The 72,089-nt window shown below is 41.8% G+C and overlaps 3 protein-coding genes across 10 annotated transcripts in view; 1 reads left to right on the top strand and 2 right to left on the bottom strand.

Moving 5' to 3' along the window:
* Positions 1-25,973: 25,973 nt before the first annotated feature.
* znf362a (zinc finger protein 362a) lies at positions 25,974-51,134 on the bottom strand. Of its 6 annotated transcripts, none has more exons than XM_076269064.1 (10): positions 50,573-51,134; positions 41,399-41,463; positions 39,023-39,269; positions 36,790-36,912; positions 32,769-33,096; positions 32,011-32,235; positions 29,457-29,535; positions 28,887-29,045; positions 27,631-27,704; positions 25,974-27,508 (listed from the first exon to the last, which is right to left on the bottom strand). In XM_076269064.1, exons 2-10 carry the CDS (start codon positions 41,459-41,461, stop codon positions 27,451-27,453), a joined length of 1,356 nt encoding a protein of 451 aa, XP_076125179.1. In that variant the 5' UTR covers positions 41,462-41,463; positions 50,573-51,134; the 3' UTR covers positions 25,974-27,450. The 6 variants fall into 6 exon arrangements, with proteins under 6 accessions (XP_076125179.1, XP_076125176.1, XP_076125178.1 ...); XM_076269061.1 differs by having other exon boundaries at positions 27,654-27,704; XM_076269063.1 differs by lacking the exon at positions 50,573-51,134 and adding an exon at positions 49,868-50,520 and having other exon boundaries at positions 27,654-27,704.
* A 979-nt stretch (positions 51,135-52,113) lies between these two features.
* Positions 52,114-56,067, top strand: LOC143104331 (uncharacterized). 2 transcript variants are annotated; one of them, XM_076268345.1, is made up of 3 exons: positions 52,114-52,148; positions 53,353-53,511; positions 54,197-56,067. In XM_076268345.1, the coding sequence occupies exons 2-3, from the start codon at positions 53,361-53,363 to the stop codon at positions 55,603-55,605; spliced, it is 1,560 nt and encodes a 519-aa protein (XP_076124460.1). In that variant the 5' UTR covers positions 52,114-52,148; positions 53,353-53,360; the 3' UTR covers positions 55,606-56,067. The 2 variants fall into 2 exon arrangements, with proteins under 2 accessions (XP_076124460.1, XP_076124459.1); XM_076268344.1 differs by lacking the exon at positions 52,114-52,148 and adding an exon at positions 52,161-52,283.
* Positions 56,068-59,670: 3,603 nt separating this feature from the next.
* trim62.1 (tripartite motif containing 62, tandem duplicate 1) overlaps positions 59,671-72,089 on the bottom strand; it is a 57,486-nt gene continuing 45,067 nt past the window's right edge. For both annotated transcript variants that reach the window (XM_076267632.1, XM_076267633.1), the window contains 2 exons: positions 71,326-71,441; positions 59,671-63,140 (listed from right to left, as the gene is read on the bottom strand). In XM_076267632.1, the coding sequence (XP_076123747.1) occupies positions 62,590-63,140; positions 71,326-71,441 (667 nt within the window). In that variant the 3' untranslated portion in view covers positions 59,671-62,589. The remainder of the gene's footprint in view (positions 63,141-71,325; positions 71,442-72,089) is intronic.

Here is a 72,089-nt window from a genome sequence, read left to right as displayed (position 1 = left end):
CTGCCTTTGACACGGTTAATCACTGCATCCTTCTCTCTATACTCGCTAACATGGGAATCTCCGGTTCTGCTCTCTCCTGGTTTGAATCCTACCTCACAGGACGCTCGTTTAACGTATCATGGCTTGGTCAACTATCTGCATCTCACCATCTTACCACAGGGATCCCCCAGGGCTCAGTGCTGGGCCCCCTTCTCTTTGCTATCTACACTACCTCCTTGGGACAGATTATCCGTTCACATGGCTTCTCATACCACTGCTATGCAGACGACACACAGCTCTATCTGTCCTTTCCACCTGATGACCCCTTGGTTTCAGAACGGATCTCGGACTGCCTCTCAGACATAGCTACATGGATGAAGGCACACCACCTCCAGCTGAACCTCTCAAAGACTGAACTGCTGGTCCTCCCAGCTAAACCTACCATACACCACGACATCAACATCAAATTTGACTCCCTGTCTGTTTCACCTACCAGGACTGCAAGAAATCTAGGAGTTGTTCTCGACAACCAACTGAACTTCTCAGATCATGTTGCCTCAGTCGCCCGGTCATGCCGTTTTGCACTCTACAACATACGGAAAATCAGGACTTACTTGACTCAAGATGCTACCCAACTCCTGGTTCAAGCGATAGTCATCTCACGACTCGACTACTGCAACGCCCTCCTGACAGGTCTCCCAACCTGCGCAGTGAAACCCCTTCAGATGATCCAGAACGCGGCGGCGCGCCTGGTCTACAACCAACCCAAAAGGGCACATGTTACCCCGCTGCTCATCCAGCTACACTGGCTACCTATGGCGGCCCGCATCAAATTCAAGGCTCTAACCCTTGCCTACAAAGTAGTCTCCGGTTCTGCTCCCACCTACTTGAATGCCCTCATACAGACATACACTACCACCAGACAGCTGCGCTCCTCAGACGAACGACGTCTAGCTCTACCACCGGTACGCTCAGGCCAAACCTTTATCATCTGTTGTTCCTCGCTGGTGGAACACACTGCCAGTTCCTACAAGGGCAGGGACATCCTTCTCCATTTTCAAAAAACTCCTGAAGACCCAGCTCTTTAGAGAACATCTCCTCTCATAGCACCACTCACAACAAGTCTTGCTGATCCTAGCACTCACCAGCCGTCTTGAACTGAGACGTAACAGCACTCACCGATGCACTTATTCTTACTGTACTCTACTGTTTTTAAACTGTTTTTTAAATTGTCCTAAAATTGTTGAGAATCGCTTAAAACTTAAAATTGTTACCATGTTGTAAGTCGCTTTGGCTAAAAATGCGTCAGCCAAATGTAATGTAATGTAATGTAGTGCAGTGCCCGTTCAAACATGCTATTCCTGTATCCCAATTACATGCCTGCAGGTAGGCCTGCTTTAAAAATAGGATGATAGGGAAAAACATAATTCCAGGTAAGCATTCAATAATGAATACAGATAATATAATAATATAATACATGTGAAGTGAGCAGAGTTTAAGCATGGCTGCATGTGAAATTTTTTACAAATCAAAATTGCATAATCCTAACAGCTGTTTTGAGTCAAGGCTATATGCTTAGCCCATTGAATAACTTGATGATAGAGAAAACAAACCATTTTTTGTAATGATGCATCATCATATGAAATTTGCAACGGTGTGACTCAAAAACAGTCTCTGGTGGCCTATAAGTGACATCACACTGTCTGCCAATCGTTGGTTGTCGCTGGTAATGCTTTGCATGTGTGGCATTCTTAGACGTTCTTCAATTCGGGACCATTATCGCTCGTTTCAATTTAGGACCTTGCAGTTGGAATTGTCGTTTGCTTATTCGAAGTCTAAAGACAGTCCAAAGTAGCAGCTGGGCTATTGGAAGTGTCTGTTTATTGCACATAATTTTTTACATAATTTTGAAGAGCCACTGCATACCTGTGTGTGTTGGCGTGTTGTTGCAAAATCCGCAGTCATTTTATGCAAGCAAACCGCATACATGGGGTCTTTATTGTTGTCAGACATGTTAACACATCTTGCTACACTGATCCAGTTCTGCCAAAAGCCCTGCTTTTATCCTCACTGGTAGCCAGGGAAGGAATTTTACGGCCACAAAGGCCATGGCCGTCGTTGCCCCTTGCGTTGGCCGTGAAGCCCCTTTAAAAATCGGAGGTTCAAAAGCCACAATGGCCGCGCTGCCCCCCGCCCCATTCCCTGCTTAGTATCCGACATTTTTCTCCTGTCAAAACGAAGTTCTAAAACGGATAGTTCCGGTCCTTAATTAGCCTATGGTTGAATTGCGTTCGATGCCATTATTGACCGCATTTCGTTCCATATTACTGCGCCACAACAACAGTTACAAAGTTGCTGTGTATCGACGTTGCTTGACAATCATTCTAATAGGGGAATATATTTTTTGGCGGAAGAATGATCAAATCTCCACTCCGCTCTCGCCCTGCACCTCAACTCAGCTGTGATTTTTATGCGGTGGAAAAGGTGACGTGCGGCAGGTCCAACTTTCAGCAAAAAGAAACAAGGTAAGACATTTAACGTTAGATCATATTAAACAGCTTTGTAAAGCAATAGTTTTTGTCGGCGGTAGTGAACTAATGCTATATTTTCGGTGACTTGATAACGTGTGTTGACTGAAGTTAACATTAATTCTCTCATGTTAACCTGAGGAGGGATTCATTGATCACCAATACCATGGCCTGACGTAGCCTAAATATTATATCTAGGCCTGCTTACCACTGAAACGGTAGTCAGAATGGCAATCTCCATAGACTGCTGTGTTAAAATGATAATGTTAGACCTTTTCTTGAAAGCATGTAGCCTAAGTAACATAGCAATATGTTTTATTAACATGTTCCTCAGCATATAGTTTATGATGGTTTTAAACAAATACAGGTAGATTTAGTGGTTTATTCTCTTTTTTAAAGAGAACATGCCACGGAAGGACAGGAGGGAAAAGGACTTGAAACGGGTGCTTCAAGATGTTGCAAAAAGCTGCACAACACTGGACATCTTCTTTAAAAGGTTTGTGCTGTCAGAACAGAAAATGAGTCTAATGATTAGATAATTTGAAGTTCATGTTAATATATTTTTTGTATCACAATACTGTCTTGAATTAATTATTAAGCTATTTATGTGTTATACTCTTTAGTCACGAGGTATAGAAAATGCTGGAAAGCCCCAAACAAAACAACAGAGATTACAGGGAGAGACAGAAGGAGAGCATCAAGGAACAAATAGAGGACATATACATGATGATGAGGGAGCTCAGGAAGGAGGAGAAAATGGTCAAGGAGATGAGAGGTTGAGAAATCAGAGAGTTAACAATGAAGGAAGTGAAGAAGAAGGAAAGAAGGATTCATCAGGACAAGACAGGGGGAAAACAAATTGATAAAAGGAGGAGAACCACAACCACAACACTTGAGTCTTGGGGGTACAACTGGCTTGGGTTTGAAGAAGATGAAGGCTATGTTGCAAAAGTTTGGTGCTCTGTCTGCAGAGACCTCTACAAAAGTGATCGTCCAAAACATATCATATGCACTGACACTTACATTACAGGCACCACAAATGTAAAGAAAGACAGCCAAAACACATAGTCTTTCAAAAAACCACATTACAGCATGTCACAAAAAAGAAACACTTAATTCAAACACAAACATTACACTCACACAACTACAGAAAATAAATGAAAGCACAGAGACAAAAATGGTCAAACTATTTGACATTGCATACACCATAGCTTATTCAAAACAGCCCTTTAGCATGTACAAAACACTGGTCTCCCTGGAACTTGGAGTGACATACCATAACAGAAAGTCATGTCGCACCTTTATTGGACACATAGCCGGAAACATACGTGACAACCTGAAATCTATAGTTTCAAGTCAGCCTTTCTACTGCTCCCTCCTCTTTGATGGCAGTACTGATAAGAGCACCTCAGAGAATGAGGTTATAAGCATGAAGTTTATTGAATCTGGCTACCCCAGGATCTAGTGCTGAGCGGTATACCGGTTCACACCGTAAATACCGGTGTATTTGATTACACAATGTTTGGAACGCTGCGCTGCGACAGTGTTTCAGACAGGACTTTTTTCCACACGCACGCATAGTGAGGGTAAACACAAAACACCTTAAGTTTTTCCTCTGAAGTATGACCCAGTATGACCCTGAAGTATGACCCTAAAGGCTTAATTTCTCCTTAGGTAAGGGGTTTATTTAAGGGTGTTGCACAGAATACCTTAAATTGTTTCTTTAGTTAAGGAAAAACGTTAAGGGATACTGCATTGAAAGAGATTTACTGTCAAAAATTATATTGAGATTGTTCAACAGCTGTAACTAGCTAGTAGGTGATGTCGTTAGTTAGCAACCGAACACAGTGTGGTTTAATGATCTTAATCTTATCATTCATCTCACCTTAAGAATATTAGCTGAAATTATCCAGGTAGCAAGTAAAGCATGTTATAGACATGAACTGAGCAATTCTAGCTGGCTAGTTAGAAATGATCCTGACTGTCATCAGTGCACCAAAACGAACTTTTTTGTTAATGTTTTGCCTAGCGAACCGAACCGAAGCTCATGGCAGGCTAACAAGACAGCCACATCCACATGAAGTTAACGTTAGCCTACCACTAACGTCATGCAAACCACACAATAACAATAAGGCATGTTTCTGATAGGCCTATTTGACAGAGTAAGCATATTAGCAGAGAGGTTTTATTTTAAATTGTATAATTTTCAAAAAAGTATAATTATTGCAAGTTGCACTACTTTTTGTATTGGTTTTATACAAGATGTTTGTGAAATTTGCACAGTAAAAGTTCTGTATTTTGACTGCAATTGTCTTTGCATTCTGATTAGATTCTTCATTAGAAGAATGGCTCTTTGTAAACAGCATCATTTTCTGGGGCCATGCAAAACTCCATTACCACTAGTGTGGAGTTATTCTACATCATGACAGTAAAATAGACCATCCTTAGTCAATGTACTGCAGCAATTCCTCTCTCAACCTGTAGAAAATGCTGTGAACATCTGATTATGCATGAAAAAAAAAAAAATACTGTCATATACCGTGAAACCGTAAGAATTTTGAAAAATACTGTGATATACATTTTTGGTCATACCGCCCAGCACTACCAGGATCCAATTTCTTGGGTAAAAGTATGGAATATTTGCATATCTGTATGTATGCCCATATGATGCCATGCCACTGGGGAACATGTAACTGAACTTTAAGCTTGGATAGAAAATGTATTTGTACTTTTCTTTACTCAGTATTACAGAGCCAAATGCAACGAATGCAGATGGCATATACCAGGCCATCATGGACAAATGCAGTGACATGAACCTTGACCTGACCGGCTGTTTAACTGCAACAGTGGCAGATGGGGCAGCTGTAAACTTTGGGAAAACCAACAGTGTCCTTGTCCTTGTCCTTGGTGTTACTGTTTTTGAGTTAAATAACAAGAAAATATGTAATTCATATATCAATTAAAATAATAAAATGTGTAATTAATATATTTTTTTTGTTAATCTTTCCACCAGATCGATGACCTCCTCATGCGGATGTACTCCCTCTACCACCAGTCCCCTAAAAGGTGGAGGGAGCTAAAAGCCATCAGTGAGACCCTGGATGAAACCATCATCAAACCAGCCCGTGCCAGTGGAACTCGCTGGATTGAGCATAGGAGGAGAGCCGTGGCTTGTCTGGCCAACACGAATTACCGTAAGTATCGTAAATCATCTCCAGAAAGGGCAAGAGGAGACTGGCCCAGAGAGGGACAAAATGAAAGCAATGATCAAGCAGCTGACCTCCTTTAAGTTCATCTTACATCTGGGTCTATATCAAGACTTGCTTGTCAACTTGTCTGCCCTGTCTCTGGACTGCCAAAGTGACCACATGCCACTCTCCTCTGTAAGGACAAGGGTCATGGCAGCCCAGGCTGCACTGGAAAAACTAAAAAAAAAAAAACAGGACCCTATCTCCGCCCTCTCTTGGCAGCTTTTACCACCTCAGCTTTTCAATACAAGGGAGTGGAGATAAGAAATGGCAAGCTGGTATGTCCGCTGAGACCTTTGAGAAGCAGAGGAGCAGGATTGTTGATAGCATAATTGCATGCATTGGCCAGAGGTTCACCAGCTTTTCCATTGACCCAATCCTTCTTGCTTCTGAAGTTTTTAACCCAGACAATTTCCCCAGCGACCTCCAGGAGTTTGGGGATGCTGAGCTGTCTGTTCTCTCTGAGCATTTTAGGCCACTCCTTCTGCATAATGGCTGCATTACAGAAGAGATTGAGAGGGAGTGGCTTATGGCAAAGATGGAGATCCAGAGGCACCACAAAGACAAAAGTTTCCTTGCCCTGTGGACTTTTTTTCTCAAGGAGAAGCATGCCACCTACCCCAACCTGCTGCATCTCGTGCAAATTATTTTGGTCTTTCCAATTTCCACCTCACAAGTAGAGCGCCAGTTTCCCACTTTGAAGCGGATGCAGGGGGACTGGCGTTTATGCCTTAAAACAGAGACTCTTGAGGACCTCCTCTTGATCAGTGCGAAGTTGTCGCAACTCTCGAGGGCATCACGCAATTAAAGCAGGAGCAAGAGGCTTGTTTTGTCAATTTTATAAATGGCAAGGACGTTGTAGCTCTCCTTCCAACTGGCTTTGGGAAAAGTTTGATTTATCAGATGGTGATAACTAAACCTAAACGCACAAGTGTACTACATGCATCACTACTTTTCATGTTTTCAAATAAACGTTTGCTGCTCGTTATTCTCCCCCCTACTCTCAAATTACCTTTACAAAATCAATGTGGCATAGGCCTACTTAAGGAATGAAATGTTAGCTACAGTACTAGCTAGCCTACCGAGCGGGGCTCAAGGCGAGGCAGTGTGTCTTGATGTGAGCTAGCCGGTTACCGAGCGGGGCTCAAGGCAAGGCTGCTGTGATTATGCTTGACTGGGACTGTGGCTGAGCTGGGCTCCAGGCGAGGCTTGTGGACAGTAACGTTAGCCAGTCACCGGGCATGGCTCAAGGTGAGGCTGCGTTGTTTTATACCGAACAACAGTTAGTTTAACTGAGCAAGCTCCAGGTTAAATAACACGTAGGTCGTCAGTACAATCCAACTTATCCGAGAGTGAAGTCTGAACAGTCCGTGTAGGACGAAGTAAGCTCTGTAGCTCCGACGAAGTCACCGGGCTGCGTAGAACAACAATCGTCTGATAAGCGGCGAGAAGAGATAAGAGGAAAACTGGCGTGTGGCAAGAGCTGATATAATCTCGGTGACGTGACGCTTTTGGTATACAACTCTCGGTCTGTGGCTGGCGCAAGTTAGGGATATATCCACTACAAAGAGACTGCCCTGGCGGTCAGGTAGCCTACACTGAGAGCAGAAGTGGGAAGCAGAGCCTGAAGCGGAAGTGGTAAGCGTAAGAGCCTGAACTCCGGCGCACAGCATACGTCATTACCAAACAGTGCTGATTGGTTAAGGGAACTCCAATGATTTTAAACCTCGAAATAAGCATCCGCCCATTATGGAGACAGATTATTATTACTTTGTTCCAGACTGTATGACGAAGAGAAACATAGTCACAGGCGGTAAGGACCAGGCTAAGCATTAACCTGTTATGCCACAAAAGAAGTAGCCTACCAGCTAGTGTCATTAGAAATAAACTAGCCTATATATAAAAAAAAGAAACATCAAACCCATTTTAACACGTCAGCAACACGAACATTAATAGCCTAGTCTAGTGTATCTATTGAGTTTTGACTCTATGTATGCAAAGTTTGTGTATAATATGGACATGTTATAGACTTCTACCCGTTGCAGTGTGCGTTTCAATGCCTGTGTTTGATGAATGAATACTAAAAAGGATAGGTTGGACTAGAGGATACAAAATTAGGCAACCCTGAAATTCAACCAATGTAGTGGTCAGTTGTGATCTGCTACAGACACTTCAGTTATGAGCGGCCAGATCCTAACCCCAGCAGTCAGTGAAACATTTGTAAAACGTAACCATGATACCTTGAAGGCCTACTAAATGGCTTGGGCGACTATAGCAAGATAACCAGGTAGCCAGATACCATGACCAGCCGTGTTAACTTGCTACAATCATAATAACTACAATAATCCATGCATTTCCTTCCATGTTTTAAGCGAAAATATATCGAAAGGAGTTAAAATAAGGGCTTGACTCATGTAGACCAAGAAAACACACCCAACACTTCAACACAAATTAGGCTGGAGTGTTATTGTTTTATTAGTAGACCGGGGTTGGTTGTCACACTCATCAGATTTTACTAACTAAAGGGTGCTTTTAGAAACCATTGATGCAGAAATGTACAGAATTGGGGTAAGAGTTCACCTACAAGGATATTCAGGAGTAGGAGGCATAACATTGATATGAGAGGACTGAACTGTTTTTTTCATGTGAAAATGTAAATATCAAGCATTCTGGTAATTGTCTTCTAGTTTTTTACACAGTGGGTTTAGGCCTAACAAAACAATGCTTACCAAGTATGAAGGGAGAGCTATGATTCAGATACATATTTTCTTAGCTACAGTACAACATGTGGTTGTTATTCTTAACTTTAACAAAAAAAAAATCTCATTTGAGGTTGCTTGTCACACTGTCTTTGGGGTTGGTTGTCACAGGTAATATTATTACAACATAGATTAAATAGAGTATCATTTAGGAAAAGCTTTTATGCAAAGCAATACGGTTTCAAACCCAGGCCCAGTATTTCTCAGGCATCAGTGGCACTGATGCTCCACCACACAATCAGATTGATTTTTTAAGAATATATGCATAGATTTACTATGGGATTATATATTATTATATCAATATTAGGGCTATATTACACAAGGATGAACTGCACTTGATTTTGCCTGTGAATGTTGTCTCAGGTCATGCGATGCTAGGTTGCTGCATTCAATTAAATTTTTACATTAAATCCTTTTACATTTATTTTTAAGAATGCCTAATTTTTTTCCCCTTATTAAAATAATATACTGACAACCAACAACTTGTGACAACCAACATGATGGGGTTGGTTGTCACAAGTGCACAAGATGTATTTGATGGTCTATATCTTTTGAACAGAATAATCTTGAGCTGAGTAGGGTGACTCCATTCCTTTCCATTGCACAATGAAAGGGAATCTATTTAAGGATACCGTCTTTTAAGGATTCAAATGAAAGTAAAAAATGAGTCAACCCTAATTGGAAACTATTTATCTTGTTGGTATTATTGGTAGCCTAAGACCTAACTTCACATAGTAAGATAGGTTACTTTTATAAAAAACACTGTATTGCTGTATAAACTGAAATAGTGCAGAGTAACATCTTAATACGACTAGATTGTGCTTATTACCAGTCTTTGTCAAATTGTCTTGTTCAATTAATAGCCTACTCTTGGGAAATTAAGTCCTATAACATGCTAATGAGGAAGCTGTTAATTAGTCATTATGTGTGCAGAATGTGTTTTTCATTTCCTTATCAATCTTAAAAAGTTATTGCGCATTAAGTTTATAACGTCACCATAACTTAACAGTAATAATTCTGTTTACAAAAGGGTTATATTAACATTATTTCCTTGCTGCTTGCACACATCCTTTCATGCCTTTTGCTTTTAGAGACCACTGACTAGAAATAAACTAGTCCATGGGCCAGACCAGATGTCGGTACCACTTAAGCAGGGGCGGAGCCAAAGGGATGGCTTCTGGTGGCACAGGCCACCCTTGAGATTCGATTGGCCACCCCAGGTGCTCAAGCTCACTCACTATAAACACTCATCGAATAGGCTACTACAGGGGGGGCGCTAGTGTGCAGTAATGGAGTAGGTCACGCTTTTGTGGAGCTCCGTGCAATTTCCTCTTATTTTATTGAAAATATACTGCATCCATAGTTTTTATTTCATAATTTGTCATTTAAGTTGTACTTTAATCTAGTGGGCTCAGTTTAGCGTCAAAAATGCAAAGGAACAAAGCTCAAAACCAGAAAAACGCACTCTCCGCTGAGGCTAGCAACGAAGCAATACTAGCTGCTATCACTAAGCAAGGAGAAGAGCAACTAGCTAAGGTCTCAAAGCTAGTCGATGATCTGAAAAAGTCAATGGAGGGACGTCTTGATTCAATCGATGCTAACTTGGCCACACTTCAGCACAAACATCACGAAGTAGAACGTCGCATAGATAGCATGGACGTGGCTCTTACAGTTGCCGAGGTTGTTGTGGGGTTTGTTTATGTGTTGTTTGTTAAACTGCCAGATTATTATTTTTCATGTGTCAGTCCAAATTCTCTGTCATACTTTTATTTTAATGCAGGATAATTACTCAAGTAGGTTGGGAGAGAGTCCTATTACTTTTACCTCCTGGAACTGTAGAGGTCTTGGCAAAGCCCTTAAGCGGGGAAAAGTTTTTTCACATTTAAAGACCCTGTCATCTGATATTATTTTTTTTACAAGAGACCCACATTCGCCCAACTGAACAGAGGAGACTGAGAGCTGTATGGCTGTCTCAAGTTTACCAATCCACCTTCTCTTCTAAAGCTAGGGGGGTCGCCATCCTTATTCGTAAAACAATTCCATTTATATTCAAATCCATGACTACCGACCCAGGTGGGAGATATCTTCTTGTCACAGGTACAGTTAACTCTGTTCCATTAGTCCTTTTGAATATTTATGCCCCCTACTTCGACTGCCCTGACTTTTTTTGCAAAGTTTTCAATCTTGCTGTGGAACATAATACTCACGATATAATTATTGGAGGAGATTTTAACTGCTTTTTAGATCCTCAGGCAGACCGCTCTTCTTCTAAAGCAGCCCCACAATTGAAGTCTGTATCTGTACTCAACAACCGGATCTTACGAACCGATTAAGTCAATATATCAGTGCCCTAATCCACCCGGACCAAACAGGTTTCATTCCAGATAGATTCTCCTTCTCTTCCCGGATTAAATCACTTGACACAGTTGACATATGGAGACATTAGCACCCTTTAAGGCGAGAATACTCTTTTTTTTCTTCTGTACATGGTAGCTTTTCCAGAATCGATTATTTTTTAGTAGATGCTAGACTAATATATAAAGTCATCATAATATCTTAGTTTCAGACCATGCTCCTCTGTCCATGAAGAGTAATTTTAATCTCCATGCACGTCAGTACAACTGGAAGTTTAACTCAACACTGAACTCAGATAATAGTTTTCAAGAATACATTTCTAATAGAATGTCAGACTTTATACTTATTAATGACAATGGTGCTGTCTCTGATTCAACCCTCTGGGAGTCCGTTAAAGTTGTTATGAGAGGCCACATCATCTCCTATCAGTCAGCTAGTAAAAAAGCTAGACAGAAACGTCGCTCTGAAATTGAAACGGAATTGACTGCGCTGGAGGATTCCTACCGAGAGTCAAAATCTGACGATATTCTTAATAACATCTTGAAGATAAAATATGAGTACAACCATATTCTTGGTGAGCAGGTCAGTCATTATATTTGAAACAAAAGCACTTTGAGCTGGGTGAGAAAGCAGACAAGCTGCTACCTAGGCAGTTAAAAGGGGTGTAGGCAGTTAGGGCGATCCAAGGTCTCATCTTCTACTGGACAGTTACTAACTGATCCTAAACAAATTAATGATAGGTTTTTTGACTTTTACTGTCAACTTTATGCATCAAAGTCAAGGGCCACTGATGTTGAGATCTCAGACTTTCTCAACACATTGGACATTCCAGTTCTAGATGATGTAATAAGACAGGAGCTGGATTCTGATATCACACTGGATGAAATCAAAACAGCTATTCGCTCCTTTCCTAGCGGTAAGGCTTGTGGTCCTGATGGATTTGGCATAGAATTCTATAAGGCACATATAGAAACCATTGCTCCACTCCTTCTGCGTATGATAAACTGCTCTATGAAGGTGGGGATTTTTCCCAGCACTCTTTATGAAGCTCATGTGTGTCTTCTCGTGAAAAAAGACAGAGATGACACTGATGTCACATCATACCGTCCCCTATGTTTGCTAAATAGCGACCAAAAAATTATTGCAAAAGTTCTTACGAACCGATTAAGTCAATATATCAGTGCCCTAATCCACCCGGACCAAACAGGTTTCATTCCAGATAGATTCTCCTTCTCTAACACTCGCCACCTGTTAAATACAATGTACTCTAATAAGTTACCCCATACTGCTGTTATATCGTTAGATGCCCAGCAGGCCTTTGACCAAGTTGAATGGAGATACATGTTTGCCGCTCTTGAAAAATTTGGCTTTGGTGGTAGATTTATGAAAATGTTAAGAATGCTATATGTATATCCAAAATCCTCCATATTGACTAATTATGACCGGTCCGCCCCATTCCTGCTGGGCCGTGGCATTCCTGCTGCCTTTCCCCTATGCTTTTTGGCTTAGCTCTTGAGCCCCTGGCAATAGCTATTAGAGCCAGCCCCCAAATCCGTGGGATAATTTGTGGCACATCTTGAGTGTACTATAGGCTTATATGCAGATGATGTGATCTTGACCCTGTCAGATGTTAGGACATCCCTGCCCCCCTTGCTTGACTTGATAAGAACATTTGGTCAATTTTCTGGATTTACTATTAACTGGAACAAAAGTCTATTCATGCCCCTATCTGATGGCCTAGACCAGGGGTGGGCAACTAATTTCCCCAAGGGGCCACATGACAAACTGGGACTGTTGAGGAGGGCCGGACCTTAAAATACCGAACTCAAGTCTGAACTCAGTTCTGTTCAATTCTATTCTGTTCTTGTATAACATTAAGTAAATCATATGATTTTGTTTAGTCGTAAGAACAGATGAAAATGTGAGGGAGACAATGGAAAAACAGCAATATTTAATCTATGTCCAGTATTTAATCCTCATTCTCGAAAATTATTTTTTGACATTGACATTTTTTTCAGTTTTCAAAGACTGATATAAAAAAGTACTACAATATCTATATAATTAGGCTAGGTCATGAAAATGTGAAAATGTGAAGGAGTCAGTACAACCTAGGCCTGTGCCACCATTTTATCAACACTCAGCAATATTTCATCATTAAATCATTAAATTAACTCTATGCAGAATTAGACTACGAAAATGTGGAGCAGACAATAGTAGGCTGTCATTAGTTAATCAACATGCACAAAGCCTACATTTTTAAAATAGTTTTCTATGTTTTTGCTTTAACTTTATGCACATAACTGTGATTGGTCAACTCGCTCTGTGTGTTGAGCCGGCTGCTTCAAGCAACCTGTGGGTAGTAGCATCATAGGCTACTAGTTCGCTAACATAAGCTTTGCAAATAAACTCAGACATATTTTGGTTACAATTACGGGGTTATCCGATTGTAAACTGTCTATCTGCCAGTAACGTTTTGAAATTAACACTTCGTATCGCCAACGAGCAGCAGTAGGAGTTCGTTCTAACAACCTTTGCGGTGGTGAGCGACGCAGACATAAGAGACACAAAACTTTAAAAGGGTTACGCCGACGTAAAGGCAACTGCATTGTGTCGACGCAGAAGCATAAATTCTATTCACCAGCACATCAGTGAGGGTGTTTACGTCGTATGCATCCACGCACAAATGTATGGGCGTACAAATAGCAGTCGCTTTCAAAAATAAAAACAACGATATTGATTTGCATGCATTATCTCTATGCTAGGCTCTTGACTATTGTTCTTTCACGGACCTTACGCCGGGGAAAGCCCACGGGCCGGATGTGGCCCGCGGGCCGTATGTTGCCCATGTATGCTTTAGGTGATATGGGACAACTTTTTTGAGCCCTGCAATATTGCTCAAAAAGTTGCCCCATATACCACCTAAAGCAACATGAAAAATTCCATCAGCCATATATATAGAGAGAGTTTGGCCAACTAGGGAATCGAATGGGCGCCATATTGAGAAATGTTGATGATAACATTTATATGCCTGTTATAAAGGTGAAAATAAGCAATTTATTTCAATATAGTATATGCGCGCCATATGAATACGCTGTAGACTGATGCGCGCCATATGAATACGCTGTAGACTGATCTGATGTTGGGCGGAGTTGGCCAAACTCTCTCTTTATATACGGCTCTGACGCTGCTATGTGGCATATAGGCAGAGGAGAGGAGAGGAAATGGCACAAATCCAAACTAACTGATGACCTCAAAAACTACCAGACACTCCTGGCCTCCTTCTCAGCCAGCATCACTGCTGCTAAGACGGCTTTCTACAATGACAAAATCAACAGTGCTACAGACACTCGAAAACTTTTTTCAACCTTCAAATCGCTACTCAACCCTCAGATGCCTTCTCCTCCATCCAGCCTTACTGCAGACACCCTCGCCTCATTTTTTACAAACAAAGTGGCGGCAATCAGCAGTCAATTCTCTACATGCCCACTCAACGCATCGGACTCAGATACCGCACTCCTACAACCTCTAGGGACTGCTAGATCATCTTTCTCAGCATTCACGCCTCTCTCTGAGAATGAAGTATCTAGACTCCTGACATGCAGCCGTCCTACCACATGCTCGCTGGACCCTATACCTACGAGCCTACTTCAGTCCATCAGCCCGACCATCGCACCAGCTATCACACACGTGATCAATGCCTCGCTAACCTCCGGCACATTTCCAACAGCGTTCAAAACGGCCCGGGTAACACCGTTACTTAAGAAAGCTTCTCTCAACCCTGCTCAAGTCGAGAACTACCGCCCTGTCTCACTCCTGCCTTTCTTATCCAAAGGCATTGAACGAGCAGTCTCCAAACAGGTCTCTGACTTCCTTTCACAGAACAACCTTCTGGATCCAAATCAGTCTGGGTTCAAAAGCGGCCACTCTACCGAAACGGCTCTGCTGTCTGTAACAGAAGCCTTAAAAGAAGCCAGGGCGACCGCTCGGTCATCAGTACTCATTCTGCTTGACTTATCGGCTGCCTTTGACACGGTTAATCACCGTATCCTTCTCTCTATACTCGCTAACATGGGAATCTCCGGTTCTGCTCTCTCCTGGTTTGAATCCTACCTCACAGGACGCTCGTTTAACGTATCATGGCTTGGTCAGCTATCTGCACCTCATCATCTCACCACAGGGGTCCCCCAGGGCTCAGTACTGGGCCCCCTTCTCTTTGCTATCTACACCACCTCCTTAGGGCAGATTATCCGTTCGCATGGCTTCTCATACCACTGCTATGCAGACGACACACAGCTCTATCTGTCCTTTCCACCTGATGACCCCTTGGTTTCAGCACGGATCTCGGATTGCCTCTCAGACATAGCTACATGGATGAAGGCACACCACCTCCAGCTGAACCTCTCAAAGACTGAACTGCTGGTCCTCCCAGCTAAACCTACCATACACCACGACATCAACATCAAATTTGACTCTCTGTCTGTTTCACCTACCAGGACTGCAAGAAATCTAGGAGTTGTTCTCGACAACCAACTAAACTTCTCAGATCATGTTGCCTCAGTCGCCCGGTCATGCCGTTTCGCACTCTACAATATACGGAAAATCAGGACTTACTTAAATCAAGATGCCACCCAACTTCTGGTTCAGGCAATAGTCATCTCACGACTCGACTACTGCAACGCCCTCCTGACAGGTCTCCCAGCCTGCGCAGTGAAACCACTTCAGATGATCCAGAACGCGGCGGCGCGCCTGGTCTACAACCAACCCAAGAGGGCACATGTTACCCCGCTACTCATCCAGCTACATTGGCTACCTATGGCGGCCCGCATCAAATTCAAGGCTCTAACGCTTGCCTACAAAGTAGTCTCCGGTTCTGCTCCCACCTACTTGAATGCCTTCATACAGACATACGCTACCTCCAGACCGCTGCGCTCCTCAGACGAACGACGTCTAGCTCTACCTCCGGTACGCTCAGGCCAATCCAAACTTTTCTCATCTGTTGTTCCTCGCTGGTGGAACACACTGCCAGCTCCTACTAGGGCAGGGACATCCCTCTCCATTTTCAAAAAACTCCTGAAGACCCAGCTCTTTAGAGAACATCTCCTCTCATAGCAACACTTACAACAAGTCTTGCTGATCCTAGCACTCACCAGCCGTCTTAAACTGACACGTAACTGTTAAAAACAGCACTCACTGATGCACTTATTCTTACTGTACTCTAATGTTTTTTAAATTGTCCTAATATTGTTGAGAATTGCTCTAAACTTAAACTGTTTACCATGTTGTTAGTCGCTTTGGCTAAAAATGCGTCAGCCAAATGTAATGTAATGTAATGTAATGTAATGTAATATAGGCTATTAGTCCATGGGCCAGACCAGATGTTGGTACCACTAAAGATGGCAACTGGCAAAGGTTACTTATCATTTTTGAAAAGATCCATGTCTGTAGATAACATTTTGGTATGATAACCCCTCCTGAGTACCAGCTAAATTAGTGTTATCAGCTGTTAAAGTTACCCTCCCCCTTTGAAGAATTGCATTTTAGATACTGGTGCATATCTTGGTATTGGCTCATTTTCAGGACATATTTCATTGTTTATATTATTGTGTTTGGTATCATTTTTAAGGGGACATTGTCTAATGGCTTGCTGGTTAAGCCAGCTATCTACCAACGAGATAGTGTCTATGGAAGCATAACGTAACATTCATAATGCTACAGACCCTAGGGCTAAATCCCATTTCTCATTCTTCCCCTTCCCTTGTCCCTCGAAATAGAGTGAGGTGAGAATATTCCCCTTGGATATGGGACACCTCTAGCCTATAAGGGACAGCTGGGACGATTAAAACACTTTTTAATTAAACGTAATTTACAAATATATCGTACCACACTGAAAGTTAATTATTTTGTCACTAGCAATAACCTACTACACCTGTCTTTTGTCAAATATAGTTCCATTTTCAGCTCTGAACAAAACTATTTTATTTAAGCAGTCCAACAAAAACAAATCCTTGACTGGTTGAACGGTCATATATGTCATCAGAATTCATATATGACCAGGCTACCTGTAGTAGCCTATTCTTTTTTTTACATTTTTTTTTAAAGAATTTTATTTTAAGGATTTTCTGTATTACATTCATGAACAGACACCAAACAAGACAAAACAAAACAAACTGCCAGTTCATATAAAGTATACCACTATGTATCTATGCAATCCAGTCCAAAAACTGAAAAGAATGTCCACAGGTTTTGAAGATACAGAGTTCCAAGTGAGGTCAAAAGAGGCCCAAATCAAGGGCAAGGTCCCAGCAAGCAATTTACATGAAAACAATTCACATCATAAGCATAGGAAAATAAATCACATTATACAGTACAACAAAATCGTATGTCATTAAACCTCGTCCTGAGACTGTTCTCTCTTAATATGGTCTGTGAAAGGCCCCCAGATTTTACGAAATTTGCGGTGGGTGTCTGACAAAGTGTAGCGCAGCTCTTCCAGGTACAAACAGGATACCATATCATTCAACCTTATCTTAAAACAAGGTGGGGACGCTGATTTCCATTCTCTTAAAATAACCCTTTTGGCTATGACCATACCAAACATAAGGGCCTGCTGTAGGTCAATGGGGAGAGTCACTGAATGAAGGGAGCAACCCAGTATTGCAAAGAGGCCGTCAGGTCTTAATGGGGTTTTATATATGACACTGTACAGTTGAAAAATATCATTCCAAAAACCTATGAGCTTGGGGCATGCCCAAAAAAGATGACTCAGAGTCCCATCACTGGACTTGCATTTATCACAGGTGGCAGAGACAGAGGAGAAAATCCTATTCAGTTTAGTTTTTGAGACGTGCAGTCGGTGAATGACTTTAAACTGAATAAGCTGAAGTCTGGCATTGATAGAACATGCTTTGATTCTCTCTAATGCCATTAACCATAGCGCATCTGAAATCTCCTCTCCGGTCTCTTTAACCCAAGCTTCTTTAATGTGAAGAGAAGAGGTAACTGATGGAAAGAGGGCTACAAACTGTGAAATCAAACCTTTAGACGTGGGGTTACACGTGTCAGAAGTTGGTAAAATTTGTGTTGTGTGGGCACTGACTCCCTTACAAAGTTTCTAATTTGAAAATAACGAAAAAAAATGGGTAGATGGTAGCACGTATTTCTCCTTAAGTTGAGCGAAAGATGCAAAACAGTTATTAATATAAAGATCGCTAATAGTAGCAAGCCCCTTCTCAGACCAGTGCGTAAACACTGAATCCATTAGACCTGGCTTGAAAGAAGGGTTATGACATATGGGAGCATAAAAGGAAAGCTCAGGGAGATTCAGCACACCCTTAATTTGCCTAAGAATCTTCAAGGAGTTTGACAAAATAAAGTCACCTTTTAGTTGTTTAATGGATAAATTTGGATTTGAAAATAAAACAGCACTGAGGGAAGCTCCAACAGTCTTTGACCTGTGGGACTCGATCACAGGCCAATTCGGGCAGAGGTTACCCTTATCATCAGTGACTGAGGCATGATTCCAGAATACCCATGCTCTGGCATTACAGGCTCAGTAATAATGACGCAAAATAGGCAGGCCCAAACCACCTTCATTTGTAGGCTTCTGCAGGTGTACTTTAGAGATGCGTGGAGGCTTATTGGCCCATACAAAGGGCAAAATGATAGAGTCTAAAGACTTAAAGAAGGCAGCTGTAAGAAAAATAGGTACATTTTGAAAAAGATAAATACATTTTGGAAGTACAATCATCTTGATAATATTCACACGCCCTATTAAGGAAAGAGGGAGAAGTTTCCATTTGTCTATCATAGTTTTAAGTTTGTCTGTCAAATCATTATAGTTACGTACATTTAAAGAGAAGTTTGGGGTTTTTGGTGATATTGATTCCCAAATATCTGAACTGATCAGTGGAAATTTTAAATGGTAGATCCTCAAGATATTTAGAGTCTAGGCCAGTGTTTCCCAAAGTCTGGGTCGCGACCCACGGGTGGGTCGCAGGATAATTTATTTGGGTCGCCAGCCCAGCACAATTTATGTTGTGTTATAGGTCTAACTGATACCATTTGTCATTTGATACCAGGAAAGTTAACAGTTTTCTATTAGGATGTAGTTTGTTAACTACCACAGTTACGGTTTTGTCATAAAAGCTCATGAAACTGGCGCATGAAACTGGGGGACGAACGCATCGCAGAGGGGAAGCCAGAGCATGGATATACCTCTCAAAATGAAACCGTTCTGTGGGGCGCCTGTCATGACCTGTACCTCGCAGTTGCAAACTGCAAGGGACATGAATCCGCCTATTTGCACGAACATTAACAGATACAGTTCCTCAACTTTACCGATTAAAATCTAGTGACCGTGCTGTCAACTAAAGCAGACATCCATAGACCGGATAAGGATATTCAATTGCATGCAGATAGTTTCGATTGTAGATGCAATCTTTAAAGTTTATTCATGGGTTTCATCAGGTCCCTTTCCACAGGTGTGTAAAATCAGGCACCTTGATTATCAATGCAGACTGAATGGTGCTTGATTAATACACCTGTGGAAAGGGACCTGATGAAACCCATGAATAGCAACCTCCTCACATTCTTATTTCTGATTTAAAATGCACAACAGTGCATTATATTAGGCTACAATTTAAATAGTCATTTTAAACACTATTCCTCTCGTTTTCTACCTCGCGAACTCCAAAGTAAAGGCGCATTCTTCCGGCTATTGCCCAAAAGCCTCTTGTTCTGATATAACGACTATATAATATAATACAACAATACAATATAACGACTTGAGTTATTTGCTGTTTACATCGGAATTGACGTCCACAGTGTTATGGACCCATTTGTCTGCAACGCAACGTAGCCTACAACATGTTCTTTTTAGAAATACAGAAACAGCTATGCTGACGAATGCGCAACATGCGAGAATTTCCCCAAACTCTCGGTTGCGTATTAAAACGTATCTTTTCAGTAGTCATTTCCAACTTTTCACGCTGATGGTGCTCAAAATGCAACACTACCGTGTTCAAAGCAGGATCGATCTATCTCATACATGGGCAACATACGGCCCGCGGGCCACATCCGGCCCGTGGGCTTTCCCCGGCGTAAGGTCCGTGAAAGAACAATAGTCAAGAGCCTAGCATAGAGATAATGCATGCAAATCAATATCGTTGTTTTTATTTTTGAAAGCGACTGCTATTTGTACGCCCATACATTTGTGCGTGGATGCATACGACGTAAACACCCTCACTGATGTGCTGGTGAATAGAATTTATGCTTCTGCGTCGACACAATACAGTTGCCTTTACGTCGGCGTAACCCTTTTAAAGTTTTGTGTCTCTTATGTCTGCGTCGCTCACCACCGCAAAGGTTGTTAGAACGAACTCCTACTGCTGCTCGTTGGCGATACGAAGTGTTAATTTCAAAACGTTACTGGCAGATAGACAGTTTACAATCGGATAACCCCGTAATTGTAACCAAAATATGTCTGAGTTTATTTGCAAAGCTTATGTTAGCGAACTAGTAGCCTATGATGCTACTACCCACAGGTTGCTTGAAGCAGCCGGCTCAACACACAGAGCGAGTTGACCAATCACAGTTATGTGCATAAAGTTAAAGCAAAAACATAGAAAAATATAGCTGCAAGCAGCAATGTGGGGGCCAAGCAGGCAGTTCAGCAGGCCAGATTTGCCATGCAACTCAATGCCGTGGCATCAGGCATATAGCATTAAGCAGTCACAGCAAGTTCCATGTCAAACAACCCAAGATTGGCTGAGTTACAAGGTCAAGTTTCACATCAAAACATAACTGATTTTGTGTGGCTGAACCAGGGCTGAGTGTCGCCGCCCCCTCACCCAGCCAACCCACCGCCGCAATCGCCCCTGCCCGTCCCACCCTTACACGCACGCATTAGAATTAACTGGATGGAACTCGCTGTCATCAGTTTCACATCAAAAATAAAAGATCGATTGAGATATGATCATGCTTGCTGTGATTTCAATGCCCCCATAGAGGTCAAAGGTCACCAAATTATTTGTGCATCATCAGGATGAACCAGACGGTTCTATGGGCTGCCATTGACCTCCATTGCAGAATAATGCAGCAACTACAGGCCAAAATACATTTTTGCCAATTACAGAGCCCCCTAGAGGTCAAAGGTCACCAAATTTCTTGAGCGTCCTCCTGGTGGGTCCTGAGGACCATGTACTAAGTTTGGTTTTGATACATGAAAGCGTTGCTGAGATATGAGCTCACTTCCTGTTTGGCGGCTTCGCCGCAAATTTCGATTGGCTGTTACAGGCGAACGCTTCAGTCAATTGTTCCAGAAAAAAATACACTGATAAGGCATGGTCTGAAGATGGTCTCTGCCAATTTTGGCGAGGATCAGCTGAAATTTGTGACTTGCGAATACTTATTCATGTTTTTGATTAAATCCAATATGGCGGCCAAATCAATTATGTTGATGTCACAAGTTGTCCTCTGTTGACCTAAGGACCTTCCACAGTATTGTCAGACACCACTAGTGCATGTTAATTCTAAGCACAACAGCAGCTAAAGGCCAAAAGGCATGTGTCTTAATTGCAGCGCCCCCTAGAGGTCAAAGGTTACCAAAATTTTTGAGCGTCCTCTTGATGGGGTCAGTAGTCTATATACTACGTTTGGTTATGATACATGAAAGGGTTGCTGAGATATGAGTTCACTTCCTGTTTGGCGGCTTCGCCGCAAAATTTGATTGGCTGTTATGGGCGAACGGTTTTATTTCCGAAGACAAAAAGTAATTCGCTAAAGTATCGTGTTCTGTAGATGATGTGTGTGAAGTTTGGTGTCGATTGGACAAAATTTGTGACCAGAGAAGCCGTTTTAGTGTTTTTGATAAAATCCAAAATGGCGGAAAATCCATCATGGCGGAAAATGACGTCATAAGGTGCGTTGAACTCGTCTTGGCCCAAGGAATCCAACGATACCTAATTTTTGACAATCGGTCATACGGGTCCGAAGTTACGTGCGTGAACGCACGTCCAACTTTGGCCTGTTGGTGGCGCTAGAGCGGTCAAGGTGCCAACATGAAACTTGGTGAAATTGACCATGAGACTGTCCTCAATCAGTGTGCCAAATTTCACAACTTTTCACCAGACGGTTCTATGGGCTGCCATAGACTCCAATGGCGGAAGAAAGATGTTAAATAATAACTAGAAAAGCATTTCCTGAAGGAAATACAGTGCATGAAAATGCAAAAAATATGATGTAAAATATCATACAGAGTAAAAACAAACTATATTGGTTGCTAAGTAGATGAGGTTTAATATAGTTGGAATGACTGAACAGTTCAATAGGTGGATAGTTTAAATGGTTAAATTATTTAGGTAGATAGTTGACGATAACTGACAGTTGGAATGGCTCTAATGTTTGCTAGTAGTTATGCTAACTATGTTAACAAAGATAATAATGTTAACCAAGTTACTATGCTAACTAGCATGCTAATATGCTAGCATGCTAACTATGTTAATCATGTTACTTAGCTAACTTAGCTAATCATTTTTAACAGTTTTGCTAAAAATGCTAACTAGCATGCTAACATGCTAGTATGCTAACTATGCTAACCATGTGACTTAGCTAACTTAGCTAATCATTTTTAGCAGTTTTGCAAAAAATGCTAACTAGCATGCTAGCATGCTAACTATGCTAACCATGTGACTTAGCTAACTTAGCTAATCATTTTTAGCAGTTTTGCAAAAAATGCTAACTAGCATGTTAGCATGCTAGCATGCTAACTATGCTAACCATGTGACTTAGCTAACTTAGCTAATCATTTTTAGCAGTTTTGCAAAAAATGCTAACTAGCATGCTAGCATGCTAACATGCTAACTATGCTAACCATGTGACTTAGCTAACTTAGCTAACTTAGCTAATCATTTTTAGCAGTTTTGCAAAAAATGCTAACTAGCATGTTAACATGCTAGCATGCTAACATGCTAACTATGTTAACCATGCTAACTAGCTACAGTGGGTAGGAGTCATAGTTGATGACAAGTAACAGTTACAATGGCTGAACAGTTAAAAAGTTCAGTAGTTTAAAGGGTTAAATTGTTTAACAGTGAAATATTGTAGTGAGGACTTTTATTTTGAAACAGTTTTTGGCAGAGGAAGCAGTTGAACAGGATGTGTAGTCTTAATAGGGCCAGTTTGTATGCTTAAAGCCTGAAAGTGGCAGTTGATCCAGGTGGCCCGAACACCTGCCACAGGATTCTAATTGCTGTGATGTCATAAAGGGCAATGTTAAGTCAATGGGGAAATTTTGATAGTTTTTAATTAATAGTTTAAAAAGTATAAAAGTTACAAAGATGAAAAATACATAGCACTCTTATCCCAAGTAAGACCTACGTAACAAAGTTTGAATGAAGTTTCTACGTTAAACGGTTGAAGCTGCATTAAATGCGTTAGAAGAAGAAGAAGAACTAGAAAAGCATTTCCTGAAGGAAATACAGTGCATGAAAATGCAAAAATATGATGAGTTCATATGGTTAAATGATTTGCTTGGTAGATAAGGTTTAATATAGTTGGAATGACTGAACAGTTAAATAGGTTAATAATTGAAATGGTTAAATTATTTAGGCAGATAGTTGACGATAACTAACAGTTGGAATGGCTCCAATGTTTGCTAGTAGTTATGCTAACTATGTTAATAAAGATAATAATGCTAACCAAGTTACTATGCTAACTAGCATGCTAACAATGTTAAAATGTTAACTATGCTAACCATATGACTTAGCTAACCTAGCTAATCATTTTTATTAGTTATGATAACTATGCTAATTAACATGCTAACATGTTAACTATGCTAACCATGTGACTTAGCTAACTTAGCTAATCATTTTTAGCAGTTTTGCAAAAAATGCTAACTAGCATGCTAACATGTTAGCATGCTAACTATGCTAACCATGAGACTTAGCTAACTTAGCTAATCATTTTTAGCAGTTTTGTAAAAAATGCTAACTAGCATGCTAACATGTTAGCATGCTAACTATGCTAACCATGTGACTTAGCTAACTTAGTTAATCATTTTTAGCAGTTTTGTAAAAAATGCTAACTAGCATGCTAACATGTTAGCATGCTAACTATGCTAACCATGAGACTTAGCTAACTTAGCTAATCATTTTTAGCAGTTTTGTAAAAAATGCTAACTAGCATGCTAACATGTTAGCATGCTAACTATGCTAACCAAGTTACTTAGCTAACTTAGCTAACTAGCTACAGTGGGTAGGAGTCATAGTTGATGACAAGTAACAGTTACAATGGCTGAACAGTTAAAAAGTTCAGTAGTTTAAAGGGTTAAATTGTTTAACAGTGAAATATTGTAGTGAGGACTTTTATTTTGAAACAGTTTTTGGCAGAGGAAGCAGTTGAACAGGATGTGTAGTCTTAATAGGGCCAGTTTGTATGCTTAAAGCCTGAAAGTGGCAGTTGATCCAGGTGGCCCGAACACCTGCCACAGGATTCTAATTGCTGTGATGTCATAAAGGGCAATGTTAAGTCAATGGGGAAATTTGAGTAGTTTTTAATTAATAGTTTAAAAAGTATAAAAGTTACAAAGATGAAAAATACATAGCACTCTTATCCCAAGTAAGACCTACGTAACAAAGTTTGAATGAAGTTTCTACGTTAAACGGTTGAAGCTGCATTAAATGCGTTAGAAGAAGAAGAAGAATAAGAAGAAGCCTAGGAAGAACAGTACAGTGCATTTTCATGCACTGTAATAAGAAGAAGCCTAGGAAGAACAGTACAGTGCATTTTCATGCACTGTAATAATAAGAAATCATAGAAACACAATGGTTGCCTCGCAGCTTCGCTGCTTGGCCCCCAACTATTTTAAAAATGTAGGCTTTGTGCATGTTGATTAACTAATGACAGCCTACTATTGTCTGCTCCACATTTTCGTAGTCTAATTCTGCATAGAGTTAATTTAATGATGGTAATGATTTAATGATGAAATATTGCTGAGTGTTGATAAAATGGTGGCACAGGCCTAGGTTGTACTGACTCCTTCACATTTTCACATTTTCATGACCTAGCCTAATTATATAGATATTGTAGTACTTTTTTATATCAGTCTTTGAAAACTGAAAAAAATGTCAATGTCAAAAAATAATTTTCGAGAATGAGGATTAAATACTGGACATAGATTAAATATTGCTGTTTTTCCATTGTCTCCCTCACATTTTCATCTGTTCTTACGACTAAACAAAATCATATGATTTACTTAATGTTATACAAGAACAGAATAGAATTGAACAGAACTGAGTTCAGACTTGAGTTCGGTATTTTGGGTCCGGCCCTCCTCAACAGTCCCAGTTTGTCATGTGGCCCCTTGGGGAAATTAGTTGCCCACCCCTGACCTAAAGCAACTGCTGAGTCAGAACACTTTGCTTGCAGAAATGCAGTGTAGTTTTGTGTCCCTTAAAGTGTTACCAGCTAGACACAATCAATGAATACAAAAGTTATGATAAGATGAGAGATAAGATTAAGCTGAGATAAGTTAAGATGTTAGAGAATGTTTCATTAACGTTGAAGAAAAACAAAATGCCGGTGAACGATGAAGGAATACAAAGGACACTCAACAAAATGTCCTGTTGCTGAACAAGGAAGAAGGAAATATTTTTTACAGAAAAAGAGAGATCACACAAGGCAAGGGCCATATTTGTGTACTTTTAATTTTAGCATTGTTAATTTTTACACAATGACTGTACTTGCCTTTAACCCTGACTGTATATGTTGTGCACCAGTCAAAGTCAACTTCATAGGTTATCAATATGCAAGACAATGGGAATGTATTCATATAGCTAGTTATATAATCACTTCTTATAGAAAACAGGTTAACAGTTAAGTATTTTATAGTTTATTTACAGTATATGTCATGCTATCAAATACAAAAAGCATACAGTACTGAGTGGAGAAAACACCAATATGGTACACTTTGATATAAAATGCAATGAATAACATAAAATTATATTATAGTTAAGGCTTAAATGTGTATAAAAATAACAATGTTAATTATTAATATATATATATATATATATATATATATATATATATATATATATATATATATAGAAATGGTTAAACAAAATATGGGACAAAACAGGTTTTGTACATAAAAGATATCTATACAGATTAAATGGGACACCCAAACCTGAAATGTAATTTCTTTGTAGGTGTAAAGCAAACATGCATATTTGAACTTGATTATAAAAACAATGCCAAATGGAGGAGGCAGCTTATGTTTGTGGAATAAACCCAGGTGACCATAACAGCATCTGTCAGACAGAGTATCTGTCCCAGATTGTTGCTTGTCCTTCTTTAAGAGGACACTCTCTCAGAGGCCAAATTTAAAACTTGATAGTGATACATTTGGCTGTCTATGAAAGTAAATATTTGGTATTTGTCAAGCAGCTTCAAAGCTGTAGGCTAAGAGATTATGTATACTGATTACTCCTGTGTTGCTAGTTATCACATATCTGCCACATCTCCTGTATTAAGTATCTATCTACTGTTTTTGTCACTGATACAAATCACTATTGCTAGGGAGTTACAGAATCAGCTCAGTTGGGTTGACTATAGTTCATATTGCCAAATAAACTAAGCATTGGAAAGTGTTTTGTGTGTGTATGTGTGTTTTTATTTTAAGTATTGTTTTTACTTATTTATTTATTTGGGGGTGGGGGGGGGGGGGGTCGGATTTCTAACACAGTCTGTGAAAATACTTAATTGATAACAGTATTTCCACGAATTCACAGGAACACAAGTGGTTGAGTAGCATGTTTGGGCCAACACTCAAGAAGCCTACTGTAGTTACACTGCATGTCAGTGAACATGGATAATGTTCGGCCTCTCTTGTAGCATAACAGGTAACGTGTAGAAGGTTGCATTTTTCCCTGTTGGCAGTCAACCTGCATGTTGGTAGCTAATAATTAATAACTATTATGTTTCATGATTTAAATATTTAATAACAAATGAAAATAAAAATAAGTCTATGATGTGCACCTTCACACTCAAGCTCTCAAAAATGTATTTTAAAAATGGTCTAAGTAAAAGTCAACTTGATATTGATTAAAGCTTAATTAACTTTGATATATAAAGAGGAGAAATGGAAACATTCATTTAAGTGTGTTATTAGAATTGGAACTAAAACTCTCTAAAATCTCTAAATTGTCATGTAATACATGTGGTTAGAGTGTAGCTGCCAGAGTCAATTGTCCTTGTGTTTTAACACATTAAAGAAAAACAAACAAAACAGCCAATGTGATTGGCTTGAAAGTGCTGCTGAACCATCTTTGGATGACCATCTAATTGCCCCCTTTCAATAAGTTTGGAGAAAGGAAAGTACTTTTTTTACATTGTCCTCTATTTTTAGACAGAGTGCTAGAACATGTTTAGACAACCTGTAGTTGGACAGAAAGACAATAACAAACAAACTGACAAACAAATCAAACAAAACACAATGTCAAAATAAACAAGCAGTTAAAGTAAAGAAGGCAGACTGAAAGAAACAAAATTAGCGATGTGAAGAGTTGGGTGATAACAGGTGGACCTTCAAAAGAGGCCCCTCCGTGTTATGGAATTGGAGGGTAGAGCTGAAGTCAGGGAACCGCTGAAAAGGGAGAACCAGAGGTCAGATGAGGGAGAACTGGAACTCCGATGAGAAAGAACCAGAACTCAGGTGTGGCAACTCAGATGAGAGAGATCCGTATGGGAATACCAGGCGATTCTGACCTCTGAGGAGAGTGGTGGCTCACCAGGTGTTCTACGACCGTGTGCTTGGACATGTGCTTCATGAGGTACGTCTCCTGTGGGGAAAAAGAGCACAAGAGGACAATGGCTTTGAGAGATATTTAGTTACATGCAATTGTTTACTCCGTTTAACAGAAAATACATGCCTGTGTAGTTTAAAACGGAATCAGTGCAGCCATTGGCAGTGCCAACCGTCATCTTTCTTTTCAAATAATTTGAAACTGACAAAACTAATCAGTCAGATAGGCATGCTCCTACCCTATCATTGGATGTGGATAAGGCATTTGACAGGGTAGGATGGGAGTACTTTTTTCTGGTCTTTAAACACCTGGGATTAAGAAAGGTCTTCCTAGTTATGTTTAATCTATAGGGAACCCACTGCAGATAGATGCAGATATCCATAGATATATAGATAGATAGATAGATTGTATTAGGGCTGCAACTAACGATTATTTTCGTAGTCGATTAATTGATAAAATGCCAGAAAATGGTGAAACAATCTCAATCATTGTTTTCCAAAGCCTAAGATTGTCTTCAAATGCTTTGTTCTGTCCACACACAAAAGATATTTAGTTCACTATCATAGAGGAGTAAGTTAAAGCTGGAAATATTTAAGTTTAAGAAGCTTCAATCAGAGAATTTAAATGTATTTACTTTAAAGAATGACACAAACTGATTAATCAATTATCTAAATAGTTGGTGATTAATTTAATAATCAACAACTAATCGATTAATCGTTGCAGCCCATTTAATATTGTATTGATATTATTGTTATTATTACTATTTTGCTTAATGTAGGCTTACCAACTTTTTTTAAACTGTTTACTGTTAATTCTAACTATTGAAATGTTCATATTCTGTGAGTCGCTATGGACAAAAGTGTTTGCTAAACACAATAACAATAACCATAACCAAATGTTAACATTCAAATATTTTGTAAATTTCACACACACACACAAAAAAGGTAAATGTCACATGTTGATTTAGTCCATGTAACATATTTCTCTCAGTGCAAGGCAAAACATTATCGTCCTGTCTGCTACTGGAATGTCTGAAAGCGTTTATCAATTTAAATTTCACTGCAGTCTTTAACTATTAAGCAACTCCCCTTTATTTTATGCAGACAGAAGAATAGCGTCTGATGTTGACTGACTGGTTTTAAAGTCAGGACCGATGTCCTGGTCTAAATAGGGCTTTAGGCAGTCAGTCTGGGGCATATCCGTGTCTGTATTACTTACTGAGGTGTACGCCCTGCCACACATGCTGCAGGAGTAGGCCTTGGCGTTTTTGATGGCGTGTGCGGACAAGTGGATCTGAAGAGAGGCAGAGTCGGAGTAGGCACGGAAGCAGTTGGGGCATTTGTAGGGCTTGTCTTTGTTGTGCTGTCGCTGATGGGACTGTGAACAGGAGACACAGCATCATCACTTTTTCTTTAACTCCTCCAGATTTAACAACTCCAACCTAATAAACTAGGAAATGTATTGCCACCATTTATAGGTAACATATCACCACCAGGTCAGGTTAAAATATTTAAACTCTTATCAGGTTGATTAAAGAAACTCAAACACACAGTGTTAACCTTGACAGAGAAGTCCATAATGATTGCACCTGCGTAGTTAAGGACACAGCCCAGTGTACACTAGGAAGGAACTGATATCAAAGCACACAGCTTAAGTGAATGCTTTTCTTTTTTTTCTCCTCACCTGCACCCTCCTCTCCTACCTGTAGTATCCAGCTTGTAGTTCTGCAGTGAGTACAGTATTTTACAACAAGATTGTCTCCTGGCTGAGAGTAATAGCAGGTCTTACTTGTAGGTTGGAGAGTTGGGTGAAGGCTTTTTCACAGCCTGGGTGTGCACACTTGTATGGGCGATCACCAGTGTGGATTCTGCACATATACACATAAATGCGTACACAAACAACACACATTAGTGATTCATATTTTTATATTGCACATATTTCAGACGCTTTGGGCACTTAAAGCATTGAGAACATTGTTTGTATACACAGAGTTTACTAAAAAGAAAGGTTTTGGCAAGATGGCAGCGAGCGGACAGCTAAAGAGAGTTGATCTTTTTAGTAAGCTCTGTGTACACAAACAATGTTTTCAATGCTCGAGTTCATGTCTAAAGACCCTGGTGATACTTCGAGCAAAGTTTCATGTTGTGTCGAGCCTTCTTAGAGTTTTAAAAATAGCGATTTCGACACGATCATAGTATGACCGCATCAAAATAGTAGTGCCCCTAGCACTCCCATTCAAAAGGTAATTTGACCCGAAAACGACAATACGGTCAATCTTAAATGTGGCGCTTCCGTCCTAATTATGCTTTTAAACAAAAGTTTAACTCGGTACATTCACAAAAAGACCCTAGGTTGCATTTTGCCGCATGTTACGCTTTAATGATCAGTAGATACGGCCTTAAAGTGAAACAGGACTACAAAAAGGTCAATTGGATCTTTACATGCTACATGAGTTTTCAACACATTTGGATGTCAATCACTTCACAATCATTTCAAACTATTCAACGTTTTCTACAAGCTGAACTAACATAAAAAAAGACATGGAATATTGTTAAGAAAAAGGTAAGTTGCATGTTTTGTAATGAGTCAGATATAGCTGGCAGACATCTTATCTGCTATGGCTCTGACTGATCTGTCGAGAGAAAGGGTGTGCATAAGTGCATTTGAGGACATGGATTGTACCAGTACCAGTAATGCCAAATCTAAACCCACAGAAAACAGAGAACATTCACATGTACAACCCCACAACAGAAAAAGTTGGGACATTGTGTAAAACGTGCATAAAAACAATGTAATAATCTGCAAATCTCTTAAACTCATATTTAGTTGCAAAAAGGACACAGACAACATATCAAATGTTGAAAATGACAAATTTGACTATTTTGTGGAAAATATACTAATTTCGAATTTGATACCAGCAACATGTTTCAAAAAAAGTTGGGACGGGGTAATAAAATGCTGGAAAAGTTGTGTAATGATAAAGAAAACAAAGGGAAGATTTTTTTGCAACTAATAAGTGTAAGTGGCAACACGACTGGGTATGAAAAAGAGCATCCCAGAGAGACAGGGACTCTTAGAAGTGAAGATGTAGGGGTATGTATTACTCTGTGTAAACTTATGTGCACAAATGATGAAACAATGACATTTTAATGCTTCTTAACATGAAATTGTGAAGTATTTGGGGTTAATCATCTACAGGACATAATATTATTAAAACATTCAGAGAATCCAGAGAAATCTTTGCAAACAAGGGAAAGAGCTGAAAAACACATTGGATGGCTGTGGTCTTTTGGACCTCAGATGGCATTGCATCAATACCAGACCTGTTTCCAGACCTGTCATTGTATGGGCTCAGGAAAACCTCTGATAACCATTGTCTATGTGCACAGTTTAATATCAATTCAAAAACTGCAGCCAACATTGTAACAGCTAAAATTGTATTGAAACATGATACAGAAAATACCACCCTCTTATCTGGGCCTGAGCTTGTTTAAAATTGACTGAGGTAACGTGGAAAAAGGTCCTGTGGTTAGACCAATCAAAGTTTGCCATTCTTTTTGGAAATCATGGACTCATCTAGGCTAAAAAGGAGAGGGCCTATCCAAGTATCCAACCTATCCAACTTGTTTTAGTGCTCAGTTCGAAACCCAATATCTATGATGGTGTGGAGGAGCCTAAGTGCCTACAGCATGGGCATCTTGCACATTTGGCAAAGCACAATAAATTCTGAATGATGTATACAGGTTTTGAGCAACATATACTGCCATCCAGGAAATGTCTTTTCCAGGGACGACCTTGAATATTTCAGGAAAGCAATGCCAAAATGAATTCTGCACATATTTAAATAGTATTTCTCCATAGAGGAAGAGTCCAGGTGCTAAGATGGCCTGTCTGCCGTCCAGATTTGTCAAATTAGGTGCATAATGGAATGAAAAACATGACTAAGAATACCCCATACTGTTGAGCAACTGAAATCCTATATTGGGGATTAATGGGACAAAATGTAATTCTCAAAACTGTAGCAAATGGTCTCCTCAGTTCATAAACATTTACAGAATTTTGTTAAATGAAGAGGTGAAGCAGCACAGTGGTAAACATGCTCCCGTCCCAACTTTTTTTGAAACATGTTGCATTAAATTCAAAATGAACATATATTTCCATGAAATAGTCCAAATTTTCATTTTCAACATTTGATATGTTGTCTGTGTCCATTTTGCTGCTAAATATGGGTTTACGAGACTTGTATATTATCACATTCTGTTTTTATTCTGTTCCAACTTTTTCTGTTTTGGGGTTGTAGTTGCCCACTCGGTGCCATGGCCAGGTGTATGGCTTTTCTCACCTGGTGTGCTGCTGTAAATGGGAGAGTTGGCGGAAGGATTTCTCACAGTAAGAGCAGTGGTAAGGCTTTATGCCCAAGTGAATGCGGAGATGCTGAGCCAGATAAGAAGCATTGGCAAAGGACTTTGTGCAATGGGGACATTTATGAGGCTTCGCCTCTGTATGGGACTTGGAGTGGATCTGCATGTCTGACTTAGAGAGGAACGTCAGCGGGCAAACTTTACACCTGCAAAAGAGATGGATATGGAGACACACACACACACACATTTTTATGAAATCAGTATGACATGCACATATTGGATAACGGGAGAAAATGTAAAGCTCAACTCTGCTGTGCATGTTATCATGATGTTATACTTCATATGACTGATATTTGGGCAGCCGTGGCCTACTGGTTAGCAGTTCGGACCTGTAACCGAAAGGTTGCCAGTTCGAACCCCGACCAGTAGGCACGGCTGAAGTGCCCTTGAGCAAGGCACCTAACCCCTCACTGCTCCCCGAGAGCCGTTGTTGATGCAGGCCGCTCACTGCGCCGGGATTAGTGTGTGCTTCACCTCACTATGTGTACACTGTGTGCTGTGTGTGTTTCACTAATTCACGGATTGGGATAAATGCAGAGACCAAATTTCCCCTCACGGGATCAAAAGAGTATATATACTTATACTTTATACTTATTTTACATGGCAATATTTCACTATCAATAGCATATAAATGTACTAGCAAATTTGTTTAGTCTTACTTCATCACACAGGTTGTTACCTGTATGTCTTCCCTTCTTTGGCAGTGATTGTGACAGGCTGATCTGTTCCTGATGCTAGGATTGGATAAGGTACCACAAATAGAGGGCCCGACGGGTTCTCAGCCTTAATCTTTTTCCGGCCTCGTTCCATTTTAGGGGGTGGTCCCAATAACCCAGCCAGACTCCCGCCACTTTTGATTGGCTCCATTCCAGCACTGCTGGCCAATCCTGAGATGACATTGTGGGATGGTGTGCCGCCCAGTCGGCTCTGGCTGCTTGAAGTAGGAGTAGTCGGGGTGACCGCCTCTGAAGACGCATGATTCGATGAGCGAGAGGCCAAAGCCAAACCTATAAAAAACATGTGTGTTAAACAAATTTATAAGACATGCAGAGACTTGCATTTTTGTTGTGTATTCAATTATCATACCTCAAATGAAATGAACATTTAGGAGAAACATTACATCTGTGCTTTCATGCGATTAACATCAAGATGCAAAGCACTGAAAACATACAAGTCCATTTAGAAAGTAGTCATCTAAATAGTTTTGCGGCTCTATTTTAATGATCACACTGCATGGCTTAAAGCCATAGTGAAAGTCTAGGGCGTGTCCAAATAGACTTTTGTTGGGTGGAGGGGGGAGTTGTGAGCATAACATGCAAAGATCTCCCATCTATCTCCTATCTGAAAACCAGGCAAGCTTGTAACTTGGCCCATCTCCATCATGATGGATTTGCCAAGTGAACGCAAGGGAACAGATCTGCTCATGCGCGACCATCTACATAACAGAAGGGTTACACCAAAGATGGCTTTTTCACCTGTCTATGTAGGCACATTCTATGACTTGACCTTGACAATGTAAAAAAAAGAAAGACCCGAAAACGACAATACAGTCAATCTTAAATGTGGCGCATTTCAATATGCTGGGTGCAATGCACACTGAATCTGTAGTTATAGTGCAAAATTGTGAAACAATTGAAAAATAAATACAAACTCATTTGTATGAGTGACTCACGACCCCAAAGCTTCCTTACGTCAAACTTTCGTCTGTTTTCTGAACAGGTTTAAGTTTCTACGTTTTTCACATCAGTATAGTCATGCTAACATGCCCATTTATGAAAAAATAAAATAGAATAAAATAAAATAAATAGGGTTATGTCCTGTCGATCTGCACCAGGCTTGGAATTTCACCATTCTGGGGGCAAGGCCACTTGGCCCTCAGTTGGGCATATTTGGTGGGGGGCAAAAAGGCCACATGTCAGGGCACCAATGCCAAAGTTAACTATACAGTAGGCTATAAAAATGATCAAAGTTTTATTTAGCCTATTCACTGGAGTAGACCTGCATCACTGTATGAAACATTACAAAAACATGAAACATGACATATTACATAGAACTGTAAATCATCTGATCATCTAATATTTACAGATATCTAGGCTATATATAACATTTATTTTATATTTGGCCTGTTATAAAATCATGTATTGAACAATTTAACCACAGCTCAGCTTTAAGAAACTCAGCCTAGATGCATGCTTAGCATTTTGTGATCATTAGGCTAAGGCTACTTTCACAAACTCAGTCAGTTGTCCTCTGATTTACCAATATCTGGGCGATATTTGTAACATTTATTTTGTATTTGGCCCGTTATGAAATCATGTGGAACCATTTAAACACATTGTAAAACTTAAAGCCCAAATTTGGAGACATCCATGCATGTAGAAATTTACTGCAAATTCAAAACTGGATTACTCTGGAACGGCTAACTGTACAGGGGACTGCTTTACACCTTTGTGTTCGGTAAGGTCTGCTGTTTATTCTGATATATGGTTTGTCGTGTGTTAAAAGAAGGGTTCGTGAAGTATTCCACCGAGATGAATGGGTTGGGAGATCATGGGAAGCAAAACCTTCAGTAGAATGTATGATTATATTGAATTATATTATTTACTTTTCTCGCGAACCGTTCAACTCAGCAATTATCGGGAAACATCGTTTAAAAGCTGAGAAAAAGCTCTTTCATGTGATACTTGTGATGTCTGTGTGATAAATAGGCTACTTCGCGAGTAGTTCAACTGAGATGAATGGAATTTGGACGCACTTTCTTTCTTGCGCTGTCACTTTCTCCACTGCGTAAAATACTCAATTCATTTGCGCTGTGAATGCAAAGATTATTTTGACAGGCCACACAGGCTAAATAAAAATCGCTATTAGTAGGACGCAAAGCAGAATATTGAAAGAAGGGGGCACCAAGGCCACCATGGCCTGTAGACCTCTGATTTTTAAAGGGGCCTCACGGCCAACGCAAGAGGCAACGACGGTGGCCATAAAATCAGTGAATATTCAACAAGACCCTGCCTACTTCTTAATCTGCTCTGCCTCCGATAGTGCAGGTTTATATTAGGCTACATTTTCACGAAGTGTTTGCAAGTGAGACAATATAACGCATATCGCTGAAAACATCACCAGTGTATGTCTAATACATGTCCGTTTAAGCATTATCCACAAATATGACACATACTGAATAAATGGAAAAAAATCAAACTAGCGATCTAGCTGGGATTCGAACCACGCATGGACAAGAAAGTTGATTGGGTTAGCTTCTACATCGTCTATACCACTACACTACGAGCCGCTGAAATCAATGCCAGATTTCTATGTATATATTGAACTGTTAGTCAAAGTTAACACAGGTTAACATAAGTGAGAAATATACGCCCATGTTAACTGGTGCCATCACAATTTAACATGAGCATATAAGCCTCAAAACAACAAAATAGGTTCATCTTTGCCTCACATACCAAAACCTAACTGATGTACAACAAACATGGCATGTCCCACTAACACTTTATTCCGTTTTGGGGGTTAATAATATGAAATACGTCAGTCATGTGCAAAAATTATCATAACTTAGTGTCATGTCTCGGTGAAGTTATGCAGTGAGCTGTCTAATGATTTGAAGTGAACACATGAAAATTTTCTCAGAGTTAAATATTATTTAATTTGTTGGTCCTAATTTGACGACACAAAATGGTTATCATGGTAGCATATATTACAAAACTTTGATGAGAGAGTTTGATGACAGATGTTGCTGTTTCAGATTCCCACGTAGCCTAAATTAGAAAATAGTTTAGCGTACTTACTGCTCGTTCAGCAGCCTGTTGCAAAACATTCACTTAGCCTAGATGTTTGCTATAATGAATATCTTGATCGATTGACAAATAAGCTGTCACAAGACAACATAGACCTACATTCATTTAATAGGAACACCATGCTATTGCATAGATATAAAATAACCAGTGGTGCAATTGGTTAGCAGGGTGGACTATTGCTGCTAGCTTGCTATTTAAGTGAGCAGTTCGAGGCCTAAGTGATCTTCATAATTTTTGCTTTCTGCACAAAAAACGAGCAACGTCTGATGGGGTCATTTGTTACTGTTTGTGCTGCAAAATTACTGAGGCAAATATTCAACATCCAATAGATTATAATAAGCAGGGTAGCCAGTTTATTAAAATTAAATCTATGACATTATGAAATTCAGCCTAATAACAAAGGCTATCGTCAAAACGGAATCTGAGCAGATTCAACATCAATACACATTGCAACCAACGGGGAAAATGTAGATTATCATAGTTACGGGTTGGCAACTTGACAATGAATGAGTGGGCCCCCTCTGACAGTGATTTCGAGCAGAACTAGTAGTGCCCTGGCCAGAACTAAGGGGGCGGGGCACTACCGGGCCCTATGGTAATTCGAACACTGGTTGTCGACCTCAACAGGCACAGGCAAGGAGGCGTGGGAAGATAAGTTAGGTCACGTTTGTAAACACAACATTATGTGACGCATTATATTAATTGTTTCCCTAGCCGCACCTAGTTGAAATATGGGGCAGGGCTGCACATAAAGCCGTGTTTACAAAAGGTGTCCTAACTTATCACTCATCCACTCATGCACATACAAACATACACCTTCCATATCCCTGGAATACACACCCAAACAAACATATGCATGTGTATGCATCTGTAGTATAAAGGACATTATATTACCTGACAGGTGGTTTGTCCTTGGTTGGTCAATAATCTGACGCAAATGCCAGTCTTCCCATAGTCCTCTGGCTTTCAGAGCCGTTTTGTCATCCAGATTCAAGTTTACATCACCAAGAATTCGACCTGTTTGAGAGAAACTGCAAACTCAAACTCCTTACCCAACAAAATACCCACAAAAATGATACCAGAATTGACAGACTTGTAGCAAAGATCCATCAAACTTCAAAATATGGGTATATATTAGGGGTGTAAGTTGTCAAAAGAGTAAGTAAGGATTAATTCCTCCAAAACTAGGGAAGCTATCTCAAAACAAAGCAGCTTCATATTGTAAGACATCGCCATGAGGTTAACATTGTGTTTTCCAAAGTAATGCTTCAATGTTTTCCTGTAATAAAACAGGTTAGTATGAATATTTTCACTGTAATCTTTTCAGTTATTAGAGGTGATAGCATGTGGTTTGACTACAACCTTCAGATTTAGCAAAGGTTGTGTAGACTATTCAGAGCTCTTAGTCAAGACCGACATTTTAGAAATAGCCCTGGAAAAAATGTGGTACTGTAGGCATTTTTGAGGAAAAGTACTACATGTGTTGTTTCTATATGATTTTTAGGTGCTGAATCCATTTCTGCTGTATAACAAGCTATACAATTCACCGTTTAGTCATAAATATTAAAAAGAAAATGGCTGCACAAAACCGTTTAATCAATTTATGAAGTCTAAGACAAGTCAATTAAGAAACTAGCCATGGGTGGGTGGTACAGTTAAATCTTAAGTTGAGTAAAACAATACTGTACATTTACAGGTTCTTTGAACATGTAAATTATGGAAAGTGTAACATTTACGGATATATCCTTGGCTCTTTAAAGGAGAACATTTTTCTAATCATGATGACCTGAACCAATATATTCATGGCCCTCTGTTTGAGCCCTGAAGCACTCTCAGTCTGTCTTATGCAGGAACTGGGTGGATTCTGTCTCAGAATTGAGGCACTATCGTGGGTAGAATTCTTGTGAACTGTTGTGCGTAGCTTTTCGCAATCATTTGAATGTCATTTGAATATGCCATTATGAGTAGACAAATTGATTTGGCAGGTTGGGGAACCTAAATCCAGTGTCGGTGCAACGGGGAAAAATGACTCACCATTGGACAACATATTAAGTATCGTGGTGTAGCAATACTTTTTGGACAAGAATTACTAGCTTCTTGGTCACCTCTGTACACGCGAAAAATTAACTCACCATTTATTTTAACAATATCATCGCGCTATATCGTTGGTATGAAAGAATCTATTTATTATTAATTTATCTGAGGTGGCGGAACTGCGTTCCTCCCCGTACCAGGTTTATAGGCCAAGTATACTTGACTACACTCAGAACTCCACACAGCTATCCTAGACAGAAGGACCCTTTAGTTTAAGGGGTTTCTCTGTATTCTCAGATTGATTCATCTTTTAAAGGTACAAATCACCTTTAAAGGCACAGGTCAGGATTCTGGTGAAAGTTGTTTATATACCAGAGATGTTTTAAAGGTGCCATGTGTAAGAATTGAGGTAAAAATATCCAAAGAAAATGAGCTACATGCATCAAAAGAATGAGAAGAAATAAGGGCGATGATGTCATTAAAAAAATGACAAGGTATAGTGCTGCAGAGATATCAACCTGTATTAGCATGCTAAATTACTAGCAACAGCCCGACAGGTGTCATAATACCAGTTTCGGCCATGGGAGGCGGTATGCGGGCAACTTAACGGCTTGTGGGCGTACTTGGGGTATACTGCCCCCATCTTTTATGGAATGTGAAGTATGAATTGATTTTTTGGCGGACATTACACATGGCACCTTTAAGCATACGCTGACGTACAGTAACAGGACTTTGAGGAGCAATTAGAAGAGGGATTACAATCAGGCTACACCGGGTGTGCAATTCAAGCGTTCTGTACCCGGAGCGTAAAATTTTTTTTATTAGAAGATTCGTCTAATTTTATCAAACGTATGCACTACTATCACGTCTGGTGTAGCCAGTTCCATTTATTGTAGTGGACAAGCTAATGTTGCTGTTGTTAATGTTGTAATGACTAGCTTTTGCAGCATACGCTCTGTGACCAGAATGCTTCAGTTACATGCCTGATGTAGCCTGCCTGTTAGATTTAAAACTCCACCGTCCCCATTGTTTGATAATTGATCATTAAGGCCTTTCCACGAAACTCTTTTCTATATGAATATTTTGCTGGTACCTGCCACAGTGCTGGAGGCTGGTCGGGCGTGAAGCGCCACATCTGGCTGTGAGGGACTGTGGGTGTGAAGGCCGGGCATCTGCTGAAGTTTGGGCACTGTCATCGCATGCTGCCCACCTTCCGTCGATGTGGGCTGCACCAGCAAGGGCTGCTGGGAAGCACCGGTGGTGGCCGGCAGGTGTGGAGGTCTGATCTTCTCTGCCATCAGCTGCTCTTTGATCTTGTTGATGAGCACCAGGTTGTCCAGCTGCCAAATGAGCATACACACAGTGACAAGAGAAAAAACAGAAGCCTGAAGCACAATGAAAGTTAGCCATCAATATTAGAGCCCCCTCCAGTGGCCACACAGTGCAAGTACTCTTTGGTACACATTTCATTAATTGACTGCATAGGCTAAGTGTGACATTTTCTTCCAAAATAAGGGCTTCTGAATACAAAGCACCAAAAATAGGCCTCTGATGCCTCCACTTCCCAACACTATCTGGATTTTTATCTGAAGTTTTGTTATGCTAGAAATCAAGTTGTAACAACTATACTCCTCCGACAGCAGTGAAACCAAAGAGGGGGGCCTGATCTTCTGTGTGCTCTTGTTGCTAAAATAACCCGTCTCCCATCTCTTTGAAAATGATCATATACAGAAGCTGTCACTTGCAGAGTACCAATTCTCTGAGTCAATTTGCATACAGCTTCTCATCTCAAATCTTTCACAGATTAACAACATTATCACCATGTAAAGTTAAAGCAAAACTATATAAAGCAACATTATTACCACTTTTTGAGGGTTGCTTCTATCTGATAACTAGTTTCTATGGTATATGGTTATATGAAGGACAGTTGTTGTGTCATTCCAACCAGCCATCCAGGATAAGCACTATGCAGTTCTACGTTTTGCAGGAACACACCGGCAAAATAAAAGAATGAAGACACCATTTAGCATGTTAGCAAACTTCTAGCAGTGCCAGTGAGGCTCTGGGTGCTGCTGCTTTAAAGAGCGTTACCAATACAAAAATGAACTGAAGACTAAGCACTGTGAATGAGTGGAGATGTAGATAAATAAACAATCTCTGCTGTCACGACAGTAAGCCAACTTAGCCCTGACATGCATCTACATCTGTGGTGCCGATTATTTCATATTTATTGTGGACAATTAAAGCAAATTCCTCCTTTGGCAGTTGTAACTTAGAGTTCCACATATACAAAAGACAAAAAAAAACTATTTATCAGCCATGTGAAATTCAATCCCCCAAAATAACCACAAGACTAGGCAAAGTTCCACTGTCAACCACAAACCAGATAATGGCTAAACACAGTTAAACATAGACCCATATGTTAATGGGACACTGTTAATGGGGTATTAAGTAGAGTTATGCATGGATTCAATTAAATTAAGGAGTGGCCACCACAAACATGGAGAAATCCTGAGACCCTGGTTCCAAATTAGGCATCCTTTGATAGGCAATATCAGAGGACACGGTTTCAACAACAGCTAGGCAAAATAAAAAGCATATTTTGAGGTGATAAGGATTTTGGTTTGGTTTGGTTTGTGGAGCAACACAGGAAGTTCCATTATAACAGACTAGGCAGAATGGAGCAACATGAGACATCCACATCAACTACACATTCTCTGATTCACTAAAACACAACCACCAAGGTCATTTACAAAAATGATAATATTATCATAGTGTTACACATAGTTCCTAAACAAGGCCAAATTAAGATCTAGAACAAGTTGTGAGTCCAGAGGTCTAGAAGACCTTGTGAGTCCAGAGGTCCTTTTGCATTGCATGACACCGATAAGGTTTACTTCAGCTGAAGCTTTGACTTCTTCAATGGCCTGCCTGTAAGCGACCTGTCTTGTCTCACTGTCAGAGAATTTTCAGTCCTCTTCATACTGGGGACTGGCTTCCCATTCTTGACTCAAGCCTGACAGAAGGATTTTATAATAACGGCACTACCCGTCAAGTCGGTGAGTGAGATAATCATACACTGAGCTTTTGTTCCAGGAAAATGTTATATCTGTGTGTATGTTCGCTCAAAGCTGTCTACTGGTAGGTGTGCGAAATTCTGGGCAGCCTATTTAGCATATTACTTTTCATATCTCCGTTACCGCTACACAAAATAACCAAAATAAGAAGAAAATGGTGAATTGTGCACTGGACATGTGTTGAGGGAGTGACTTCATGGAGAGAATAAATATCATTTTGGCTTAGTTTTCTTGAATTTGAACTTCCTCTCCTAGTAGCAAGATGTACAGTTTTGGTAATCAACAAAAAGCTGATAGTTCAGCAAAAGTGACCGAGTCACATCCCAATCAGACACAGAATGCTTTGCTTGATTGCCTGTTGAAAAGGTGAAAGAAACTGTGGACGACCTTACCTGCCCAGGCATGGCAGGAGGTGGAGGCCAGAAATATGGGTTATTAAACCGAGGCTCCGCCATTCCTAAAAGAATCACATGAGGGACCAATGATTATTGTACTCAGTTACATTTGTGGTGTGTGTCATGTTGTTGTCATGAAGCTAGAGTATTGTATTGTGATAAGTGTTGCTACATTATTATATAACATATTACGTAACTAAACTTCTCTACACAGACCTATAGCAACCTGCAATATTCTAATAAATGTAATTGGTAGTTGGATGTGGTAGAAATAAAATGTCATCTTCACCACACAAATGGGTGTGACTCCCTGATTTTAACAATATCCAACAGATATTGAAGTTGGGATATTGGGGTTTGTTGGTGTTGGCATTAGTTGGGGCAGTGACTTATCGCCTAGAGTCTCACTGTTACAGTATATAGTTTTGATACCACTGATTGAATAACAGTCTCAGCTTCACCAAGGCACAGTCAGTACTTGTTTTTTTGCTGCATCAGGAACAGGGACAATTGGTTCTTGAAGTGAACTAAACTACCTGAACTACAAAAAAACAGTTCAGTATCCATACTCTGGTCTAGAAGACAGTGAAAGTGGGCCTCTCCACGCACTCACAAATGGCAGGAGCATCAGTTAGACTATGCGCTTTCATTCATAATTCAACGGCATAATCAGAAGCAGTTTGTCAGTCACAGTTGAAAATGTTCAAAGCAAAAAGCAGCTCAGTGTCTCCACACCGGCTTGTTTCTCCATGTCTGGCTTTTAGAGAGCCGGAGGAACACTAAGGACAAGCGGAGCGAAGGCAGACGTTTTGCGGGGGGTGGGGGGGGGGGTGTTGGACAAGATTCAACAAGATTTCTTTAAAGAGAAACTTCTGAGTCACAATGTCCCACAGGGACGGAAAAACCCCAAGAGGCTTTGTTTAGTCTTCCCCATTCATCGGCCAATCCTTAAAGAGTTGTTCAAACCAACCCCTATGCATTGTGGTGGTAAAGAGAACCTGTCCATGGTTAGCCAAAGTTCATTAGGAATCATTTCAATGCATACATCTTGAGAAAACAAGTTTGAAACATAAAGCAGTTTAACATATTTGTCACTTGCTTCGGTTCAGAGGTCGGCAAGATATGTTGAATAACATATTGTCATACTGAGGCATACAGTACAGTGCCTATAAAAAGTATTCATCTCCTTGGATATTTTCACCTTTTATTGCCTTTATAAATGGAATTATGTCAATATGATTTGGCTTTTTTTGTCAAGATTGTTTTTTTTTACAAAAAATCTCTCTTTTACTGTTTACCTTCACTGCACTGCACTGTTTACCTGTTTACATTTACTCCTGCACTGTTTCATCAATGCCCTTGCACTGTTAACACCCAATACTACACATTATATTTGTATTTATTTTTTTATATTCCATAACCTGCCCAGGCATAAAAAAAAAAAAGGTTTGGTTCCTGTTGGTTGTCAGTTGAGGCCATGGGTCGGTAGGGAATTATTATTATTTTTTTTTTTTTTTTTTTCCAGTGGCAGTAAGGGATAGGTAGAAAATCAATCCCTCCAGGATTTCGCGAGGTTTTTTGAGACTGTTGCGACCTAAAATGCCTGGATGGAAGTTGCGGTGATTTTAGCTGTTTCTTGTGGAGAAATTGCGGGAGGAAGTGAAAATTGCAAAAATAGTTTAAATTTAGGGCAATTAAGGTTAGTAAGACCAAAATCACAATGATAATCTTGATGCTTATTAAATAGGATAATCAAAGGTAAACAGTAAGGATTACAGAAAATCAAAGTAGGCCTACTTTATTTGTGAAAATGCTTTGACTGAGGTAATTCACAAAGCAGTATAGTAGAACTGTCCAAAAAAGACAGTCACCTAAAGAGATGGTATCATGTCATATGTTTCAATACATTCATATATTTTGTAATTCATATTAAGTTCATATCTTTTTAATAATTCATAGTCTGTGGCCTGCATAATTACTAATATCCAAGTAAGTATCTAGTAATTTCATATTGATTTAAACTATTTGACTACACTCCTGTTTAATGTCATTACATTGGTGGTGTACGTCTAATTGACTGCCTGCCCCTTTAAGGACGTGCGAGTAGCCTAATTACATTTCTGAGTGGATTGGAAGGCTTGCATCTCACTGTGTTCGGCTACGAGTGTAAATCACTTTTGCATAGTGCATTTGTGGATGCAATTGGGAATGTCTTCCATGTCATTAGTTAAAATAAATGTTAAAAAAAACAACTCGAATGAAATTATTCTTGGATCATAGAAGAGGTAAATGTCTTGCAATTTTATTAATTTCTATGATTTTGGTAGCACTACTCAAACTAAGCCCACAAGCTAGCAAACATAAGCTTGACATAAACATGACATAAGCTAAAAGGACATATCCAGGTAAACGTTTGCCAATGGGTTGCATAGCCTACTCAAATGTCAGTAAACCAAGTAGGCCTTAATTAACTTACTTTCATAGCCTAGGTAGGTTAGCAACACCAGGTTGAGAGATGCAAGTAAGCAGATCGTTAACGTTAGCCTTCTATTTATTGTCATCAAAACTGCAGAGGAACGAACACTTAGGGCAGTCTTTGGCGTCATATGCAGAAGGTGCAGAAGTAAGTGTGCCATCTGGCTCAATATTCTGCGCGAGGGACTGTTGCGGTAGGTGACATTTCACAGTGAAACTACGATGATTGGTCAAATTTGCGAAAAAGTTGCGGTGTTTGGACAAAATTGCGAGTGCCTTGGTAAGTGACGAAAACAATCGTCTTCGTGAACGTGCATAGGCTACTTTGTAACAGAGAGAATACGCTCATCCCTATACATAACGCAAGGGGTAATTAATGTAATTATAGTTCGCCTTTTATTTGTGGATTTATTTAATGTAGCCTAGACTATTTAGTGTTATTTCTTCCCCAAGCTCATAAAATAAATTTGGGTCGCACATAAATTGACAGGGTCGGTCGGAAACCGGAACCCAAGAATTTTTTTTTTTATGCCCCATAAACCTGTGCAATATACTGTGTATATATATATATATATATTACATGTGTATGGCAAATATTGATGCAATGTTGATTTTCTCTTGACCAATATGTTTGTTCTGATATATATATATATATATATATATATATATATATACACTAGTTAGAATGCCTATTTATACTCTGTACATAACCCTCTATACTCCTTATCTGTCACTGTAGACATGTCATCTGAAAAACCTGTATTTATCCAACTACACACTGTACATAATTAATGTCTATTGTGTATCACAAACACACATTACACATCACACTTCAGGTGGCGCTGCTCTGCTGGCGACCCGGGTATGAGTGCCGACGCTGTAAACCTTGCCGTTTGTTTGTTTTTATTTGTTGCATGCATGAGTGATTGTCTAACCTGTCTGCGAAAATAACACCCTTATACATGCTACTTTAAAATTTTAAGGGCTATTTTATCAGGGTCATGTCCTGCATGTATGTGATTGTTGTCCTGCTTGTATGTGATTGGTGTTCACAGTGAAAGCACTTTACAGTCCAAGACCAATTTCCCCTTGAGGGACAATAAAGTTTATCTTATCTTATCTTATGTCTACGTAACTGCACAGAATACTATACTCAACCTGCACTTTGGTATTTAATGCTTCTTTACACTTCTGGTTGGATGTATAAGTATAGTAAGTATATACTCTTTTGATCCTGTGAGGGAAATTTGGTCTCTGCATTTACCCCAATCCGTGAATTAGTGAAACACACTCAGCACACAGTGAACACACAGTGAGGTGAAGCACACACTTATCCCGGCGCAGTGAGCTGCCTGCAACAACAGCGGCGCTCGGGGAGCAATGAGGGGTTAGGTGCCTTGCTCAAGGGCACATCAGCCGTGCCTACTGGGGTTCGAACCGGCCACCCCTCCGGTTACAAGTCTGAAGCGCTAACCAGTAGGCTACGGCTGCCCCAACTGCATTTCAGCTTTGCATGTCAACTGCATTTCACTGGCTCTGTACCTGTACTCTGCTAAATAACAATAAAGTTGAATCTAATCTAATGTCAAAGTGAAAGCAGATTTCTACAAAATAATGTTCCTTAATTAAAATACATATAATGTAGAATAAGTGGTTGCATAAATATTCACCCCCCTTAGTGACTGACCTAATCTAACAGCAGTCCAACCAAATTGGTGCTAGTAGTCTCACAATTAGAGAAATGGAGATCATCTGGGTGCAGTGAATGTGTATGGTATACAGTGAGCTGCCTGCAACAACAGCGGCGCTCGGGGAGCAATGAGGGGTTAGGTGCCTTGCTCAAGGGCACTTCAGCCGTGCCTACTGTGGTTCGAACCGGCCACCCCTCCGGTTACAAGTCTGAATCGCTAACCAGTAGGCTACGGCTGCCCCAACTGCATTTCAGCTTTGCATGTCAACTGCATTTCACTGGCTCTGTACCTGTACTCTGCTAAATAACAATAAAGTTGAATCTAATCTAATGTCAAAGTGAAAGCAGATTTCTACAAAATAATGTTCCTTAATTAAAATACATATAATGTAGAATAAGTGGTTGCATAAATATTCACCCCCCTTAGTGACTGACCTAATCTAACAGCAGTCCAACCAAATTGGTGCTAGTAGTCTCACAATTAGAGAAATGGAGATCATCTGGGTGCAGTGAATGTGTATGGTATAGTAGTATAAAGTGTCTGGAAGGTCCAGTCACTGGTCAGTATTCCTGGCTACAATTCCACCATGACGACAAAAAAAACACTCTAAGCAACCCCGAAAAAAAAAGGTTATTGAAAAGCCAGGGGATGGATACAAAAAAAATTGTAACTGAACATCTCCTGTTCAGTGAAATCCATCATTAAGGAACACAAAATATATGGCAAATGTATAAATCTACCTAGAACAGGCTGTCCCCACAAACTGAGAGACTTTGCAGTAAGAAGGAGGCCACCAAGGCACCTATGACAACTCTGAAGGAGTTAAAAGCCGCAGCAGCTGAGATGGGAGAGACTGCATACAACAACTACTGTCCGGGTTCTTCACCAGGCAAAGCTTTATGGGAGAGTGGCAAAGCTCATATTAAATCTCGACTTCAGTTCGCCCAAAGACACGTGGGAGACTCCAAGGTCAAATGGAAGAAGGTTCTGTGGTCTGATGAGACCAAACTTGAGCTTTTTGGTCATCAGACTAGATGCTATGTTTGGCGGACACCAAACACTGCACATCACCACAAACACACCATGCCTACTGTGAAGCATGATGGTGGCAGCATCACGCTATGGGGATGCTTCGTGGCAGCAGGCCCTGGACAGCTTGTAAAAGTAAAGGGTAAAATGAATGCAGCCAAAAATATGGAAATTCTGGAGGAGAATCTAATTCAGTCTGCAAGAGAATTACGTCTTGGGAGAAGATTTATTTTCCAGCAAGACAATAACCCGAAGCAAACAGCGAAAATTACACAGAAATGGTTTAAAGACAACACGGTTAATGTTCTTGAGTGCCCAAGACCTATGCTAATTTGTGGCAGGACTTGAAAAGGGTTGTTCACGACCAATCCTCAAGCAACCCGACAGAGTTTCAGCAGTTTTGTAAGGAAAAATGGTGGGTACAATTATCCAGATGTGCAAGCCTAGTTGAGACTTTGTGTGATTATGGCCAAAGGTTACTAATTGAATTGAATGGGGTGAATATATACAATTGCTTATTTTACATTATATATTCGTAATTAATCAGCATTACTTTGTAAAAATGTTTTTACACATTAAAGAGCTTTTTTTGCAAATTCTTGTCAAAAAATCCAAATATCGACCATGATTCCATTTATAAAAGCAATAAAAGCTGAAAATATCCAAGGGGGGTGAGTGATTTTTATAGGCACTGTATAATTAGTCAACACCTGGCTGGTTGTAGAGAACATGTAGACTACAGTTCTAATCAATAACATATAAATCCATTTTTTGTATTAAGAACTATCCCTCTCCAAACTAACATAACATCTACATGTTTATAAAGACATTATGTTGGCCTGACTTGCTTTACGATTCTGCACACAGCACTGTATCGGAGAAAAGGGCCACTAACTGTACAAAACTAGCAGAAACAGTATGGAATTCCCAAACAAGGCCAACAAGCCACAGGACGCTGTGCAACGCTCCTTAAGCAAAGTTCACACTCATTAGCCTCAGATTTGAGACTAATTAAAAACCATCTTGATCACAGACCACTCTTAATTAATTTTCCATACACACACACCTATCCTCTAAATGCCAACCGCAGAACACTTGAAAAAGAGATGACCAAGAACCCATCCCTTTCCCCTTATATATCCGTTCCTATAGCTCTCCAGTATTCAATACACACTTATCCTACAATTTCCAGTGATAAGACATGCATTTAGCACAATTACACAAAGGAGAACTCTTCTGGTTGACTGAGAATGAGTAAAGAATATCTACATTCCTGATAGCCTCGGATGGCCTACAATAGTCACAGAGATCAGGTTTGTATTTTTATAGAGAGCCCACTTCATCACTAGCTATAACATACAGAGGTGTCTAATATTGCAAATCAGTGTTCCTGGGCTTCAAAGGAGTTTGATATGAAATAATCTTCACCAAAACAACTTCAGCTATTCCTTGGTTTGTCCATACAAAGAATCATTGCGGTTAGGTAATATAAGGTAAGCTTACGATCACATGCTGGTGATCTGACCTACACGTCACCAGCAGAGGGTGAGCTGGGCATAAAGTAATTGCCACTATAAAGTTGAGAACAGCATTTGAACACTGTTGCACATGAATAGCTTATTGCAAAATGCTCTATAGATCACATCAAAGCCAACATACGCGTGTTGATATAGTCATACCCACAGCTGATGGAATATAACAGGCCAAATAAAAGAACCAGATGTCTGGTGGTATTAGATGAGCAATCAGAATGACAGCCATTACAAACATTTTGGCCATCAAAGATCAATGGACCCATTATAAAATGTTATCTTTTTAGAGACAGGGGAATTAAAGCAGAGAACTTATGTGCAAAAATATACAGGAGAAAAAAATAATTGAGAATGGAGATGCACCATCGGGCTTGAGGTTAAATTAAGTTTTGTCTTGTTCTCCTCCTCCAAAAAATAAAGTCCACAATACCTCCAGGAAGTGAAACCTACACCCTATGGCATCATTAGGGAAATATTTTGTGGGTTTTAGGTTCATAGGCCTGGACATATCATCTTTATTTTTTTTGGCTGATGCAAATGAACTGTGCTATGCAGCCCCACTATTCAAACAGACTTCGGAACCTTCAGTGAACAGTGAATGCTGCCAAAACATGCAATGCACAATGTCATAGAAAGGAATTCATTATGCATGAGAGCAAACTATTTCTTCAAGTCAGACTCGGGTTAGAAATAACAAAGATTTCTAGATTAGACCTGTGGAAATGAACATTTTGCAGACTGCTGCAAGAACAGAGCAAGAATGAATTAAAAAGACCAATCTAAAACAAGATTCAACAGTGCTCGTTTACCTAAACTGGAGGGCAGTATTGTCCTGTGTCTAGTCCAACAAAACAAAAGTCCAATTAAATGTTCAACATTACTCTTCAATAAATCCATGAATTAAGCGAAGATCTAGGCTATAATTCCAAACTAAACTGCATTGCTCTCTGTGTTGAATGCTGTACAGCTGTGTAAACATACCTCAAATCCTTGCTCCCTGGGATTTTACAATAATAGTACTATGATGTACTGGTTTAAATTATGTTTACCTGATCAATCAATCAACCTACTACCATGGAGTAAATACACTTGGCCTACACTTCCCGGCTGTCATACAGTGTAGGTATGCTAATCCACTTATCTAAACACGTCCTACAGTACAATGCAATACACTGCATGCATACATCTTTCGGATCAAGCATGGGTAATTATAAATGTCAATGAGCGAGATTAATGGATTACAAAGTGCTCAGCACGCAAGGTGTTGTGGGAAGCTCCTCGAGGTGTTGGACTGCTTCAGGATGCCCAGCATGAGACAACTTCGACTGAACATAGCGTTCAAATTAAGGGACTGGACATTTTCATGAAATTGTAGCCTACCCAAATCAGGCCATCCGTAGAATTGAGGTAATACCTGTTTTAGCATTCGGCTAGGCTAGATCACCCAAATCACATCTCCCAAAATATTTTGTGTAGAGCGATGGACAAGAAGGCTAGGTGTATTCCTGTATTTTACCAAAATGTACATTTTCTTCAGCAGTTTAGCTAGTCGATGCGGAGACAACAGACGATGTAGCAAAATTTTTTCTCTGAAATTAAACTTCACTACGAACAGTCTACATGTTCATGCAGTTAACCAGTAACATTTACACGATTCTCAAAACACATTGCATTGTTTGTAGCCTTCTGTCGAAGTACTAAATCGATGCATTCCCAAAAACTGATAAAAGTTACTTAACTTTTCAGCTTTTGCTCTATCGGTATCACAGCGATATTTCCAATTTCTCTATTTTCTTTTTGAAAAATAAAGGATTGCGATAGACATAGGCGAACATTCAGACGTCTAAGAAACTCGGCTCCATTTCTACCCTCTGTAGCCTCTCCCACATTCTCAGACAGTTTTATTAAAAATTTCAGACAAAAGGAAAACAAAAATGGCAGCCCGTCTTATTTTTATAAGGACAGGACGCCATATTCTGCAGACCCCACATTTGCAGACAAAATCTCTACCGAAAATGAGTCGGTCATAATCCATGCAAATATGCCACCCGTTTATTTGCATTAAGTGCTCGAATGATTGTTTACTTAGATTTGCAGGTTTGAATAGCCCGGCTCGGAGGAGAGAAAAAAAAACTAGACACTTCCTACAACAATCATGCCTTGCAAAATGGCATTGCAATAGGCTAGATAGGTTACGTCGCATTGCAAATTCCAGCTGTGATAACAGGGAAAACCTGACGCTCCTCTAGATGTGTTACGTTTAGCATGATTTTGTTACAATTCCCTTAAAAATTCTATCTTTTTCCAAACATGCGCTTTAGATTTTTTTTTATTCGAACTTTTCGGCGAGTGGAATAGGAGACAACTCTAACCGAATAACGAAACAGTCTGCGCGCTTTATTAAAACCGCAATTAAGAGAATAAATAAAGGAATGCATACATACCCAGCAACTCGATGGCAGATTTTGTTATTTTATAAAAGGTTAAGATGTTCTTTCTGCCTGCTTTCAATCGGAGTTCAGACCTTCCGGGTCGCCTACTGTTCACTTCTGGGTGCTGCAGGCAAAATGAGAGGGTTCTGAAAATATCAAGCGAAATACTAAAAATATATAATACAAGCTAGAGTGTTGGACATTTGAAACAGTGGGGTAGCCTACAATCTGTAGCATTTTGCACGAAATATTACAATTGTCAGGGTGAGCACATATCAATATGGTATTAGCCGAGTAGCGCTGCATTGACTGATCATAAAACAATGCATAAAGACAATAAATATTTCGCTCACTGACACTGGCCATGGCATCAGCATCACTACCACTTTTTGGCACCATTTGTCTAGGTCTAATGAGAAAACGCGCCATATGTTCCTCAAAAACTCTCAAGCCAACACTTGGGGTATATGGCAGTTCGTGAGTTTTGTGGTTAAATTAGCTTTCACTGGGTCCCTTCTGATGGCACCTTTCAAAATACGATCAAGTGGCAAGAGCAAGCCTACAGTTTTTATAGGCTTATTTGGGCTACTGTTGGTGACTTAGACAAATTGTTGTTCTTTTGTAAAGAACACCTGCTATGAATGATCTCTCACCAATAAGCCCAATACACTCTTTAGAGTTTAGGCTCATAAATATAGTTCAACTACTCAGTCCATCACCACCATACAAAACCACATCTGGCCAGAGCAGTGTCGCTGTGTTTCTGTGCTTTTCTCAGATTGCCGCTAGAGGGCAGCAACTGAAAGAGGATACTTGTGCATGCCTTTTCTCTTAGTAGGGGCACCGTGCAGTAGACGAGTGCATGGTTGGTGTGAAAATGAGAAAACGCAGACTAACAATGCCTATCACATCCTAGAGTTGGATAACCGTTCAAAATAAACATTCAGCTTAAAGTTTGCAGCATTATCGTAAGGCAAAATGTACTGTCTGAATTCCAATAGCTAGGCTACCTGAGAAAGACCATGGAGAAATGGACAAATCCCACAAGCTAATTCTTTTATTTTATCAACATTTCTGAAAGTAAGATTTTTTTCTGGATTTTACTATGAGATTAGGGGAAGGCTATTGCCTATATGCATTCACTTCCTTTAATTGGCATAGAGAGAGAGAGAGAGAGAATGAAGGATGAGTAAAACACATGGCTTGTAGTCACTTAGTGAGTGAGCAATACTAGCTCAAATCTCAAATTCAAATTTATTTGTCACATACAATTATACAGAGTATATGTAGTGAAATGCTTTGTCCACTGTCCCCACGTCTGTGCAATGTCTAAGTAAATAAGGAAATAAATAGAAAAACAAGAGAAGAAAAATAAATGTCTAAAGTGCATGGCGTGACTCAAAGGGGTGGAGAGAGAGAGTGAGAAAGAAACAAAAAAACACGTTGGAAGAACATACATGTAGTCATGATGATGGCCTTTTCCATGGAGAAAAAAAGCAGTTGGACCGGTTTGTGTGTGATCTTCAGCAAACACAGGAGGCACACCCTCTTGTCAGACACGTGCTGACACACACACACACACACACAGGTGAGTGGAGAGCGTTTGGTTTGGACATGTCCCAGAGTGGGTGGTTTTGGGGGGTGGTGAGGGAGGCGAGATAAGCACTAAGAGGCGTTCAGCTCTAGTAGCGCCTCAAAGCAGAGCACTGGCAGTGGACCACAGGTAAGGCACCAAGCTCTCAGCTCCTTTCTTTTGTCTTGCTTCTCCCCTCCTCTATCTAGCTTTCCTCTCGGCTGTCGGCCTTACCTGCCGCAGCCCGCTCTAGAGAATGAGTCGCTGCAAGAGCTCGAATCCTTCAGCCATGCCGTGCAACAGTGCAGACAGTGTGTAAATATCTGTGAAGTGGTGGTCCGTGTGTGTCTCAGTGCAACAGGAGTATCAACTTGAAAATGAAAATGTTCCATTTTGCAATTCAAAGTGTTTGAGACTGGTTCTACAGGTCTGTTGAGGAACTGTGTGTGTGTGTGTGGGGGGGGGGGGGGATAGTAAATAGAGTGCAGGTTAGGTGAGATCAAATTAAATTGCATTTTGTTGCCATTTTAAACTAATTTCCACTGACCGTGATCTAATTATTTTAGATAATTAGATTTTATTGATTTTATTATTTAAAAAAGTTACAAAGGTAATCCCAAAAGGTAAGCCATGAATTTGTCAGTATTTGTCCATGTGTGTGTATAATGGTGGGAGATGTTAGAGGCACATGAAGCCTGGCTTTTCTGCTGCATATTTATTACCTACAATTTGTTCCTGTAACATCTGTGGAATATATCCTATTTGACTTTTTTTTAAATCACATAGACAGTTATAAAACGTTAAAATGTTAGTTATTAACAAAAATGTAACTTTTCCCAAATTAATATTCTATAGTGACATTTCCCAAACTCTTATCAAAGTTATCAAAACATTCATCTATTGTGGACCATACCATTAACACAATTACTGTTGTTTTCACAGAATAATCAGTGCAGTGAGCACATTTCTAAAATGCTTAACATTTATTTTCAAGCAAACACAATACCAAAGTAATTTATCTTTCTTATGAATCAGCTGTTTGAATGAACACCTTGTTCACCTGCTATCTGCTATTACACAGATATGTTTATATTTGCTTGCACCAACCTTCCAGTCTGTGCACACAGTGCAGCTTGTTGCCCTACAGGCACACCTACACATTCATATTTGGTGACACTAATACTTGACTAAGTTGTGTTGTGCCACTTCTGGTTCACAGGTGGAGCGATGGCGGGACTGCTGGAGGCTGCCCTCGCAGCGTGCCTGTGCAAAGTGGGCCTTAGCATCCTCTGGCTCCGCATGGTCCGAGGAGGATCCCTGAGCTCGGTGGGGCTGTGCTGCGGCTGCCTCCTGCTCCTCACTGACCTCGCTATCACGCGTGAGCAGCCCTCTGCCTCCCAGTCTTATCTCCGCTCGCATATCTCAGAGCTCAGCTCAACCAGCCTTGGCTACCAGTCTCCTGCTATTCTTAGCTCACACACACTCACAGGCGGGCAAGCAGGCAGGCAGGCAGGCTTCTCTGGTTGTGTGTGTGTGTGTGTGTGTGTGTGTGTGTGTGTGTGTGTGTGTGTGTGTGTGTGTGTGGGTTAGGGTTAGGAATAGGGTTGTGTGCACGTTTTCGGAACCAAAGAAAAAAACACAGAATGTGCCAGTCAAAAAGTAAATAAATAAATAAAAGGTTTCTCTGCAGATGAAGTCTGCTATAGGACTCATAAAGTAACCAGTGACATGCAGACTCTAAATACTGTAGAAATGAGCTGCAGCTCTCCCACTGGGAGGCTCCTGCTCAATAGCAGCTAGCATTTTAGATGTTTCTTTTAAGTGTGGTGTCTTTAAGGTAGCGAAAGGTTGAGTGTGAACTGTGTATTAATGTGTGCCATCATCCATTCACATTTGGTTTTAAGTGTGTTTTCAAACAGGAATCTCAATATCAGTAATCAATATCTGATCAGTATCTTTACTGCTAGTGAATGTCTCCTTCCTCCATGGTTGTGGGCTAAGTGATGTGTTGGTGTAGAGCATTTGACCGGGTTGTGATTCTCCTTGTGTTGTTGCTGTTGCAGTGTTCCTGGCGTTCCTTCGGCTAGCTCACCCCTGGCTGGTGGCCTTTCCCGTTTCTGCCGACATCATCGCTCTCCGCTTTCTCCTCTTCCTCACTCACACCTACTGGAACGTGATGCTGCTCTCCACCCCTTTGGTCGCCATGGAGATGGCCTTCCATCTCCGCTGGCCCCACCTCAGAGGGATGGAGGGAGAGGGGGATGGAGGGAAGGATTTACAGACGAGGGGAGAAGAGTGGCGCACTCCTCTGTATTCTGAGCGAGGGGAGATGGACAACGGAAAGGCGGTCAGTCAGGCCGCCCCAGAGAGAGCAGAGCGGTCAGAGGGGGACAGTTCCTCTGCGGCTGTTCTGGCCCACATCGCCTGTGTCCTGAGCTGCCTATTGGCGTGGTGCGTCTCTGGGCTCCGCGCCGAGCGCCGCTGGGACCTGGACATACACGCCGTCGAGCTCTGCCTGATGGGAGACACTGGTGGTGGCGGCGGCGGCATCAGCTCTCTCTGGCGCTGTCTCCCCAGCCTGCTCTCTGTGGCCTGGCCAGATGTCAGTGAGCCCTTCTGGGGCCTCCTTGCAGCTGTGGTCCTCCTGGGGCTCTATTGGACCCTAAGTCTCCTCAGCCTAAGGCCGGACGCTGAATGCGTTTGCCCAGAGAGGGCTGAGGGTTCACCAGTGGACGAAAAGGACGAAAGAAAACACTCAAACACGGATGTCCTGGGGCAAGCGCAAACAGCCAGAATGGGCCCAATGAGCGCAGAGCTTTCTCTGGAGTGGAAGAGTGAGCGGGAGCCCACGACGAACGCGGATGTCCGAGTGCAAATGCAAACACGACCTGTTTCCCGTGCGCCCGTTAATCCCTCAGGTGGCGGCTGGACAAATCGCCTCACTGTTGACACAGAAACAACAATCGACAGGTGCCGTGTTCTCAGCACTGAGCGACGGCAACCACCCTGTCCTCATGGAAAGTGCCACCTTTCATCTCCGGGCTTTGTGTCAGTACCTGACAGGTGCGGGTCTCCAACTGAAGCCGAGAAGGTGGTTAGGCAAATGCAAGACAAACAACTGCTGACGCGCGGACAGCACCCACTGCGTCAAAGCAGAGCCGCGTGTACAGCGGCAAAGTCAGACAGTGGCAGGACAAGGACTGACCCTCAGCAGTTGCAGCTGCAGGGGTGCCCCCAACGCTGCTGCCAGACAAGGGCTTTCCAGGGGGGATCCCCCAGCCCGAGAGGCCTGCTGATAGCGGCGCTAGTGTGGGGGATCTTTATCTGCCTCTTCCCCATGGCTCTGGGCTTCAGTGTCTTAGTCATACGACACACAGAGACTCTGGTTTTGTTTGGGCTGAAAGTCCTCGGGCAGCCCCCGCCACATGACAAACACACCGAGTCAACAAGGACAGAGTGTACGGGGTCATGAGTGTGTGTGTGTGTTGATGTAAAAAAAGAGCTATGTATTGAATGAGTATGTATGTAAGAGACAGCAGTGGCTGCACCTTAATGTCAACAGAAGTTTGTCTATGTGTTTGTTCATGTTAGAGAGAGCGTGTGTGTGTGTGAATGTCAAACAGAGCAGTGTGTGTGTGTCTGTGTGTGATTTGAAATGAATGTGTGAATGAATACAGCTGGTCTGTCCCCACTGAATAAAAAGTAAATAGGCCTCTCATACATGTGGTGTTGGGAGTAACAGAGATAAGGGTTTATGGTTGAAGCCATTAAAAGATGCTTTGAATAAGCATCACCATGATATTAGCGATCAGTTGTTTACATCATGTTTTCTGTTAAACCATGATCTATGTGAAATGTTTGACTTCATGACTGCAGAGCAGCATTCATGCAGCTTTGTTGATTTAGGAAATAAAACTGAAAATTTTTAGTTGCATGTTATTTGTACCCATCTCTCCTTAACCCTTTTCAAATCTTCTCAGTGTCGTACATGCACTGCAATTTTTTTATGTTCAGGAAATCAGTTAGAGTCAAAGTTATCAAAGATGTCTCATCAATGAGAAAGCAACTCAGCAGCCAACTTAGTCCACCTTGAGATGGAATAGCTGAGGTATTTTTAACCATGACCGGCTAAAGTTCCCTTTTCAGTGTATGTGCCAGAGGGGACATCTCGGCGTGGCTGCATAGCAGAGGGATGAGTGCTGACATTCATGATGGCCAAACGGGGGAAAAGAGGGAGGAAAGAAGAGAAGATACTAACGTTAGTTTTGATCCGAGCAGCACAGAGAAGTAGGTGCTGCGAATAGTGTCACAGGGTTTCATAACCAAAACAGCGAAACCTTCAAAGGCCTTAAGACAAAATGGGGAAAACATGCAGTCATGTTCTCACAAGTTAACAAAATAGTTGCTCTAAGTTATGTGAGCATGTTTAAACTCCTCCAACACCAGAGGTTGGTATTTGATGTGGGTTGAACGGCAGAGACACATTTCACCACCGGAGGGCAGCCTCTAGCTACTCAGCCCTGACACACAATAGCAAATGATTCTAGGACCTCTAAGAATATGGTGTTTCACATACATTGAAACAAGAGCTGGGGAGGCAAACGAAAGGGGGCTATTTTAGATAATGGATTCAAACTGGCTGGGAGGGTTCCTGTGATGCGTGTGTGTGTGTTAGTGACCTATAAGCTTCCTCACAGCTCAGATTCCTTGGAATTGTTGAAGACTGCAAGAGGGCATTGAAATGACAGGAGATGGATTCGTCACCAACTGAGTGCTCAGACTTGCTCTGGCTCATGCATCAGCAAAAGTCTAGTGACTTACTAATAGTAAATCTAGGACAAGCAACCCAGAGAACATGCACTGTGGTTGCCAAGTCAGTGAGTTCAGGTGATGCAAATGAGGCATGTCAACGGAAGACCGCAACAATTGGCTGAATCCACCTGCCAAAATGACAAATAGGCAGGTCACCAAGTAAGGAGAAACAGGATACAATAAAGTAATTTGTATTCCCCCTGTCCTGACTTGAATGAACGTGCTCTTTTTTAGTAACTGGCTTTTGTAGACTCATTATCCCAGTGAATTTAAAAAGTTCAGTAAAAAGCATTAAAGTACAGCCCCCCCCCCCCCCAACAACTCACTCTATTCAGCCTACTCTGTGTGTTATGCTTCAACAGCTGCTGGGGAAAAGTGTCCTTCATCAGAACATCAGCACATCTCCACGTTAAAAATAGACAGGGTTGACAGGAAGGCACGACAAGAAAGAGCATCGGAATGTCCTGAAAACAATGGGGCCTATTCATCATATTCCCAGCACATCTCAACTAGCAACAAAAAGAACCCAAGTCCAGATGGTAGACTTATGTAATGAGGATACGCTAAAATGAGCGAGTTTGGGACTTATATTTGGCCTCCAAGGGTGCCCTCTCTTACATTGTGAATGTGGGAATGCCATCCAGAGCCCAGGGATGTTTGTGCAGAGCGCATCTGCTTGTGGTATTTGCTTTCTGTGCGACATGCTCGTGTATACTAGCAGCCCTGCAGGGATGTCCCTTGTCAGGGAGGAGAAAGTAACCATAAAAGAGAGGGAAAAAAACATCACCACAAGAGAGAATGCCCTTTGGGGTGTGCTTTTATGGAGAAGATACTGTGTGTCTTTTATGGAATGAGTGTGAGTGTTTGTCTGAGAGAGAGAGGAGAGAGACAGAGAGCATGTGTGTGAGAGCATGTGTTGTGTGTATGAGAGAGAGAGAGAGAGCGCTGATTTCTTCATGTGTGCATGGCCAGGCCTATTTGCACCTCCACCACCCCTCCAAGGTGACACACGGCTGCCTGCTATCATGGCTGAGGGAATCTTTTACATTCCATTCCATCACTCACCGCACTCCTTCATCAGCTTCATCAAAGCAACACAACACATCTGTGATCATCACACCCACAATGAAACCATGACCTTGACGTGCCTGGCTCTGTTCTTTACCAACTGAGCCACAGGAGATCAATGTAAATCCTTACGGAATCGGTAAGGTTGATTCAGACCAAGTGAGGCTTACTTGACTGGTTTGTTTTCAAGCTGGCTAGACAGTGTCATGGAAAGACATGACTATGGGAGGCAAACTGCAGGCGTTGAAAGCACAGTCTAGTTGGCAGCACTGCACAAGAGTTGTACGAAATTGAGAGAAAGAGAAAAGTGAGCGGAGAGAGGGGGGGGGGGGGCGGGGAGAGCAAGAATGCAACTGCCTTTCTTCCTTGTCACATCACTGTCTGCCGAGAGACAGATAGTTGCTACCAGGCAAAACGCCTCCTCGATTCACCCAAGCAACCCGAGCCAGGTGCGGCCCGTGATAGCACTGTGCTGGGATTTCATTTCAAAAGGACACGTCGAGCCTCAGGAATCAGGTCCGCCCGAGCGGCTCCTCGCTCTCCCGGGGAGCAGTTAGCTCCATTACCCTACGCGACCGCAGAGAGAAACCAATCAAGTGCGCGCGCAATAGACGGGCGGCAGGGAGGTTAGATAACGGGCCCTCTGGGGCGGCGTGTGTCAAATGCTTGCCACGGGATGGAGGTGAAACGCGTGTAATGAGGGACGTAATTTAAGGATCGATTCGGGATTTAACCATCCATTAATTAAGGGGACATGAATACGATTTGATCTTAAAGTGAACTGGCAGTCTGGCACAGACTTTTTTTTTTAATGAGGAGACACAGTACTCAAAAAATCCTCCATAGAATCCTCCATGGCTAGAGCAAGATTGTGTCGTTAAGCCTTGCGCACTCGCATTTCTGCCGAAATAGATGCCCGATAAGTGTCCAAAAAGCCTGTCACAAATCTTGAGCGGTGCGGGCTTTGAAGGAGACGATGGAATATTGCAATTAAAAATGCAAGACTAATGATTATGCGTCTCATATCGAAAGCACTCGTCAAGGTTTAGAGAGGTGACACTTATACAGCATCCTGCTATGTTCATTATTAGAGAGGACATGTTCTTAAAGGGTCAAAGTGGCTTGTCCATCAACCCTGGATTTATTCTTTTGACTTGATTCAATCTTTTTCTGCTGGTTAACTAGCCTGGGAACACCCAGAGACCACAACTACACAATTGGGAGTGGGTCTGGAAAAGGTTAATTGACTTATGACTTCTAGCAGGGGCGTAGGAGTGAAATTAAACTTAAATTGGTACATTAAACCAAAGATTTAAATGCTGTTATGTACTCAATTCCAAAGAAATACACGTCCATGCCGGATTAGCAATAATTTGCGTGCCCGTGTTTTAGGGACATTGGAAATGGTCCCTGGGCCAGACGGAAATGCAGATCAAATCCCAAATTTGCCGAAAGGTCGTATGGGTATTCCCAGGCTACTGGTTAACTACACTGGGAACTAAAAATGCTTTGAGGGAGATACATGGAAATATTCTCTCTATGCACACATTTTTTTGTTTTCATACACACATCACTTGTTCAATGCCACGATTGAAGTTATGAGTTTCAGTTTTCTTTTTTGGAAGTTTCAAAATGATCAGAAGACAGGTGAGGTGTGTTGGTTTCATCATCATTTATTCATACATTAACACATTTCTCATGAAATCTCTAGCCGGCAGACACCAACTAGAGAGTGTTTATGCAATGATAGGTGCAAAGCGGCTGTCAAAGACACAATCATCATCATCTTCATCATTATCATCATCAGTATAATAATCATCATCATTATCCATAACAAGCGTAAATAATAAATCATCTTTAATATTTGACATATCCCACCACCAAAATAATAATCAACCCCAGATTCAGATTAGAAAGTCGATGAGGGTGGGAGAAGGACCCAATGTGGTACGAGAGACCCCACAGAAGTCCTGGGTAGGTTTGTTCAGCAACACTACATCCAACAAGATCTGCAGGGCTCTGCCCTGACACTTAAACACAACATGACTCAGATTACACACACAGCAACAATCGTGCATGGACAACCAGGAGATCAGGAGGTCATTCGGTCTGGTTTGTATGTGGCTGTGGCTGAGTGTGGGTTGGTCTCTATGTGTGTGTGTGTGTGTGTGTGTGTGTGTGTGTTAGAGAGAGGGAGAATGTGACACAAAGTGACCAACCATATGAGCAAACATAGAAATGGAGGGGACAAATGACATAGTGCAGAGGCAGAGGGAGAAAAAAGACAGACAGAGAAAGAGGGAGAGCTGCTTGCTAGTGTGTGTTTGTTTGATCTTATGTACACATGATCCTCAAAATGGGCATGAGGTCTCCATCTGGACTTGGTCATCCGTCTGAGGTGCTAGCACAGAGGCCCCCCCCCCCCCCCCCCAATCTGTAGTTCTTCCTCTGCCAGTACCACGCTACTCTCAGACGCTTGTGTTGCGTTACTGCATGCCGGTGGGTTTTCCCGACGTTCGTTATGCATGCATCTGGATGGGATCAGTGCTGCAGTGGCGGCTGGTGATGCTTTGAAGCTGCAGACGGCTCCTAAGAGCCCGGAGAGCCCAGTGTGGCTTGGTAATTGAGCCTTGGAGAATAACAGGGCACCAAGTGTTTACACTGCGGAAGTGGCAAACATGCCTTCAGGAAATACACCTTCATATGACACATGCGCACACCCACATCCTGACAAACATCTGAGAACAGAGGAGGGACATGCACACACACACACACACACACACACACACACACACACACACACACACACACACACACACACACACACACACACACACACACACACACACACACACACACACACACAGTAAGCTCATACTTTTATCTACTCTACTCTGCCAGTGGCTCAGATCTGTGGTCTTGTTGTGCACTTCCCAAATCAAGTTGCATTGTGCAGCTCCTATTTACAGAGCCCTGGGGGAAGAAATCAGTGGAAAACCCCTTGCGCATACAGTTTTGCAGACTTAGCAGTCTGCGAACAGCCATCTAAACCTGCCCTACAAACTTCATTCAAGACACACGGCGCTGCCTCAACCCCTTTAGGAGAACGTATAGGGAGTGATGGAGCTCTGAGAAGTGGTACGACGTATGCATGGACGAGGTCAGTGGCACAGAGCCGTGGCCATAGGGACAGGATGGGAGGTGTGTGATATGTAGAGATAAAAAGAAAAACGAAAAACGACAATAACACATTGTCACAACAACGACATTAGCAACAGTTTGCCACCTTCCTTGCATCCCCCTAGCAGCAGGTGCACAGCCTGTGTGAGAGGATCTCTCTCTGCGGCCTGATTCACAAAAAGACGGACAGGTGGATGGAATGATGCACACATACACACACATATATGGCAGTCACTTAGAAGCAAATAGACAGCAAAGCGTACAAACACACAGACACATCTGAAGCCCCCACCCCCCACCCCAAAAAGACGCACGCGCACCCACACACACACACACAGCTATCCCCTAACCCACACACACACAAGCCCACAGACACACCGACATTCACAATTACTGCTGTAGCTAGATACTTCGTCTGCCTGTACTACTGGGTAGAAGGGAGCAGCAGCAACAGCAGCCGACACGTCCACTTGCTCCTGAGGAGGGGTAAAGCCCAAAGAACCACACACCCGACTCCAGCTGCTGACCGCAAGGAGTGGGAACAGAGCAACGGCCAGGTCTCTGTTTTTAGAGTGAGGGAAGGAGTAGGGGAGGGAGGAGGGGATGAAAAGGTCGGCCACTACCAGCACAAGATGCTCACTGCACCAAATCACATCAAATAAAACATATAAAACAAGAGGGTGGCATAGTGGTGCTAGTGGGACTCCACAAACACACCAAAGCCCATTGCACAAAGAAGAAGTAAAAAGGCGACATGTTTACTACAATGATCCCTGCTGAGAGGAATCATCTTCTGCATTCCAACCTTTATATTAATTGTATTGTTATTTGTATGTCGTTTTGGACAAAAGCATCTGCTAAATCCCATAACCATAATCATATGAAGAATGGTTATAGATAGTGTGTGTGGGCACTGTCTTCTGGTCATTGCAACTGGGGAAATTGATTGTGGACTGTGGAGAGATTGCGAATGATCCCCTTCATAAAGCTTTGAAAAACCAATACAGGTGCCTTGGCTGTGCTTAAGTCTGTCTTTCCCATTCTTTCTCACACACACACACACACACACACACACACACTCACCAGTCTTTGTGATTTCCACACCCTCACATATCCAAGGGCTACCATAAACAATACTGCCACAAAACCAAATGTCTTATATCAGACATTAAACCTAAAGGACAGAACATTTGCTTTGTTTGGTTTTTTTATACACCCTGTATGCTTTATATTATCTGATTTTTTTTTTTATCTGAAGTCAGTAGATGTGGTGGTCTTCAGCAGAAAGAGGAATCAATGGCAGCATCACCAAGTTCTCCGCCACATTCTTGACTTTTTTTCTTTTCCTTTCCCTTCCCACAGTGGTCAACTCCCGGGACAGTGCGAGCGAGCGCGTCTATAGGCGGACGGTGTTGATGCGGAGCGGCTGGACGTTCTTGCCGTTGGCGTGGCTCTGGCCGGGGCTAAAGTAAGGGTAGAGCTTGGCGGGGAACTTCTCGCGGTAGGTGTAGAGCCAGGACATGTCGTCGGCGTTGTAGAAGACCAGCAGACCCTTGGGGTAGTCCAGGTAGACACCCACCTTCTCCAGCTTGCTCTTGACGTTGAGGCGCGTCCAGGGCTCGGTGCAGGCGCTGTACTGGTTGCCGTCGTGCATGACGATGCAGTAGAAGCCACGGCTGGGCTGGATCTGGATGCTGCCCTTGCGCGACACCGTCTCGTTGGCCACGCCGATCATCCACTGGGTCTTCTCCGACACCATCACCTCCCAGTAGTGGACGCCGGCGCCGAACGCCTCCGAGCCCAGCACCGACACCTCCACGTCGAAGCGTCGCGGCGAATCCTGCAGCGGCTGCGGGTGCAGGTTGCCGTACGCCACGATGGTGCAGTCGTCGGACAGGATGAGGCGCTGGTGCGCGGTGATGGGGTCAAGGGTCAGCGCCGCGGGAACTGAAAGAGGAGAGACAAACAACAAGGCGGAGATTAGCCTTTGCAGCATCAGGTTAAGTACGTCAAGTTAAAGATGGAATTTTTGGTTCATAACGTTACACCTACATGACTAGTACACACATGCTGCTCAAATACAGATTGCTCATTTATTAAGCTTGTGCAGTAGCAACAACAAGGATTACTGATAGATGGATAGATAGATACTGTAGATAAATAGATACTTTTATTTATCCCTGCAGGGGAAATTCAGATGTCCAGCAGCCGTGTGTTGTCTACCAACAAGCATTCACACTGCAATACACTCATAAAAACCGTGATCTGTACATAATTTGTATGAAAATGAGCTAAAGGGTAAAAAGCATTACTAGTTGAACATGCAGTATCCACAGATGAAGATTAATCTAGAACTTTAGTTTCAAATGACTAATATTAGAAGCCTATCTAAAGATGGCCTATTGATTTAGCTTTAATTGATGAGAATGAGCTTTAACATGAATACGTAGTCTTCACAAACACATGACTAATACATGTTTCACATAGTTACACAGATAACTATAAATCATACTAAGAAAAGAGTAACCATAATTGTTTATTGATTCCGAGATGCAGGAGGTGACTACTGAGGGTTGGAGTAACACGAAGTAGATAGTCTTCTCATAAATCATGAATACATGTCCTTTACAGATTCCCTATTAAATCTTACCTTTACTACAGCTGGAATATGCTGTTTGCATACTGACCAAAATAAAAGTTGCTCTTTAATATTGATAACTTTAATCTTGCCTAAAAAACAAGCATTATGCCATAATTGCATTCTGATTGTTTCATCTAATTTAAATGTACGTCTTCGTTGCCAGTTGCCTTTGCCAGTCTCGCCTGTGCCGTTGCAACTTACTGGAGAGACAGCTTTAAACAGCACATCTGAACAACATGCTCACTGATGTTCTCTGGCTTTGAACAGCTAAAGTACACAAAGTGCAGCAAAAGTAAAAGGAAAGACAGCGGGGCAGCAGAGTGACAGACAAGTAAAGTGCTACTAGGAGAATGGAATGACAAGCTAAAAAATCACATCGGAGAGAACATATGAGGGGGCTGGTGGAGTGAGGGACAGAGACACCTTGACGGCGACAGAAAGAGGGACGTTAAGGGTCCAGTAATGGGAGCGGTGAACATGAGACGAGCAGAGATGACCGGCTTGTCGAAAGAGTGAGGCAATTCAGAAGGCAAGGCTAGTGTGTGGTATAGGAAAGGCTGAAGGGGGAGGAGGGAGTAAAGAAAAACAGAAAAATAAAACATGTCTTTTGCTCTCAGCAGGACATTAGACAAGACAAAGAGGCATAATCAACAGCAGCAGCAGCAACAACAACAACAACAACAACAACAACAACTGCCTCTTTCATCCAGACTTCCCATCGTGCTCTACTCCCTCAGCTCATCTGCCAGCATGTTAGCGCTCGGGCTAACAGTGATTTACCAGACTCTATTCCCTCCTCCACCACCACAACAACACTTCAGCCAGAGATGGGGAGTAACCTGACAGAGAAGATCCTCTCACTCCACCCTCCCCGCCCTCTACAAAAAACGCTTGAATTTCAGCTAGGGATCAATAAATTATCTATCTATCGACTTTCCATTGGAGAAGCAGTGATAGCAGCTGGCCTGTTGGAGAGTTCTCCCCCGCCTCCTAAAACACTTTGGCGGGGAGGGGCAACGATGGAGAGCTGTCTGGCACCCCGCTGTGCCGGGCTAGATCAAATGGGCCAAGAGGAGGAGGAGGAGGAGGAGGAGGAGGAGGAGGGGGGGAAGGAGGAGAGGAAGGGGAGAGGAGGAGAGAGGACGCCGCTTCCAGCTCTGCCCATCACTGGTGCTGATGCAGCTGGACCCCTTGCTGAGGGGCAGGGAGACTGGGCCACTTGCGCTGCTCATGGCTGCTGCTTCATCACATTTCAGGCGAAACTTCTTCTCCTCTACTTCCAACAGCACTTCTGGCACTGCTACGAATGCTGGCCAACACCACGACTATGAGCTCATGTCTTCTATCTGTCAGATATGATGGTAAATTAGTCTTTTAGTCAGAGCTATAAAGACCACCAATGCTCTTTTTATCAAAGCCGTTGCAGAGCAGTGCTGTTGCACATCCAATTCTTAAATGCTAAGAAGTAGCAGAAGCTGTGAAGCTTTGTGGTTTGGCTATTTAGTCGAGCTTGGCTCTGTGAAAAACTTGGACAATGAGATTGCGAGCAGGGCCATGTTGGAGCGAACGGAAGCCAGTGTGAAGCGGTGTTGTTCTGCATGTCACGAACACAAAAGAAAATGCTTTCCAACTGTGTAGGCAGCAAACACCGTAAGAGGATTTCAGGGCAGCAGCAGACTGGTTTTTTAAATGGGAAATGAAATGAATGGGTGCCATATTGCTCATTCAAAACAGCTGTTGCCAAATCCATAAGAAAAGAGGGGAAAAAAACATGACCATCATCATCCCATTATGTATTATTTTAGCAATGGGGGATGTGCAGTCATATGCAGCATGTGGTGGCAGAGGCAGAGGCGTGACTGTCTGGCTGGCTGGGGCATCCGCCGTCAGAGGAATGAGACTCTACTGCACACAGAGAGAGATCTACTGGGATTAAGAGAGATGGAGAAGAGTGATGAAGCAAGGGAGAGACGGCAAACACAAACAGAGCACAGAGAAAGGGAGACAGAGAAAGAGGGGGGGGGGTGTGAAAGAGAAACCGAGAGACAGGGAGTGCTTCCTGTGTACTATAAAGAGGGGAAACCATATCAAAAGTAAGTGTGGCCTTAAATACATACGACGCATCAGACATACAGGGAGACGGAGAGAGAAAGGTAGAGTGAGAGAGAAAACGTGTTTCTCCCTGTGTGTGTGTGTGTGTGTGTGCTTGTGAGAGAGAGAGAGAGAGAGAGAGAGAGAGAGAGAGAGAGAGAGAGAGAGTGTGAGTCTGTGTGTGTGTGTGTGTGTGTGTGAGTGAGTGTGAGAGAAAGAGTAACATAGGGGTCAACAGATAGAGGATGTGTGAGTGTGTGGGAGTAGGAGTATAAGAGCAGGGGAGAAGTAGTGTGTAATCGTGAATCCTCTCAGAGGACTGTGCAGTGTGCAGTATGCGTGCGTGCATGTGTGTGTGTGTGTGTGTGTGTGTGCAGGAGAGAGGAGTTCGCGTGAGTCTGGCACTCTGTTCCCAAAGCTGCTGACAGAGGACCTTGGCAAAACGTAATAAAACTCAGAGACTCATCCATCAGCTCTCACACACCCACACTGCCAATGCCCACCGGGCACTAGTATACTGGCACGCAACCACACACACACACAAACACAAACTCATTCAAAAACACAAACACACACACACACACACACAATAAACACACATAAACAAACAGATAGTTATCATACACACACTCATACACCCACATACCTACCCTGCACAAGTATGCTAGCACGCACACACACATAGCAAAAACATAATTTGCATTAAGACAGACAGACACACACACACAGGCACACACACACACACACAGGCACAAGTACATACACACACAGAAAGCGGACACATACATGTAACAAGCACACACAATGCAAAAACATTACACACTCACAAAATCACCCCCAAGACACAAAAACATTACACACTCACAAAATCACCCCCAAGACACAAACATAGAAATATTCTCATTAACAAACTGCATACCCAGTGAACCCACACACCAGCAGAGATTAAAACTCCCAGGCCTATAAAAGTCTCTCTTACCCACTCGGACACAAACACACCCACACACATCCACCCCAAACATACTCTGAGTGCAAACACAGACAGGAGGTTTGAAGGGCACAGTGAGATGAGGACGTACTTTTTCCACTCAGGCGATCACCTTGGTCACCTTGGGCCCTTCCTGCCAGCGGAGACTCCCTAAAGTCCTCCCTCAAAAACTTTAACATTAACCCTGACACCTGGGAGGCCACTGCCCAGGACCGTACACTGTGGCGATGGTCATTTCAAATAGGAGCAGTAGCCTATGAAGTGACCAGGACAGAGACAACAGCAAGGCGGAGGAAAGCCAAGAAATAGCGCACCAACAATCCTTTCCTCAGCGCATCTGCCATCCCCTGCATCCACTGTGTCAGGACCTTCTAGGCTCAAATTGGCCTCATCAGTCACCTGCGCACCCACCGTTAGCCTCAACACCCAACCCCCCCCTGATGACTAAGTATTCTTCATCACCTGTGATGGACGAACAAGAAAGAGTGTGTGATTAATGGTTTACTGTACTGTGTGTTTGTTTTGTTTTGTGTTCAGTTTTTTTTTTGTGTGTGTGTGTGTGTGTGTGTGTGTTTCTGTTTGTGTGTGTGTGTGTGTGTGTGTTTAAGCAGCAGTATACGCAAGCTGCCATTATACTGTAAGGTCAAACCACAACTGTGAAACCTGAAAATAACAGGTTAGGTGTGAAGTTCTGCTTCCCGTCCTGATGCTGACTCACGCGTCAGGAAAGGAGGAATGCCATCTGGGTGGCAATTAAACCATGCACTCTCATTTTCACTGTGACTCACTCCTCTCTACAAAACTGCAGCTACATTACCTTCTTGGACTAGAGTCTTACAACCATGCCTGTGTCTAAGTGTCCTCTGAGCCCTCCACAAAATTGCAACGTCTTTTGCTCAAAAGCATGCAATCGACCCATAGAGTTAATATGGGGGTAGTACAGTGTTAATTACTTTAGGTGTGGCTTCTCAGACCGATGTACACGTAGAACTGGCAAATATGACAAGAGGAGGCGTACGTGACTGGACATTGTGGACAACTAGAGTGCTGTTTGTCTAGGAGGGAGGAAGGCTATGTGACTAGACTATGTGATGGGCCAGAGTAAGTGCTGTGTGTCTAGGGGGAGAGTGGCTCCAGTGGGTGTATGAGGGGGTGGGGGTGGGGGCTTGGGCATCGGCCTGCCTCCACCTGACAGAGCACGGGGGGGGTGGGGTGGGGAGACCACTGAGAGAAATGCGTCTAGGATGACTATAGCAGCTTGTTGCCTCATGTTGCAGACAGACAAGACTGACGGAGGAGCCACAAAATGTGTGTGTGTGTGTGTCTGTATTTGAGTGTGTGTGTGTGTACTGTTTTCAGCCACTGCATTTGTGAGCTGGAAGCCCAAGTGGCTGAAGCTGGACACCAGCCAAACGTAAAGGATGCGGTGGTTCTCGCTGGATGTGACAGCGTTGCTTTGCTACTGAAGCATTTATGTGTCGTTACCTCAAGCGCAGGCGTATACGTGTGACTGTGCGAGCTATGGACACATTCATGCATAGAACCGGATAGATAGGACAGATCAACACAATTGTGCACACAGATGCATTCAGGAAAATGCGCATATACATGCATACACATGCACACGCACACACACACACACACACACACACACACACACAAACAAACACGCTGATGCATTCAGCCAACAGTGTGCACACACACAGTCAAGTAAGTGGATAGCAAGAATGCAACAAGAGCACAATCAGCTGAGACAGACTATGCGCTGCCAATACGGCTGAACAGTGGGTCTGGGTGTGTGTGTGTGTGTGTGTGTGTGGGGTGGGGGGGGGTGTAGTGAGGCACAGATGGAAAAAGAAAGAGTAGGAGATAAGGAAAGAAATGCAGTTAAGATTGAGAGAAGAGTCGAATGGAATGTGAGGAGGACTATGTAACTGAAGATTGAGAGAAGAGTCGAATGGAATGTGAGGAGGACTACGTAACTGCATAACTGTAGACACGGTCTGTGGAGATGGATTTGATGTGATTGGCATGCAGTCACAGGAGCAGAAAGAAGCTCTCTACTGATCAGAAGTGGGCAGAAGAGGAAAGGAGGACAGAAATAAAGAGGGGAGGGGAGTGGCATATAGGCAAATGGTGTCCAGATAGAGGAGGGAGTAAACCCATAGTGCAGATGCAGGCTGACATGGCAAAAAAATAAAGGATGGAGATAAAATGTGAGATAGACAGAAGACAAGAGAGAGGAGAAAGGCAGGGCAGGGTGAGATAGACAGAAGACAAGAGAGAGGAGAAAGGCAGGGCAGGGTGAGATAGACAGAGGATAAAGGAGGAGAGGATAATAATGGAATGGAAAACAAAGGGGGGGGGGGGGGGGCACAGAAGATAATACAAGAAGGAAATCCAACAGGTGAGGAGTAGAGGAGAGCCGAAAGGAAGATTTCAGTGAACAGTGGACAGAGGACAAGAGCCATTAGAGCTCGTTCTCCCCTCTTCATCACCATCCTCCTCCTCATCTCAGAACAGTCAGAACTACTCCTGTCATCTCATCCTTCAGAGGCGGACAACAGGGCTGACTTGCACGAACAAGAGCATGCTTCAGAGTGTTAACTCAGCATGCAGAGAGAGAGAGAGAGAGAAAAAGAAAGAAAGATAGACAGTGATAGTGATAGAAAGAAAGACAGTGATTTGTGGAGACCCCTCCACAAAATTGCAACGTCTTTTGCTCAAAAACATGCAATCGACCCATAGAGTTAATATGGGGGTAGTACAGTGTTAATTACTTTAGGTGTGGCTTCTCAAACCGATGTACACGTAGAACTGGCAAATATGACAAGAGGAGGCGTATGTGACTGGACATTGTGGACAACTAGAGTGCTGTTTGTCTAGGAGGGAGGAAGGATACACACACACACAACTGCAGCAGCAACAGCAACAGCAACAGAGTCTGACCTCTTCCCCACCAACAGCGCACCATTAAGACATTAAGAGAACCAGCGCTGTGGAGCTGCTACAATACTCTCATACAAAGCTAAAGGTACTTTTATTGGGGGTGCAAAAGTCAGGATTGAATGTACATTGTGCATATCCCAGGACAAAAAAAAAACTGTCAATAAATACTTAAAAAGTCTGCACACTACTGGAATTGGGGTCAAATTTGTTGGCCTCTTTTTTCACAAGCCCATAAAACAAGAACTAAACCATGTAGAAGGCTCAAATTGTGCATTATGGTACACAAATAGGAATAGTATGTAGCCAAATTGTCAAGTTTGGTCTGGATGATCCAGCATGGTCATAGCTGTCCCTCAAAGTTGATAAAAAATGTATTGGAGTTTTTGGCTGGGCTCTGTTTAGATCTTCAGAAGACATACAATTATTTGTACTCAACATAGGCTCTTAATTTATTTTCTGTATTGAGATAAGTAGAAACACTCTCACAAAAAGCAATGAACAGAAAATAAATTCCTTCAGGGTCTGAACAGCAGACCTCACAAGTCTGAAAATCATTTTGGATCTCATTTTCATAGCACCCTAACACTTTGTGGGAATGTATGAAGATTTTTTGTTTTTTTTTCTCCATGATCCCATCTTTTTAAAAACACCAATTTAACTTTTCTTATGCAAATCTTTCTCAGATCTTTCTGAGATCAATATGTTTTGTATAGAGTAACCACAGGTGGCACTGAAATCACTGAACCACTGAAATTGAAAAGGATATCCCCATCCTTGCTCAGTTACTCTCAGGTGATCACATCAGAGCAAAATTTGCCTTTGGTTAATTACTCTTTACATCAATGCTATACAACACATATTGATCTCAATGGGGCATTTTGTGTTGTTTTGTATAGCATTGATGTAAAGAGTAAATAACCAAAGGCAAATTTCGCTCTGACGTGATCACCTGAGGGTACACAGATAACCACACAACTGTGCTCTAAATAACATGCAGTGTTGCTCTGTGCTGGGGCGACAGCGACTGATCGGGCAAATCAGTCTAGTACGGATGTGACACTGGCCTGTTTGCCCTTAGCAGGTGGCATTTTCATTTTGTGATGGATGACACAAACAACAACAAACAAACAAACAAACAAATAAATAAATAAATACAAATAAAAACACACGTGACTCCCTTCATCCCACCCATCCAATCTCCTTGAATCAATAAAATTCTCCACTTGGTCTCTAATGAGAAGAAACGGCTGGGAGGAGGCTGCAGGATATGTGCAATAATTAGGACAATTATTCCAGGAAGCATCTGCCTCATAGAACATGTTATTATTACCATGAAGCCTAAGGCCCTATAAAAGTTGGTTATTTGAAATTGAATGCGTGTCAGTGTGTGTTTGTGTGTGTGTGTGTGTGTGTGTGTGTGTCAGTGTGTGTTTGTGTTTTCCTAGGGGAAGTGTGCTTGGTACCTGGTGATATATCCTGGAACAAGGACTTCCAGATTGTATACTGCAGTGGTCCCATGTATTTGGATGTGGGAAAGTCTTCATAGCTTAGGTTGGTCTCATGGATTTTTCCTTTGATTCTACACACACATACACACAGACAAAAAAAGAGGGAAATGTAACAGCATCATTTCCACAGCATACCCCCCCCCCCAACCCTCTGCTCAAACATCTATTTTGATACTTTTCCTTCCTTCTCTCTTTCCTGTTCTCTCCATTCCCTCTCTCCACTGCCTTTATTCTTTCCCTCTCTCCCCCCACCTGCCAATGCTGTGGCAGTTTTCTGGCCAAAACAGCCAATTTTCCTCACTGAGTACAGACGCAGAAGACACACAAACACTCACACAGACACAGACACACAGGCACACACACACACACACACAGCGTGGCCTTTGCAGGGTGTGTGAGGTCAGTGCTGGATAGGGAGCAGACTCAGATTTCTCTCATTAACACAAAGCACAAAACACATTAGTCATCTGCTCATCTCCATCTCTCTCTCCCTTTCTCCCTCTCTTCCTTTCACTTTTTACTCACCCTCTTTCTCTCAATCTTATATCCAATTTCCCCTTCTCTGTTTTTTAATCTCCCTCCCACTCTTTCTGTCTCTCACTCCATTTCTTAATTTCTTTCTCTTTCTGTCTATTCTTCCCGTCTGTCTGTATAAAACAGCCTCTCTCACTACCACTTCCTCTCCATCACTCACCAAATGTATAATGAATCAGACCAAT

The sequence above is a fragment of the Alosa pseudoharengus genome, unplaced genomic scaffold (assembly GCF_046254945.1).
Source record: "Alosa pseudoharengus isolate Yale_2024_CS ecotype anadromous, Long Island Sound unplaced genomic scaffold, YU_APseudo_1.1 YU_APseudo_1.1_scf_5, whole genome shotgun sequence".
Classification (NCBI taxonomy): Eukaryota; Metazoa; Chordata; class Actinopteri; order Clupeiformes; family Clupeidae; genus Alosa; species Alosa pseudoharengus.
This window is presented reverse-complemented; position numbering and strand designations above follow the sequence as displayed.

What these genes read in the sequence shown, in the direction of transcription:
- LOC143104331 (XM_076268345.1), top strand. Translation starts at nt 53,361, where the DNA reads ATGGCGGGACTGCTGGAGGCTGCCCTCGCAGCGTGCCTGTGCAAAGTG. An exon ending in CACTGACCTCGCTATCACGC is followed by an intron (nt 53,512 to 54,196) that starts GTGAGCAGCCCT and finishes TTGCTGTTGCAG; the next exon opens with TGTTCCTGGCGTTCCTTCGG.
- znf362a (XM_076269061.1), bottom strand. Translation starts at nt 41,461, where the DNA reads ATGGCGGAGCCTCGGTTTAATAACCCATATTTCTGGCCTCCACCTCCT. An exon ending in AGCCTCCAGCACTGTGGCAG is followed by an intron (nt 36,913 to 39,022) that starts GTACCAGCAAAA and finishes TCTCTCAAACAG; the next exon opens with GTCGAATTCTTGGTGATGTA. An exon ending in CATTTACAGCAGCACACCAG is followed by an intron (nt 29,536 to 32,010) that starts GTGAGAAAAGCC and finishes GTATATGTGCAG; the next exon opens with AATCCACACTGGTGATCGCC.